The 72089-nt window shown below is 39.6% G+C and overlaps 2 protein-coding genes and 2 non-coding genes across 4 annotated transcripts; 1 reads left to right on the forward strand and 3 right to left on the reverse strand.

The window, feature by feature from the left end:
- Positions 1-3629: 3629 nt before the first annotated feature.
- Positions 3630-3737, reverse strand: LOC112724262 (small nucleolar RNA R71). The gene has a single exon (XR_003163434.1). It is a non-coding gene; the product is annotated as a small nucleolar RNA R71 (small nucleolar RNA).
- Positions 3738-10092: 6355 nt separating this feature from the next.
- Positions 10093-12590, reverse strand: LOC112723004 (probable UDP-glucosyl transferase 73B6). Its single transcript, XM_025774222.3, has one exon. The coding sequence runs from the start codon at positions 11903-11905 to the stop codon at positions 10442-10444; it is 1464 nt and encodes a 487-aa protein (XP_025630007.1). The 5' UTR covers positions 11906-12590; the 3' UTR covers positions 10093-10441.
- A 13752-nt stretch (positions 12591-26342) lies between these two features.
- On the forward strand, positions 26343-26450 carry LOC112724478 (small nucleolar RNA R71). The gene has a single exon (XR_003163639.1). It is a non-coding gene; the product is annotated as a small nucleolar RNA R71 (small nucleolar RNA).
- A 24173-nt stretch (positions 26451-50623) lies between these two features.
- On the reverse strand, positions 50624-53007 carry LOC112723005 (probable UDP-glucosyl transferase 73B6). The gene has a single exon (XM_025774223.3). It carries the CDS (start codon positions 52346-52348, stop codon positions 50909-50911), a length of 1440 nt encoding a protein of 479 aa, XP_025630008.1. The 5' UTR covers positions 52349-53007; the 3' UTR covers positions 50624-50908.
- Positions 53008-72089: the final 19082 nt, after the last annotated feature.

A 72089-nucleotide genomic window follows, 5' to 3' on the forward strand; every position in this document is an offset into this window, starting at 1 on the left:
TAGTTTATTATAAATAGGACCTCTTACTATTGTATTAGGCATCTTTGGTCTCAGTTTTAACCCATTGTTCATCTTAGGAGACTATTGATCACGTTTTAGGGGGCTGGCCATCTCGGCCATGCCTGGACCTTCACTTATGTATTTTCATACGGTAGAGTTTCTACACTCCATAGATTAAGGTGTGGAGCTCTGCTGTTCCTCAAAGATTAATGCAAAGTACTACTGTTTTCTATTCAATTCTTCTTATTTCGCTTCTAAGATATCCATTCGCACCCAAGAACGTGATGAAGGTGATGATTATGTGTGACGCTCATCATCCTTCTCCCTTATGAACGCGTGCCTGACAAACACTTCTGTTCTACATGAAATAAGCTAGAATGAATATCTCTTAGATCTCCTAACCAGAATCTTCGTGGCGTAAGCTAGAATGATGGCGGCATTCAAGAGAATCCGGAAAGTCTAAACCTTGTTTGTGGTATTCCGAGTAGGATTCAATGATTGAATGACTGTGACGAGCTCCGAACTCGCGATTGCAGGGCGTTAGTGACAGACGCAAAAGGATAGTAAATCCTATTCCGGCATGATCGAGAACCGACAGATGAATAGCCGTGCCGTGACAGGGTGCGTGAGCATATTATTCACTGAGAGGATAAGATGAAGCCATTGACAAGGGTGATGCCTCCAGACGATTAGCCGTGCCGTGACAGGGCATTGGATCATTTTTCCGAGAGATGACCGAAAGTAGCCATTGACAGTGGTGATGTATCACATAAAGCCAGCCATGGAAAGGAGTAAGACTGATTGGATGAAGATAGCAGGAAAGCAGAGGTTCAGAGGAACGAAAAGCATCTCCATTCGCTTATCTGAAATTCCTACCAATGATTTACATAAGTATCTCTATCCCTATTTTATTATATAATATTCGAAAACACCATTATCACTTTATATCTGCCTGACTGAGATTTACAAGGTGACCATAGCTTGCTTCATACCAACAATCTCCGTGGGATTCGACCCTTACTCACGTAAGGTATTACTTGGACGACCCAGTGCACTTGCTGGTTAGTTGTATCGAAGTTGTGACAAATTATGAATGTGTAATCACGATTACGCGTACCAAGTTGCTCACGTGCCAGGAATAGTTTGAGCCTGGACATCACAATTTCGCGCACCAAGTTTTTGGCGCCGTTGCCGGGGATTGTTTGAGTTTGGACAACTGACGGTTCATCTTGTTGCTCAGATTAGGTAATTTTCTTTTTATTTTGTTTTCAAAAATTTTTCAAAAATCTTTCAAAAATCTCTCATCTGTTTTCGAAAAAAATAAAAATGTTTTCAAAAATTTTATTCAAGATTTTTAAGAATGAATTCTAGTGTTTCAGGAAGCATGTGAAGCCTGGCTGGCTGTAAAGCCATGTCTAAATTCTTTTGGACTGAGGCTTCCAAACCATCAGAGGTAAGTTACATACTTGATAAATGATGAGCAACAATTTGTTATCAAGATCAATATACTCTGGTGTTAAATGCTAAAGCTTGGCTGGCCATTGGCCATGTCTAGTGTTTTGGACTGGAGCTTTCTTTGAAAGCTTGGCTGGCTAGTGAGCCATGTCTAATTCCTGGACTGAAGCTTTAGACTAAGAATGCAAGATTCCTGGAATTCATGTTAAAAATTTTGGAAATCCTTATTTTTTCTTTTTCATATAATTTTCGAAAAATACCAAAAAAAATTAGAAAATCATAAAAATCAAAAATATTTTTCTGTTTCTTGTTTGAGTCTTGAGTCATGTTATAAATTTGGTGTCGTGCATCTTGCATTTTTTTTCGAAAATTCATGCATTCATAGTGTTCTTCATGATCTTCAAGTTGTTCTTGGGTAAGTCTTCTTGTTTGATCTTGATGATTTTTTGTTTTGTGTCTTTTCATGTTTATCATATGCATTCTTGAATTCTTAGTGTCTAAGCATTAAAGAATTCTAAGTTTGGTGTCTTGCATGTTTTCTTAGCATTAAAAATTTTTCAAAAATATGTTCTTGATGTTCATCATGACATTCATAGTGTTCTTGGTGTTCATCTTGACATTCATAGCATTCTTGCATGCATTCATTGTTTGATCTAAAAATTTCATGCATTGCATCATTTTTCTTGTTTTTCCCTTGCATCATAAAAATTCAAAAATCAAAAAAAATATCTTTCCCTTTTTCTCTCATCAAATTCGAAAATTTGAGTTGACTTTTTCAAAAATTTTTAAAATCAAGTTGTTTCTTATGAGTCAAATCAAATTTTCAATTTGAACATCTTATCTTTTTCAAAATCTTTTTCAAAAATCAAATCTTTTTCAAATTTCTTAGTTATTTTCGAAAATTCTAAAAATATTTTTCAAAAATCTTTTTCTTATTTTTATATCAAATTTTCGAAAATAACATAATCAATTAATGTTTTGATTCAAAAATTTGAAGTTTGTTACTTGCTTGTTAAGAAAGATTCAAACTTTAAGTTCTAGAATCATATCTTGTGATTTCTTATGAATCAAGTCATTAATTGAGATTTTAAAAATCAAATCTTTTTCAAAATTAATTTCAATCATATCTTTTCAAAAATATCTTCTTATCTTATCTTTTTCAAAAATATCTTTTCAAAATATCTTTTCTAACTTCCTAACTTCTTATCTTTTCAAAATTTGTTTCAACTAACTAACTAACTTTTTGTTTGTTTCTTAACTTTTTCAAAACTACCTAACTAACCCTCTCTCTCTCTAATTTTCGAAAATATCTTCCCTCTTTTTCAAAATTTCTTTTTAATTAATTAATTATTTTTATTTTTTATTTCAAAAATTTTCGAAAATTACTAACATTTTTCAAAAACCATTTTCGAAAATCACTAACTCTTTTTCAAAACAATTTTCGAAAATTATCCCTCCCCCATCTTATTCTATTTAATTCATTCATATCCTAACATCTCTTCCTCATCACAACACCAAATTCGAACCCCCCTCCTCTATCTGTGTTCGAATTTCTTCTTCTTTTCTTCTACTAACAATAAGGAACCTCTTTACTGTGACATAGAGGATTCCTCTTCTTTTCTTTTTCTCTCCTCTTTCTTATGAGCAGGGACATAGAAAAAGGCATTCTTGTTGAAGCTGATCCAGAACCTGAAAGGACTCTGAAGAGAAAATTAAGAGAAGCTAAATTACAACAATCCAGAGACAACTTGATTGAAAATTTCGAACAAGTAAAGGAGATGGCAGCCGAACCCAACAACAATGCAAGGAGAATGCTTGGTGACTTTACTGCACCTAATTCCAATTTACATGGAAAAAGCATCTCCATTCCTGCCATTGGAGCAAACAACTTTGAGCTGAAACCTCAATTAGTTTCTCTGATGCAGCAGAACTGCAAGTTTCATGGACTTCCATCTGAAGATCCTTTTCAGTTCTTAACTGAATTCTTGCAGACATGTGATACTGTTAAGACTAATGGAGTAGATCCTGAAGTCTACAGGCTCATGCTTTTCCCTTTTGCTGTAAGAGACAGAGCTAGATTATGGTTGGATTCTCAACCCAAAGACAGCCTGAACTCTTGGGATAAGCTGGTCACGGCTTTCTTAGCCAAGTACTTTCCTCCTCAAAAGCTGAGCAAGCTTAGAGCTGAAGTTCAAACCTTCAGACAGAAAGAAGGTGAATCCCTCTATGAAGCTTGGGAAAGATACAAACAGTTGACCAAAAAGTGTCCTTCTGACATGCTTTCAGAATGGACCATCCTGGATATATTCTATGATGGTCTGTCTGAGTTATCTAAGATGTCATTGGATACTTCTGCAGGTGGATCCATTCACCTAAAGAAAACGCCTGCAGAAGCTCAAGAACTCATTGACATGGTTGCTAATAACCAGTTCATGTACACTTCTGAAAGGAATCCTGTGAATAATGGGACGCCTATGAAGAAGGGAGTTCTTGAAGTTGATACTCTGAATGCCATATTGGCTCAGAACAAAATATTGACTCAACAAGTCAATATGATTTCTCAGAGTCTGCATGGAATGCAAGCTGCATCCAACAGTACTCAAGAGGCATCTTCTGAAGAAGAAGCCTATGATCCTGAGAACCCTGCAATAGCAGAGGTAAATTATTTAGGTGAACCTTATGGAAACACCTATAACTCATCATGGGGAAATCATCCAAATTTCTCATGGAAGGATCAAAAGCCCCAACAAGGCTTTAATAATGGTGGAAGAAACAGGTTTAGCAATAGCAAAGCTTTTCCATCATCAACTCAGCAACAGACAGAGAACTCTGAACAAAATGCTTCTAATTTAGCAAATCTAGTCTCTGATCTATCTAAAGCCACTGTAAGTTTCATGAATGAAACAAGGTCTTCCATTAGAAATCTGGAAGCACAAGTGGGCCAGCTGAGTAAAAGGATCACTGAAATCCCTCCTAGTACTCTCCCAAGCAATACAGAAGAGAATCCAAAAGGAGAGTGCAAGGCCATTGACATAAGCGCCATGGCCGAACCTGTAAGGGAAGGAGAGGACGTGAATCCCAAGGAGGAAGACCTCCTGGGACGTCCAGTGGTCAATAAGGAGCTTCCCTCTGAGGAACCAAAGGACTCTGAGGCTCATCTAGAGACCATAGAGATTCCATTGAACCTCCTTATACCCTTCATGAGCTCTGATGAGTATTCCTCTTCTGAAGAGAATGAGGATGTTACTGAAGAGCAAACTGCCAAGTTTCTTGGTGCAATCATGAAGCTGAATGCCAAATTATTTGGCATTGATACTTGGGAAGTTAAACCTCCCTTGTTCATCAATGAACTAAGTGATCTAGATCAACTGACATTACCTCAGAAGAGACAGGATCCTGGAAAGTTCATAATACCCTGTACCATAGGCACCATGATCTTTAAGGCTCTGTGTGACCTTGGTTCAGGAATAAACCTCATGCCCCTCTCTGTAATAGAGAAACTGGGAATCTATGGGGTGCAAGCTGCTAAAATCTCACTAGAGATGGCAGACAGCCCAAGAAAACAGGCTTATGGACAAGTAGAAGATGTATTAGTAAAGGTTGAGGGCCTTTACATACCTGCTGATTTCATAGTCCTGGATACTGGAAAGGAAGAGGATGAATCCATCATCCTAGGAAGACCTTTCCTGGCCACAGCAAGAGCTGTGATTGATGTTGACAGAGGTGAAATAGTCCTTCAATGGAATGAGGACTCCCTTGTGTTTACAACTCAAGGATCTCCCTCTGCAACCATGGAGAGGAAGCAAAAAAAGCTTCTCTCCAAGCAGAGTCAACCAGAGCCCCCACAGTCAAACTCTAAGTTTGGTGTTGGGAGGCCACAACCAAACTCTAAGTTTGGTGTTGAACTCCCATATCCAAACTTTAAGTTTGGTGTTGGAGAGTTTCAACAAAGCTCTACACATCTGTGAGGCTCCATGAGAGCCCACTGTCAAGCTATTGACATTAAAGAAGCGCTTGTTGGGAGGCAACCCAATGTTTATTTATCTAACTCTATTTTTATTGTTTTTCATGTTTTCTTAGGTTCATGATCATGTGGAGTCACAAAATAAATATAAAAATTGAAAACGGAATCAAAAACAGCAGAAGAAAAATCACACCTTGGAGGAGCATCTGTCTGGCGTTCAGCGCCAGAACAGAGCATGGTTCTAGCGCTGAACGCCCAAAATGGGCAGCTTCTGGGCGCTGAACGCCAGAGCAGGCATGGTTCTGGCGTTCAACGCCAGAAATGGCACACAAATGGGCGTTGAACGCCCAAAATGGCCACCAACCTGGCGCTGAACGCCCAGAGTTGGGCACAAAGGCATTTTTACATGCCTAATGGGTGCAGGGATGTAAATGCCTTGACACCTCAGGATCTGTGGACCCCACAGGATCATCTTAGGATCTGTGGACCCCACAGGATCAACTCAGGATCTGTGGACCCCACAGGATCCCCACCTACCTCCACTCACTTCTTCTCATCACTCTCTTTCACACAACCCCATAAACACTCTTCCCCAAAAAAATCCTTCACCAATCACCTCAAACTCTCTTCCCCATCACCTCTTCACCACTCACATCCATCCACTCTTCCCCATAAACCTACCTCATAAACTCCACCTACCTTCAAAATTCAAAACCAATTTCCCACCCAAATCCACCCATATGGCCGAACCTTAACCCCCCCCCCTCCCTTCCCTATATAAAGACCTCCATTCTTCATCAAATTCACACAACACACCCCTCTACACTCCTCTTGGCCGGAACCACATCTCCCTCTCCCTCTCCTCCATTTCTTCTTCTTCTTCATCTATTCTTTTGTTTATTGCTCGAGGGCGAGCAATATTCTAAGTTTGGTGTGGTAAAAGCATAGCTTTTTTGTTTTTCCATTACCATTGATGGCACCCAAGACCGGAGAATCCTCTAGAAGAGGGAAAGGGAAGACAAAAGCTTCCACATCCGAGTCATGGGAGATGGAAAGATTCATCTCCAAAGCCCATCAAGACCACTTCTATGATGTTGTGGCCAAGAAGAAGGTGATCCCTGAGGTCCCTTTTAAACTCAAAAATGAGTATCCGGAGATCCGACATGAAATTCAAAGAAGAGGTTGGGAAGTTCTAACAAATCCCATCCAACAAGTCGGCATCCTAATGGTTCAAGAATTCTATGCTAATGCATGGATCACCAAGAACCAAGATCAAAGTAAGAACCCGGATCCAAAGAACTATGTTACAATGGTTCGGGGGAAATACCTAGATTTTAGTCCGGAAAATGTGAGGTTGGCGTTCAACTTGCCATACATGGAAGAGAACGCACGCCCCTACACAAGGAGAGTCAACTTTGATCAAAGGTTGGACCAAGTCCTTATGGACATATGTGTAGAAGGAGCTCAATGGAAGATTGACTCCAAAGGCAAGCCGGTTCAACTAAGAAGATTGGACCTCAAGCCTGTGGCTAGAGGATGGTTGGAGTTCATTCAATGCTCAATCATTCCCACTAGCAACCGGTCTGAAGTTACTATAGACCGGGCCATCATGATCCATAGCATCATGACTGGAGAAGAGGTGGAAGTTCATGAGATTATACCTCAAGAACTCTACAAGGTGGCTGACAAGTCCTCCACTATGGCAAGGTTAGCCTTCCCTCACCTCATTTGCCATCTATGTTACTCATCTGGAGCTTTCATAGAAGGAGACATTCCTATTAAGGAAGAGAAGCCCATCACTAAGAAAAAGATAGAGCAAGCAAGAGAGCCCATTCATGGAGCTCAAGAGGCGCAGGAAGCTCATCACCATGAGATCCCGGAGATGCCTCAAATGCACCTTCCTCCACAAAAATATTGGGAGAAAATCAACACCTCCCTAGAAGAATTGAGTTCCAATATGGGACATCTAAGGGTGGAACATCAAGAGCACTCCATCATGCTTCATGAAATAAGAGAAGATCAAAAAGCAATGAGGGAGGAGCAACAAAGACAAGGAAGAGACATAGAAGAGCTCAAGGACATCATTGGTTCCTCAAGAAGGAAACGCCACCATCACTAAGGTGGATTTATTCCTTGTTCTTATTTCTTCTGTTTTTCGTTTTCTATGTTATGTACTTATCTGTGTTTGTGTCTTCATTACATGATCATTAGTAGTTAGTAACTTTGTCTTAAAGTTATGAATGTCCTATGAATCCATCACCTCTCTTAAATGAAAAATGTTTTAATTCAAAAGAACAAGAAGTACATGAGTTTCGAATTTATCCTTGAACTTAGCTTAATTATATTGATGTGGTGACAATGCTTCTTGTTTTCTGAATGAATGCTTGAACAGTGCATATGTCTTTTGAAGTTGTTGTTTAAGAATGTTAAATATGTTGGCTCTTGAAAGAATGATGACTAGGAGACATGTTATTTGATAATCTGAAAAATCATAAAAATGATTCTTGAAGCAAGAAAAAGCAGCAAAGAACAAAGCTTGCAGAAAAAAAAAAAAGAAAAAGAAGAAAAAAATAGGCGAAAAAAAAATAGAAAGAAAAAGAAAAAGCAAGCAGAAAAAGCCAATAACCCTTAAAACCAAAAGGCAAGGGCAAATAAAAAGGATCCCAAGGCTTTGAGCATCAGTGGATAGGAGGGCCTAAAGGAATAAAATCCTGGTCTAAGCGGCTAAACCAAGCTGTCCCTAACCATGTGCTTGTGGCGTGTAGGTGTCAAGTGAAAACTTGAGACTGAGCGGTTAAAGTCAAGGTCCAAAGCAAAAAAAAAAAAGAGTGTGCTTAAGAACCCTGGACACCTCTAATTGGGGACTTTAGCAAAGCTGAGTCACAATCTGAAAAGGTTCACCCAATTATGTGTCTGTGGCATTTATGTATCCGGTGGTAATACTGGAAAACAAAGTGCTTAGGGCCACGGCCAAGACTCATAAAGAAGCTGTGTTCAAGAATCATCATACTGAACTAGGAGAGTCAATAACACTATTCGAAATCTGAAGTTCCTATAGATGCCAATCATTCTGAACCTCAATGGATAAAGTGAGATGCCAAAACTATTCAAGAGGCAAAAAGCTATAAGTCCCGCTCATATGATTGAAGCTCTGTTTCATTGATAGTTTGGAATTTGTAGTATATTCTCTTCTTTTTATCCTATTTGATTTTCAGTTGCTTGGGGACAAGCAACAATTTAAGTTTGGTGTTGTGATGAGCGGATAATTTATACGCTTTTTGAAATTGTTTTTAGTATGTTTTTAGTAGGATCTAGTTACTTTTAGGGATGTTTTCATTAGTTTTTATGTTAAATTCACATTTCTGGACTTTACTATGAGTTTGTGTGTTTTTCTGTGATTTCAGGTATTTTCTGGCTGAAATTGAGGGACTTGAGCAGAAATCAGATTCAGAGGTTGAAAAAGGACTGCTGATGCTGTTGGATTCTGACCTCCCTGCACTCAAAGTGGATTTTCTGGAGCTACAGAACTCGAAATGGCGCGCTTCCAATTGCGTTGGAAAGTAGACATCCAGGGCTTTCCAGCAATATATAATAGTCTATACTTTGGCCAAGAATAGACGACGTAAACTAGCGTTCAACGCCAGCCTTCTGCCCAAATCTGGCGTCCAGCGCCAGAAAAGGATCCAAAACCAGAGTTGAACGCCCAAACTGGCACAAAAACTGGCGTTCAACTCTACAAATAGCCTCTGCACGTGCAACACTTAAGCTCAGCCCAAACACACACCAAGTGGGCCCCGGAAGTGGATTTATACATCAAATACTTACTCATGTAAACCCTAGTGGCTAGTTTATTATAAATAGGACCTCTTACTATTGTATTAGGCATCTTTGGTCTCAGTTTTAACCCATTGTTCATCTTAGGAGACTATTGATCACGTTTTAGGGGGCTGGCCATCTCGGCCATGCCTGGACCTTCACTTATGTATTTTCATACGGTAGAGTTTCTACACTCCATAGATTAAGGTGTGGAGCTCTGCTGTTCCTCAAAGATTAATGCAAAGTACTACTGTTTTCTATTCAATTCTTCTTATTTCGCTTCTAAGATATCCATTCGCACCCAAGAACGTGATGAAGGTGATGATTATGTGTGACGCTCATCATCCTTCTCCCTTATGAACGCGTGCCTGACAAACACTTCTGTTCTACATGAAATAAGCTAGAATGAATATCTCTTAGATCTCCTAACCAGAATCTTCGTGGCGTAAGCTAGAATGATGGCGGCATTCAAGAGAATCCGGAAAGTCTAAACCTTGTTTGTGGTATTCCGAGTAGGATTCAATGATTGAATGACTGTGACGAGCTCCGAACTCGCGATTGCAGGGCGTTAGTGACAGACGCAAAAGGATAGTAAATCCTATTCCGGCATGATCGAGAACCGACAGATGAATAGCCGTGCCGTGACAGGGTGCGTGAGCATATTATTCACTGAGAGGATAAGATGAAGCCATTGACAAGGGTGATGCCTCCAGACGATTAGCCGTGCCGTGACAGGGCATTGGATCATTTTTCCGAGAGATGACCGAAAGTAGCCATTGACAGTGGTGATGTATCACATAAAGCCAGCCATGGAAAGGAGTAAGACTGATTGGATGAAGATAGCAGGAAAGCAGAGGTTCAGAGGAACGAAAAGCATCTCCATTCGCTTATCTGAAATTCCTACCAATGATTTACATAAGTATCTCTATCCCTATTTTATTATATAATATTCGAAAACACCATTATCACTTTATATCTGTCTGACTGAGATTTACAAGGTGACCATAGCTTGCTTCATACCAACAATCTCCGTGGAATTCGACCCTTACTCACGTAAGGTATTACTTGGACGACCCAGTGCACTTGCTGGTTAGTTGTATCGAAGTTGTGACAAATTATGAATGTGTAATCACGATTACGCGTACCAAGTTGCTCACGTGCCAGGAATAGTTTGAGCCTGGACATCACAATTTCGTGCACCAATGATCAATCCACATGCTTGCAATCTCTCAAACGTTGAAGCTCATCAATCAAGGCAGTGAAATTGTTAAGGGATGAGCCACCTTCTTGAACAGCAGCTCTAGCCTTCTTCCCAAGCTCTTGAGCGCGCAGTCTGATTTCTTGGGCTTCATTGCCACCATCCATCAACCTCCTTATAGCCACCTCTATGCAACCTCTTCCCACAACCTTCTCTCTTTGGCCATAGCCAGTTGACCTCCATTCATCTACACCAACCTCCACTCCAACCCCGCGCACCTCAGTTATCAGTTTTTCATTATAGAACTGTTCCGAGTGCATTGGCCACGTTATCATCGGAACCCCAGCACTGATGGCTTCCACAGTAGAGTTCCACCCGCAGTGAGACAAAAACCCACCCACGGCGGAGTGCCTCAATATTAAAACCTGTGGGGCCCACCCTCTTATGATAATTCCCCTCTTTGAATTCCTCTCCTCAAACCCCTTTGGCAGCCACTTTTCTTTCATTTCTTCCTCCTCCTCTTTCCCCTCCTTCTCCCGTACCACCCATATGAATTCACAACCCGATGCTTCCACCGCGCATGCTATCTCGTACAGCTGGCAATCCGGGAAGCAGCATAGACTCCCAAAGCATATGTAGACCACAGAGTTTGGATTCTTAGAGTCGAGCCAGCTCATGCACTTCTGAACGCTCAACACGCTCTTCTGTCCTCTCTCCGCTTTTTCTTCAGCGGTTCTGTGAAGAAGACACGCAGGGCCAAGATGCCAGACCTTATGCCCCGTTGTTCTCTCGTAGTACTGGACGTACTCTTCTCCGTCGAGCTCCACGAAATTGTTGAGGATGATGCCGTGGCTTCTGAGCTCTGCCTCAAACGTCGACTCTAGGACCTCCCTTAAAAGCGTTGGTGGGGTTGCTTTCAAGGTGACAGAGTGAGGGAAGTCATGGATGAGAAAGGGAGGCGAAGCATCGGGAGGGACCGGGTGTGCCCTGAAGGACTCGACGGCGCAGATGGCGAAGAGGGAGAAGCCATTGAAGACCAACCTTGGGACGCGGAGCTTGTTGGCCAAGTCTTCCACCCACGGGAACATGAAGTCAGCGACGATACAATCGGGTGGGTGGTGGCCCAGAAAGTGTTCAATGGGCTCACGGAGAGTGTCCATACCGTTGAACACCTTCATGAAGGTGTCGTCGTCGAAGGTGTCTGAGAGGTTCTCGATGCCGTCGGGGAGTCCTACTTCTTGGGAGGGGAAGGGGACAGTATGGAGAAGGAAGTTGGGGTGGTGGGGAGTGGAGGTGCGGATGACTTGGGCGTTGGAGGGGGTAGTGATGATGGTCACGCGGTGGCCACGTGCGGCGAAGACTCTTGCTATGTCGCTGAGAGGGAGCATGTGACCGGCTGCGAGGAATGGGATGAAGTAGATTCTTAGTGGCTGCTGCCTCTGTTCATCAAGATAAGGAGAATGACTTTCCATGGTGGACAGTTGAAGCCAGCAATACCCACCATGTAGAAAATGCAAATAAACCCCATTATATTGGATAAGGGAAAGTCTACGCTAGTACTTAGAAATGAGTGATTACTATTAGATGAAATTTTATATCATTAAATATAGGTGCACCTTAAATATATTATTGATGACTATAACTCACAAAATCTGTTGATTCCTAACACTTCTCATTAGATAAATTAAGAGTGATGATTACTGCCCGTATAGTTTAGCCCTTAATTGTATTCTTTTTAGAGATCGGATTTACTTTTATTTTGAATTCTGAAACCATAAATTAGTAATATTTAGTGAGATATTAGTTAGTTTGAAAATTGAATCTTAATTTTATTTGAAAATATTTTAATAATTTTTTTATTAAAAGATAGAGAAATTTAAACTCACACAATTTTTTATATAAGTAAGTATGAAAAAATTATGTCATTTAAATTATAATGTATTAACTTTTTAATTAAAAAACTTAATTTAATAACTTATATGCAATTATATAGATTTTTTTAAACAATAACTTTTTAGTTGTCACGAATTTTAAAATTTATGTTTTTCTAATAATTGTGGATGAAATTTCAAGTATTAAACTACAATTAACAAGGTAATAATTAAATAATTCCATAAATTCAAGTGGTGGAGGCATTATGACAGAAATCGACAAATAAATAATTATATTTTTAATATATTATTTTACGTAAGAGTTTTTTTTATATATATATAAATTTTATATAGGTATTTTTTTATTTTTTGTCTTATATTAATTTTTTTTGGAATTAATAAGAATTAAATTTTGAATTTTTAGATTATAAAAGTTCTTATACTATATTATAATATCATTTCTCCTACAAATTTAAGTTGATTAAAAAAAATACATTTGAAAGTTATTAATGGGCTAAAGAATGAGGTTTAAACCTATAACAGATTTTAACTTGGTTACAAAAATAGATTGAATTTTAGATGTTACAATCTCTGCTAAAATAATTATGTAGGAGATATTTTATTTTTGTCTTATAAAATCATAATAAAATTAAGACAGAACATAGAAGAAAAATTTGTCACTATAAGAAACACACTGAATACCGTCAGATTTAGCGGCAATTATTATCGTTGGATTTAGCAGCATTTTTTGTATTTTTTTTTTTAAATTATGCAATTTTATTACTGAAAATTGGTCCAATTTGGACTACAGGCAAGTAACATAAAAAGAGGATACGAAGTTCCATCTTTAATAAAATGATTTAACATAAAAAAATAGAAAGGTAAGATAATAACTCAGGGTTCTCTTCTTCTCTTTGGCACACTTCTCCTTGCCATTTCTACCATAGTTGTAGAAGGGGTGGTTCTACCTTCGAATACCCATCTGTTCCTTGCTAACCATATTTGTCATATGAGGTTTGCTGTTTCTGCTCTTTTAGTTACTGTCGGATTTTATGTTCCGATACTAAATCTGACAGTAATCATTGGCGCGAAATCTTATTTCATTAGTGCCAACTTTACCCGCAAATCTTCCATCGGTATATCGGTTTAGTGAAACGCTGTGTCTAGGCAATTTACTGTTGAAAATTTCTGCCAGTAAATCTGACGGTGAAATTGGGATAAACTTCAAACGTGGACCCTTTCCCCTCAATTCTACGAACTCACTATCTTTCTTCTCTCTTGCTCCTCTCGTCTTCTCTCTTCAGTCCTGAAGCTGTCAGCGTCGCCACCACCAGCTAGAGCCTCCGTTGTCGCCACTGAAGCTGTCGGTCACTGCTGAAGCCATTGGGAATATCACTGCTATTCGCGTTTGTGGACACTGCCGCTTCCTGTCACCACCACGCCTCCACCATCCTGTAACCACCATCAAAAATAATTTTGGCATAGTTTTTATATTTTTTTTAAGATGTTTTTGTGAGTTTAGAATTTTATTAAGTTCTTATGAAATTATTGATTAAATTAGTATAATGAAATTTGTAATTAGGATTTAGTATAGTTTTTTTTATTATTTTCAGATTTTTTTGTAAGCCTAGAATTTTGTTTGGTATTTTATCAAATTATTATTGATTAAATTAGTGTAATGAAGTTTGTGATTAAGATTTGGTTTAGTTTTATTATTTTTTTCAGATTTTTTGTGAGTTCAGTATTTTGTTAGGTATTTTATTATCAAATTATTGATTAAATTAGTGTAATGAAGTTTGCAATTAGGATCTCTTATGTTAATTTAATGTAAATATAAATTAAATTAAGTTAAGGTAGGTTAAGTAGGGTGAGATTAAGAGTGCTTGAGCTGTTGGAAGACTTTGGTTAGTTTGTTGAATTAGTTTCACCTTATGAATTTAATAAGTTTTCTTTTTTATTAGGACGGTACTATTTCTCTGAAATCAATTGGAGTTCGTTTCTTCCGTATTCTATGCATTCGTGTTTTACATAGGTTTTCTATCTCTAAATATAATCAATTGTTTAAGTTTTGTGCTAGACTTATTTTTTCTAAGATTGCATTTTAGGACGGAAGTGGGAGAAGGCCGCGTAAAGGCGCCTTCTCGAAACCCTTGTTTGTTAGAAAATTTTGGAATTATAAGGGGTTGTGCACTAAAATGGTTAAGATTTGATGTGCTATTGAATCGTATTTGTTCTAAGTTATGTCTGCATCTCTTTTCTCTGTGAAAACTGTTAAATTTATTTGGTGAATATTTCTGAATTAAGGAAAAGTTCAGCCGAAATTTCGTTTAAATTGTTTAAAACATGTTTGGTTTATGAGAAAATGATAATCAAATTTAGTTAGAGATTTTAATAAGGGGACACCCTGTTGAATTTTCTAAAAATTTTAATAAATTGTGTTGTTGGATGAATTTTAGGGTGTTTGTTGCAAGATGGTTCTAAGTCATCGTTTGTGGATGTATGATGGGGACAACAGTGGACCGAGGGGTTTAAAACCTGAATTATTTGAGGAGGTTAACGCGTTTGTTGCGTATGTCTTTAATATGAAACCGTTTAGGTCTCAAGAGGTATCTAGGTGTCCGTGCTATAAGTGTCGGCTGAGTAAGTAAAGAAGTTAGTTTTTAGATTAGGTCTAAATTCAGTGAAAATTGATTGTTATTTTGTTTTTGACTTTTTGTGTTTAAATTTTGAGTTTGTACTTAAATAAATTCATAAGCCTTTGCTTGATGACATTTGTAGTGTTTTAAATTTAGAAGACATCTTGAAATTTATATTAGACTAAAATTATATTTTAAGATATTTATTTATAAGTTATTTATTATTTTATTATAACAATTTTTTCAATTGAACCATGTTGAACCGATTAAACTAATAAATCAGTAAATTAGTAACTAGAACGGTTTAATAATCGGTCTGATTTTCAGAACCTTGAGTTTACCGAAATACTACTATTACGGATTCAATTTTCGAGTCTAACGACTCAAAACGCCGTGGAGCCCTTAGCTCTATAGCCGGCCCAAGGTCTAAAACCGGCCCAAAATCCAAAACCTCCTATCAACTCAGCACAGTACAATTTTAATAGATTTTTAAATTCTTAAGATTTTTCATATTCTAACTGTTCCGAGGGTTACCTGAAATTGTAGGTCGATCTCGGACGAGATCTTTTGTGCTGATCGGAGATGACGTGTCCAGCGTGTAGGTGGTGGCCGGAGCTGCCGCATCCGACTTGTAGGGCTGGCAACGCTGCTGATCCTTTGTCACCAGAGAGTGGTGGTACCTGCAAGGGACTCCGATGCTTAAGTTAGCATGGGTATTAAGCAGGTTTTTTGTAGAATCAGAGTATGAGCTATACCTGGGTGCTCCAGTGTATTTATAATGGTGAGAAGTGACCTTTTTTAGATAAGATAAGTTAGTTATCTTTATCTTATCTTTGAGCGAGGTCATCTTATCTTCAAGGGAACCGCCCTTATCTCTTATAAGCTTGGGCTGCCTTATGATTTGGGTCGCGTTCCTCTATTTGGGCCCTTTATTGGGCTTTCCTAGCAATTTGGCCGACCTCTTTGAGAAGAGGTCGGATGGTCTGACCTGAAGAGGTCGGTCGCTTTGTCGCTAAACATTCCGGATCGGACAGTTCGACCCAGGGTATGAACAGTGCCCCTGCTCGAGCTCGGTCTTTTTTTTAAGGTCGAGTCTTAGTTTTGGGACTTCGATCCTTCTCTAGTGAAGCCGAACTCGAGCATCTGTCGACTTCCTCTCTGTAGAATCTTTTTTGAATGCGGAACGTTTTCTTAAGCACGCGCTTTTGCATTAACGCTCTGGTCTTGGGAATGTGCGAGGGTTTAATACCCTCATTAATTGATTTTTAATGCCCCGTTTTCCTTGGCTCTTTTATTTTGAACTTTACACACAGAAAACGGTTTCTCTTCTCTATTTTACTTGTAACTTCCCCTTTTCTTTCTCACTTTCTGTTTTTGTATTTTCGCATTTCTTCCAGCGACGTTGCTTGGCGATTGTTGGTGCTCTCTTTTAAAGGCGATTCCGGATTCTATCTTCCATCTTCAACTTCTTTGAAGCTTTCTCCTCTTTCCAGGTTGGTTTTACTTTCTGCTTCTTTACTTCTTTCGTCGCTTTGCCTTCGGTTCTTTGGTAAAGCTTTGATTTTTTGTTTGAATGCATGCTGGAAAGTTTGAACCTTTTCACGTCGTTATGTCCGATTGTTGCTGTGATACGTGTTTCTGGCATTTCTCCTGATGATTGAGGTTTTTTAGGGCTTTGCATGTTTTGCTGCCTTTTGATTTTGTAGCTTTCCGGAATAATAACTTCATTTGATTCTTTTGAAAAAGGTTGCGTCTTTGATGTCCTCCTGTTTGGTATTTGTTGTTTACTTTTTTATTGAAAAAGGGCTTTTCTTTGCTGAGAGTTTTGTTGGAATGTTAGTCTCGTAGATTTTTTCTGAGTCCTTACTTTGTCACTGCCTCCAAAGGATGCCCCTGGACCTTGTCTTGGGGTTTTCCTTTTACTTGTTTGTATGCTTGAATCATGCTCTGCTTATGAGTTGATTTTGACTTTTGCCCGAGGTGTTTTTGGTTGGTAATCTATTTTCTTCTTTCTTGCTGTAGGACTAGTTGACCTCATGTCTTCTCGCAAAAATATTGTTGAGACATCTTCCCAAGTCCCTGAGGGCATGGCCGATTGGGTGGATTCTAAGGTTCTTCTGTGTGTTTCTTTGGTCGACTCCGAGTTTTGTCAGCAGCTTACGCAATTTCATAGGATTTGTAGTAATGGTAGTGATGAAAAGAATTATGAGCTTGTATCCCCTAACTCTGAAGAAAGGGTTTGTTTTTCTACCCGAGTTGTTGGAGAACGTCCCTTTTTCTATGCATACGACTTCTTTTTTAGTCAAATGAATATTACTCTTCCTTTTACCCCCTTAGAGACCAACCTATTGTGGTCTTGTAACGTAGCTCCATCTCAGCTTCACCCCAACTCCTGGGGTTTTATAAAAATCTTTCAATTGCTGTGTCACGAACTTGGTATCCTTGCTTCGCAATCCCTCTTCTTTTATCTCTTTGTTTTGACAAAGCCTGGGGTGGTTAAGAAGAAGGCCGCCTGGGTTTCTTTCCGAGCTACCCAGGGGAAGAAGGTTTTTTCCATGTTTGATGAATCTTTTTGTGACTTTAAGAATTACTTTTTCAGGGTCCGAGATGTTGAGCGAGCTCGGCCCTTTTTTTCTGGATGAAAATGACGAGCCTGTCTTTCCTTTAGAATGGCAAAAGAATGTAATGGTGTCTAAATATACGTGGGAGATGTTAGATGAGGCTGAGCAAGCATTTGTGACTGTGTTGGAAGAAAATTGGGGGCAGCCTCCCTATCTTGATACAAAGAAATTCCTAGGAAATCCCTCTCTTCTCCGAGCTGAGCTGGGTAGTGGTCGATTTCTCTTTTGTATTTTTGCTTTATTTTGTCGAGTTTATTTCTTTTCTCTTCTTTGATTCATAACTTGGTCTTTTGCTATAATGTTTATTTGCAGAGATGATTAAAAATAAAGAATCTATAAAGGCCTTTAAGAAGGCGAGGAAAGCTACTGCAGTTCAGAACATCTCGGCCAAGATGGCTGGGGAGGGGTCTTCTCAGGTTCAGTCTAAGCCACCTGTACCGAGCTCTTTTGGACTGAGGAGGATAATTCCTACTCCTTGGGTTCATTTGGTTGATCCTCCATAGGCTTCTGTCGTTACCTCTGGCGCTCCTCCACCGAAAAAGCAAAAAACCGCTGAACCCTTTAACCTTGATGCCCCTGATTTTGATGCTGTTGAGTTTGTGGACTAGCAAATTAGTCCTTATGGCACCATTCCTACTAACGATGTTTCTCTCCTTCTCCATTTGGACTTTATTACTCGAAGCAGCGTAAAAATGGCACATATGGGGGCGGCTTTATATCGGACTGCTCAAGATCTTCCCATTCATGCTACTAAGGCTTTTATGGAGGAGGCTAAGTTGGAGTTCGACCAAATGAAGGGTTTAAAGGAGGAACTTGAGGTGAGGGTGACTAAGTTGGAGAAAGAGTTGGAGGGTGAAAAGGCCAGTTCAATTGCCTTGGCGGCTTCTGCGAAGTTGGCTGAAGACACGGCGTTGAAGCACAAGGAAATTTATGTCACAACTTATAGGGAGATGATGCGTCTCAGGGATGATTTAGAGTCTGCCCGAGTTGATTACGCCGAGCTCCAGGGTCACCTTGTAGGTAGTGTAACTTCTGCTTATGAGAACCTGAAGGAGCAGGTCTGGGTTCTTGCACCTGAGCTCGACCTTACTCTCTTCAGCTTGGATAACGTCGTAAAGGACGGTAAGATTGTCCCTGATGATGATGATGTTGACCCTCCTTCAGTGCCTGCCTCTAAAGCTTCCGTTGTGCCTACTTCTTCAGCTCCTTCCTCTGAGGCTGGTCATCCCGAGTCAGAGCCTGATTGTCAAATCTTGAACCAGGATGATGGGACCGTGGATGCGGTGCCTCATCAGACTCGTCCTCCTTCCACCCGTGTTGATGCTGCCGAGAAGCCTTCGGATTCTCAATGATTTTTTCTAGATATTTGTGTGGATAGCCCGGCTTGTGGGCGTTTGAACTTTATGTTTTGTAAATGGTGGTTCTGACTTTTTGCTACTTCCTGAGTTGCTTGTTTAGCAACTTCATTTTGAAAAACAAATTAGTTTCCAAGCTCTTGGGGCTGATTTTGGTAGCCTCTTGAGTTTATTATAACTTATGTTTTTCGTAACATATCTGTCTGCATCTGTCTTGGTACCTTTTTAGGTTTTTTGGGAGTGTTGGAACTTTGTTGTCTGACCTCTTTGGATCCATCTTGTATGTTGGTTTCCTCACTTTGGCCTGAAGTTATTTCTAGTAATTCGTTTTGTTTGGACCTTGTTCAGGTCAAGGTTTTTGGGAGGCCGATTTCGTCATGTCGGGATCTTCTAAGTTATTTTAGTAATCCTCTTTCTTGGACCTTGTTCAGGTCTCTTTCAGGGATTACTTTTATAACTTTATGTTTTGGGCCGACTTCATCATGTCGGGCACTTCTAAGTTATTTTAGTAATCCTCTTTCTTGGACCTTGTTCAGGTCTCTTTCAGGGATTACTTTTATAACTTTATGTTTTGGGCTGACCTCATTATGTCGAGCCCTTCTAAGTTATTTTAGTAATCCTCTTTCTTGGACCTGGTTCAGGTCTCTTTCAGGGATTACTTTTAAAACTTTATGTTTTGGGCCGACCTCATTATGTCGGGCCCTTCTAAGTTATTTTAGTAATTGGTATGCGAAATTGTTACTCAGAGGTTGTAAAATTTGTTGTTCATTCTCTCCCTGGAAATGGCGCCAATAACTGGTGCACAATACCATGGTCCAAACATAACTTCACAACTTCGCACAACTAACCAGCAAGTGCACTGGGTCGTCCAAGTAATAAAACCTTACGTGAGTAAGGGTCGGTCCCACGGAGATTGTTGGTATGAAGCAAGCTATGGTCACCTTGTAAATCTCAGTCAGGCGGATATCAAATAGTTATGGAGTTTTCGAAAATAAATAACAAATAAATAGAAAATAAAAATAGAAATACTTATGTAAATCATTGGTGAGAATTTCAGATAAGCGTATAGAGATGCTTTCGTTCCTCTTATCTCTGCTTTCCTGCTGTCTTCATCCAATCAATCTTACTCCTTTCCATGGTAAACTTTATGTAAGGGCATCACCGTTGTCAATGGCTACATCCCATCCTCTTGTGAAAAAAGTCCAAATGCTCTGTCACAGCACGGCTAATCATCTAAGGTTCTCGATCATACTGGAATAGGATTCACCCTCCTTTTGCGTCTGTCACTACGCCCAGCACTCGCGAGTTTGAAGTCCGTCACAGTCATTCAATCCCTGAATCCTACTCAGAATACCACAAACAAGGTTTAGACTTTCTGGACTCTCATGAATGCCGCCATCAATCTAGCTTATACCACGAAGATTCTGATTAAGAGATCCAAGAGATATTCATTCAATCTAAGGTGGAACAGAAGTGGTTGTCAGGCACGCGTTCGTGGGGGAATGATGATGATTGTCACGTTCATCACATTCATGTTGGAGTACGAATGAGTATCTTAGAAGCGGAATAAGTTGAATTGAATAAAGAAACAGTAGTACTTTGCATTAATTCATGAGGAACAGCAGAGCTCCACACCTTAATCTATGGAGTGTAGAAACTCTACCGTTGAAAATACATAAGTGAAAGGTTCAGGCATGGCTGAATGGCCAGCCCCCAAACGTGATCAATATGATCCAAAGATGAACTAAAAAATCATAAGATGTCTAAAAGACTAGTAAAAAGTTCTATTTATACTAAACTAGCTACTAGGGTTTATAGAAGTAAGTAATTGATGCATAAATCCACTTCCGGGGCGCACCTGGTGTGTGCTTGGGCTGAGCTTGAAGTTTACACATACAGAGGCTTCTTCTGGAGTTGAACGCCAAGTTGTAACGTGTTTTTGGCGTTCAACTCTGGTTCGTGACGTGTTTCTGGCGTTTAACTCCAGACTGCAGCGTAGAACTGGCGTTCAACCCTTTTTTGCGTCGTCTAAACTCAGCCAAAGTATGGACTATTATATATTGCTGGAAATCCCTGGATGTCTACTTTCCAACGCAATTGGAAGCTCGCCATTTTGAGTTCTGTAGCTCCAGAAAATCCACTTTGAGTGCAGGGAGGTCAGAATCCAACAGCATCAGCAGTCCTTCTTCAACCTCTGAATCTGATTTTTGCTCAAGTCCCTCAATTTCAGCCAGAAAATACCTGAAATCACAGAAAAACACACAAACTCATAGTAAAGTCTAGAAATGTGAATTTAACATAAAAACTAATAAAAACATCCCTAAAAGTAACTAGATCCTACTAAAAACATACTAAAAACAATGCCAAAAAGCGTATAAATTATCCGCTCATCACAACACCAAACTTAAATTGTTGCTTGTCCCCAAGCAACTAAAAATCAAATAGGAAAAAAAGAAGAGAATATACTATAAATTCCAAACTATCAATGAAACATAGCTCCAATCAGATGAGCAGGACTTGTAGCTTTTTGCCTCTTGAATAGTTTTGGCATCTCACTTTATCCATTGAGGTTCATACTGATTGGCATCTATAGGAACTCAGAGTTTAGATAGTGTTATTGATTCTCCTAGTTCAGTATGTTGATTCTTGAACACAGCTACTTTATGAGTCTTGGTCGTGGCCCTAAGCACTTTGTTTTTCAGTATTACCACCGGATACATAAATGCCACAGACACATAATTGGGTGAACCTTTTCAGATTGTGACTCAGCTTTGCTAAAGTCCCCAATTAGAGGTGTCCAGGGTTCTTAAGCACACTCTTTTTTTGTTTTGGACCTTGACTTTAACCGCTCAGTCTCAAGTTTTCACTTGACACCTTCACGCCACAAGCACATGGTTAGGGACAGCTTGGTTTAACCGCTTAGGCCAGGATTTTATTCCTTTAGGCCCTCCTATCCACTGATGCTCAAAGCCTTGGGATCCTTTTTTATTTACCCTTGCCTTTTGGTTTTAAAGGTTATTGGCTTTTTGCTCTTGCCTTTTGGTTTTAAGAGCTTTTGGCTTTTTCTGCTTGCTTTTTCTCTTTCTTTCTAATTTTTTTTTTTGCCATTTTTTTCTTTCTATTTTTTTTTTTGCAAGCTTTTGTATTCACTGCTTTTTCTTGCTTCAAGAATCATTTTTATGATTTTTCAGATTATCAAATAACATGTCTCCTTGTCATCATTCTTTCAAGAGCCAACATATTTAACATTCATGAACAACAACTTCAAAAGACATATACACTGTTCAAGCATTCATTCAGAAAATAAAAAGTATTGTCACCACATCAATATAATTAAACTAAGTTCAAGGATAAATTCAAAACTCATGTACTTCTTGTTCTTTTGAATTAAAACATTTTTCATTTAAGAGAGGTGATGGATTCATAGGACATTCATAACTTTAAGACAAAGTTACTAAATACTAATGATCATGTAATAAGACACAAACATGGATAAGCACTTAATATAAAGAAAACGAAAAACAGAAAATTTAAGGACAAGGAATGAGTCCACCTTAGTGATGGTGGCGTTTCCTTCTTGAGGAACCAATGATGTCCTTGAGCTCTTCTATGTCTCTTCCTTGTCTTTGTTGCTCCTCCCTCATTGCTTTTTGATCTTCTCTAATTTCATGAAGGATGATGGAGTGCTCTTGATGTTCCACCCTTAATTGTCCCATGTTGGAACTTAATTCTCCTAGGGAGGTGTTGATTTGCTCCCAAAAATTCTGTGGAGGAAAGTGCATCGCTTGAGGTATCTCAGGGATTTCTTGATGATGAGCTTCCTCACGTGTTTCTTGAGCTCCATGAGTGGGCTCTCTTGTTTGCTCCATCCTTTTCTTAGTGATGGGCTTCTCTTCCTCAATGGGAATGTCTCCTTCTATGAAAGCTCCAGCTGAATAACATAGATGGCAAATAAGATGAGGGAAAGCTAGCCTTGCCAAGGGGGAGGGCTTTTCGGCTATTTTGTAGAGTTCAAGGGAGATGACTTCATGAACTTCTACTTCCTCACCAATCATGATGCTATGAATCATGATGGCCCGATTCACAGTAACTTCAGATCGGTTGCTAGTGGGGATGATGGAGCATTGGATGAACTCCAACCATCCTCTAGCCACAGGCTTGAGGTCCAGTCTTCTAAGTTGAACCGGTTTGCCTTTTGAGTCAATCTTCCATTGAGCTCCTTCCACACATATGTCCGTGAGGACTTGGTCCAACCTTTGATCAAAATTGACCCTTCTAGTGTAGGGGCGTGCATCTCCTTGCATCATAGGCAAGTCAAACGCCAACCTCACATTTTCCGGACTAAAATCTAAGTATTTTTCCCGAACCATGGTGAGATAATTCTTTGGGTTCGGGTTCTTACTTTGATCATGGTTCTTAGTGATCCATGCATTGACATAGAACTCTTGAACCCTTAGGATGCCGACTTGTTGGATGGGGTTTGTTAGAACTTCCCAACCTCTTCTTTGGATTTCATGTCGGATCTCCGAATACTCATTTCTCTTGAGCTTGAAAGGGACCTCGGGAATCACCTTCTTATTGGCCACAACATCATAGAAGTGGTCTTAATGAGCTTTGGAGATGAATCTTTCCATCTCCCATGACTCGGAGGTGGAAGCTTTTGTCATCCCTTTCCCTTTTCTAGAGGATTCTCCGGTCTTAGGTGCCATCAATGGTAATGGAAAAACAAAAAGCTTATGCTTTTACCACACCAAACTTAGAATATTGCTCGCCCTCGAGCAAGAAAAGAAAGAATAGATGAAGAAGAAGAAGAAAATATGGAGGAGAGGAGGGAGAGGTGTATTCGGCCAAGAAGGGGGAAAAGAGTGTTGTGTTGTGTGAAAATGAGGAAGAATGGAGGGCTTTATATAGGGAGGGGAGGGAGGGTTTAGTTTCGGCCATATAGGGTGGGTTTGGGTGGAAAATTGATTTTGAATTTTGAAGGTAGGTGGAGTTTATGAGGTAGGTTTATGGGGAAGAGTGGATGGATGTGAGTGGTGAAGTAGTGATAGGGAAGAGAGATTGAGGTGATTGGTGAAGAGTTTTGGGGAAGAGTATTTATTGGGAAGAGAGGATGAACATTGAGAAGATGGAAGAGAGTGAGTGGTGGTAGGTAGGGATCCTGTGGGGTCCACAGATGCTGAGTTGATCCTGTGGGTCCACAGATCCTGAGGTGTCAAGGATTTACATCCCTGCACCAATTAGGCATGTAAAATGTCTTTGCATGAAATTCTGGCGTTTAAACGCCGAATTGATGCTTGTTCTGGGCGTTCAGCGCCCAGATGCAGCATATTTCTGGCGTTGAACGCCAGCCAGATGCTTGTTTCTGGCGTTCAGCGCCAGCTCTTCCTCAGTGTGCATTTCTGGCGTCTGAACGCCAGGATGCTGCTTGTTTCTGGCGTTCAACGCCAGATCCATGCTCTGTTATGGCGTTGAACGCCAGCCAGATGCTCCTTACTGGCGTTTAAACGCCAGTAAGATCCTCCTCCAGGGTGTGATTTTTCTTCTGCTGTTTTTTATTCTGTTTTCAATTTTTATATTTATTTTGTGACTCCACATGATCATGAACCTAATAAAACATGAAATAACAATAAAAATAAATAGAAATTAGATAAATAAAAATTGGGTTGCCTCCCAACAAGCGCTTCTTTAATGTCAATAGCTTGACAGTGGGCTCTCATGGAGCCTCACAGATGTTCAGAGCATTATTGAGACTTCCCAACACCAAACTTAGAGTTTGGATATGGGAGTTCATCACCAAACTTAGAGTTTGGTTGTGGCCTCCCAACACCAAACTTAGAGTTTGGATATGGGACTGTGGGGGCTCTGGTTGACTCTGCAGTGGGAGAAGCTTACTGTGCCTCTTTTCCATGTTTATAGAAGGATAACCTTGAGTTGTAAACACAAGGGAGTCCTCATTCAATTGAAGGACTAGTTCACCTCTGTTAACATCAATCACAGCTCTTGCTGTGGCTAGGAAGGGTCTTCCAAGGATGATGGATTCATCCTCATCCTTCCCAGTATCTAGGATTATGAAATCAGCAGGGATGTAAAGGCCTTCAACCTTTACTAATATGTCCTCTACTTGTCCATAAGCATGTTTTCTGGAATTGTCTGCCATCTCTAATGAGATTTTAGCAGCTTGTACCTCAAAGATTCCCAGTTTCTCCATTACAAAGAGTGGCATGAGGTTTATTCCTGACCCAAGGTCACATAGAGCCTTTTCAAAGATCATGGTGCCTATGGTGCAAGGTATTAGGACATTTCCAGGATCCTGTTTCTTCTGAGGCAATCTTAGTTGATCCAATGCATTTAGTTCATTGGTGAACAAAGGAGGTTCATCTCCCCAAGTCTCATTACCAAATAAATTGGCATTCAGCTTCATGATTGCACCAAGGAACTTGGCAACTTGTTCTTCAGTGACATCCTCATTCTCTTCAGAAGAAGAATACTTATCAGAACTCATGAATGGCATAAGGAGGTTTAATGGAATCTCTATGGTCTCTAGATGAGTCTCAGATTCCTTTAGTTCCTCAGAGGGAAACTCCTTATTGATCACTGGACGTCCCAGGGGGTCTTCCTCCTTGGGATTCACGTCCTTCTCCTCTCTTGTTGGTTCGGCCATGATGGTCAATTCAATGGCCTTGCACTCTCCTTTTGGATTCTCTTCTGTATTGCTTGGGAGAGTACTAGGAGGGGTTTCAGTGATTCTTTTACTCAGCTGGCCCACTTGTGCTTCCAAATTTCTAATGGAGGACCTTGTTTCATTCATGAAACTCACAGTGGCCTTAGATAGATCAGAGACTAAGTTTGCTAAATTAGAGGTATTTTGTTCAGAGTTCTCTGTCTGTTGCTGAGTGGATGATGGAAAAGGCTTACTATTGCTAAACCTGCTTCTTCCACCATTATTAAAGCCTTGTTGAGGCTTTTGTTGATCCTTCCATGAGAAATTTGGGTGATTTCTCCATGAGGGGTTATAGGTGTTCCCATAAGGTTCACCCATATAATTTACCTCTGCTATTGCAGGGTTCTCAGGATCATAAGCTTCTTCTTCAGAAGATGCCTCTTGAGTACTATTGGATGCAGCTTGCATTCCATTCAGACTCTGAGAAATCATATTGACTTGTTGAGTCAATATTTTATTCTGAGCCAATATGGCATTCAGAGTATCAATTTCAAGAACTCCCTTCTTCTGAGGCGTCCCATTACTCACAGGATTCCTCTCAGAAGTGTACATAAACTGGTTATTAGCAACCATGTCAATGAGTTCTTGAGCTTCTGCAGACGTTTTCTTTAGGTGAATGGATCCACCTGCAGAAGTATCCAATGACATCTTAGCTAATTCAGACAGACCATCATAGAATATATCTAAGATAGTCCATTCTGAAAGCATGTCAGAAGGACACTTTTTGGTCAGTTGCTTGTATCTCTCCCAAGCTTCATAGAGGGATTCACCTTCTTTCTGTCTGAAGGTTTGAACATCCACTCTAAGCTTACTAAGCTTTTGAGGAGGAAAGAACTTGGCTAAGAAAGCCGTGACCAGCTTATCCCAAGAGTTCAGGCTATCTTTGGGTTGAGAGTCCAACCACACTCTAGCTCTGTCTCTTACAGCAAATGGGAAAAGCATGAGCCTGTAGACTTCAGGATCTACTCCATTAGTCTTAACAGTATCACAGATCTGCAAGAATTTAGTTAAGAACTGAAAAGGATCTTCAGATGGAAATCCATGAAACTTGTAGTTTTGTTGCATCAGAGAAACTAATTGAGGTTTCAGCTCAAAAGTGTTTGCTCCAATGGTGGCGATGGAGATGCTTCTTCCATGTAAATTGGAATTAGGTGCAGTAAAGTCACCAAGCATCCTCCTTGCATTATTATTATTTTCGGCTGCCATCTCCTCTTCCTGTTCGAAAATTTCTGTAAGGTTATCTCTGGATTGTTGTATTTTAGCTTCTCTTAGTTTCCTCTTCAAAGTCCTTTCAGGTTCAGGGTCTGCTTCAACAAGAATGTTCTTGTCCTTGCTCCTGCTCATATGAAAAAGAGGGAACAGAAAAATAATAATAATAGGGATCCTTTTTACCCAGGTATAGAGGTTCTCCTGTGTGAGTAGAAGAAGAAAAGAATGTAATGTAAAGAAGGGAAGAAGAGAAAATTCGAACACAGATGGAAGAGGGGGTTCGAATTTGGGTGAGATGAAGTGTTAGTAGATGAATAAATAAATAGAAGGAGATGAGAGAAAGAATTTCGAAAATTCATTTTTGAAAAAGTTAATGATTTTCAAAAATTAAGATAAAATTAAAATTAAAATTGAAACAATTAATTAATTAAAAAGAATTTTTGAAAAAGAGGGAGGTATTTTTGAAAATTAGATAGGGATAGTTAGTTAGGTAGTTTTGAAAGAGATAAGAAACAAACAAAAAGTTAATTAGTTAGTTGAAACAAATTTTGAAAATCAATTTTTAAAAGATAAGAAAATAAGAAGTTAGAAAAGATATTTGAAAAAGATAAAATAAAAAGATATTTTTGAAAAGATATGATTGAAATTAGTTTTGAAAAAGATTTTATTTTTAAAACCACAATTAATGACTTGATTCACAAGGAATCACAAGATATGATTCTAGAACTTAAAGTTTGAATCTTTCTTAACAAGTAACAAATTTGAAATTTTTGAATCAAAACATTAATTGATGATGATATTTTCGAAAATTATGAGATAAAATTAGGAAAAAGATTTTTGAAAAATATTTTTAAAATTTTCGAAAATAAATAAGAGAAATGAAAAAGATTTGATTTTTGAAAAAGATTTTGAAAAAGATAAGATTTTTAAATTGAAAATTTGATTTGACTCATAAGAAACAATTGAATTTTTAAAAATTTTTGAAAAAGTCAATCCAAATTTTCGAAATTTATGAGAGAAAAAAGGAAAGATATTTTTTTGATTTTTGAATTTTTAATGATGAAAGAGAAAAACATGAAAATGATGCAATGCATGAAAATTTTGGATCAAAACAATGAATGCATGCAAGAATGCTATGAATGTCAAGATGAACACCAAGAACACTTTGAAGATCATGATGAACATCAAGAACTTATTTTTGAAAATTTTATATGCAAAGAAAACATGCAAGACACCAAACTTAGAAATCTTTCATGTTCAGACACTATGAATGCAAAAATGCACATGAAAAACAAGAAAAGACACAAAACAAGAAAACATCAAGATCAAACAAGAAAAATTACCAAGAACAACTTGAAGATCATGAAGAATACTATGAATGCATGAATTTTTCGAAAATTTTATGCAAACTTTAAAACATGCAATTGACACCAAACTTAAAATTGACTCAAAACTCAAACAAGAAACATTAAATATTTTTTTGATTTTTATGATTTTCTAATTTTTTTGGTATTTTTCGAAAATTAATTTGAAAAGGAAAAATAAGGATTCCAAAATTTTTAATATGAATTCCAGGAATCTTGCATTCTTAGTCTAAAGTTTCAGTCCAGGAATTAGACATGGCTCACTAGCCAGCCAAGCTTTTAATGAAAACTCCGGTCCAAAACACTAGACATGGCCAATGGTCAGCCAAGCTTTAAGTGACAAATCAAGCATACAGCAGCTGATGGATTAGCAACAACTAGCTTGCTCTTGATAATGTTGGGTTGGAAGCCCCAGTCCAAAAGAATTTAGACATGGCTTTGCAGCCAGCCAGGCTTCACATGCTTTATGAAACTCTAGAATTCATTCTTAAAAATTCTGAAGAACATAAATTAAATTTTTTTTTTTTTTTTGAAAATAAAGGAGAAATTTTTGAAAGATTTTTGAAAACTTTTTGAAAAGAAAATTACCCAATCTGAGCAACACGATGAACCGTCAGTTGTCCAAACTCAAACAATCCCCGGCAACGGCGCCAAAAACTTGGTATGCGAAATTGTTACTCAGAGGTTATAAAATTTGTTGTTCGTTCTCTCCCTGGCAATGGCGCCAATAACTGGTGCACAATACCATGGTCCAAACATAACTTCACAACTTCGCACAACTAACCAGCAAGTGCACTGGGTCGTCCAAGTAATAAAACCTTACGTGAGTAAGGATCGATCCCACGGAGATTGTTGGTATGAAGCAAGTTATGGTCACCTTGTAAATCTCAGTCAGGCAGATATCAAATAGTTATGGAGTTTTTTAAAATAAATAATAAATAAATAGAAAATAAAGATAGAAATACTTATGTAAATCATTGGTGAGAATTTCAGATAAGCGTATAGAGATGCTTTCGTTCCTCTGATCTCTGCTTTCCTGCTGTCTTCATCCAATCAATCTTACTCCTTTCCATGGCAAACTTTATGTAAGGGCATCACCGTTGTCAATGGCTACATCCCATCCTCTTGTGAAAAAGGTCCAAGTGCTCTGTCACAGCACGGCTAATCATCTAAGGTTCTCGATCATACTGGAATAGGATTCACCCTCCTTTTGTGTTTGTCACTACGCCCAGCACTCACGAGTTTGAAGTTCGTCACAGTCATTCAATCCCTGAATCCTACTCGGAATACCACAGACAAGGTTTAGACTTTCCAGACTCTCATGAATGCCGCCATCAATCTAGCTTATACTACGAAGATTCTGATTAAGAGATCCAAGAGATATTCATTCAATCTAAGGAGGAACGGAAGTGGTTGTCAGGCACGCGTTCGTGGGAAAATGATGATGATTGTCACGTTCATCACATTCATGTTGGAGTACGAATGAGTATCTTAGAAGCGGAATAAGTTGAATTGAATAAAGAAACAGTAGTACTTTGCATTAATTCATGAGGAACAGCAGAGCTCCACACCTTAATCTATGGAGTGTAGAAACTCTACCGTTGAAAATACATAAGTGAAAGGTTCAGGCATGGCCAAATGGCCAGCCCCCAAACGTGATCAATATGATCCAAAGATGAACTAAAAAATCATAAGATATCTAAAAGACTAGTAAAAAGTTTTATTTATACTAAACTAGCTACTAGGGTTTACAGAAGTAAGTAATTGATGCATAAATCCACTTTCGGGGCCCACCTGGTGTGTGCTTGGGCTGAGCTTGAAGTTTACACGTGCATAGGCTTCTTCTGGAGTTGAACGCCAAGTTGTAACGTGTTTTTGGCGTTCAACTCTGGTTCGTGACGTGTTTCTGGCGTTTAACTCCAGACTGCAGCGTAGAACTGGTGTTCAATGCCCTTTTGCATCATCTAAACTCGGCCAAAGTATGGACTATTATATATTGCTGGAAAGCCCTGGATGTCTACTTTCCAACTCAATTGGAAGCGCGCCATTTTGAGTTCTGTAGCTCCAGAAAATTCGCTTTGAGTGCAGAGAGGTTAGAATCCAACAGCATCAGCAGTCCTTCTTCAACCTCTGAATCTGATTTTTGCTCAAGCCCCTCAATTTCAGCCAGAAAATACTTGAAATCATAGAAAAACACACAAACTCATAGTAAAGTCCAGAAATGTGAATTTAACATAAAAACTAATAAAAACATCCCTAAAAGTAACTAGATCCTACTAAAAACATACTAAAAATAATGCCAAAAAGCGTATAAATTATCCGCTCATCAGTAATCCTCTTTCTTGGACCTTGTTCAGGTCTCTTTCAGGGATTACTTTTATAACTTTATGTTTTGGGCCGACCTCATTATGTCGGGCACTTCTAAGGTATTTTAGTAATCCTCTTTCTTGGATCTTGTTCAAGTCTCTTTCAGGGATTACTTTTATAACTTTATGTCTTGGGCCGACCTCATTATGTCGGGCCCTTCTAAGTTATTTTAGTAATCCTCTTTTATAGGGCTGGCCAGACCTCTTTCCTGGGATTTACTTTTTATAACTTTGGTTTTGTGACTGATTTGACTTTTTTACGTCGGCCAGTCTTTAAGTTATTTTTTAGCAATCAATTTTATTAAGACCTCGTCAGGTCCTTTCTATGGATCACTTTCGATAACTTCTTGCATTATTCTATTTTCATCTTTGCCAATTTTGTAGAAATTGGGTTTAATCCTCGTTTGATCGACCTTTTGATGAATTTTGGTTTTCATCTTTGTTGATCTTTGTCATGATCGTGCCGTGAATTTGGTTTTTCACTTTCTACCGATTTGTGGCTTTATAATCGGACGATGAATGTTTCAGATTAATGCGTCTTGAGAAGTTGTAGAAGATCTAAACAAATTTTATTCAAAAGAAAATGCAGATATATACATGTGTGAGTTTTATCCCTCTAAGTCGGGCAATTTGTAGGTCTTTGGCTTGGCACCTCATTAAAAAACCTTTTTAGGAAAAAAAGTGTGCCTTGTCCTAAGATCCTTTATCACCCCTAACTATAGTACCTTCTTAGGTTGTAGGCGTGCCATGACCTAGGGAGCTCTCGCCCTTCGAGTTCGGACAGTCTGTAGTAGCACTTTCTAAGTACTTCTATGACTCGGTAGGGTCCTTTCCAGTTTGCTGCCAGCTTTCCTTCTCCAGGTTGAGTTATTCCGATATCATTTCGGATTAGGATGAGGTCGTTCTCGGCAAAACTTCGCAGCACTACCTTTTGATTGTATCTCGAAGCCATTCGACGTTTTAATGCCTCTTCCCTGATCCGAGCTCTTTCTTAGATTTCTGGAAGTAGGTCGAGTTCTTCCCTTTGAAGTTGGGAGTTGGCTTCTTCATTATAGTGGATTACTCTAGGCGACCCTTCTTCAATCTCCATTGGGATCATTGCCTCCATTCCATACGCTAATCGGAAGGGTGATTTCTTTGTGGTGGAATGTGGCGTTGTTCGATATGCCCATAGGACTTGTGGGAGCTCTTCAGCCCAGGCTCCCTTTGCATCCTGTAATCTCCATTTTAGCCCAGCCAATATGACTTTGTTGGCAGCTTCGGCTTGTCCATTGGCCTGGGGATGTTCTATGGAAGTGAATTGGTGTTTTATGTTCAAGTCGGCCACTAACTTTCTGAAGCCTGCATCTGTGAATTGGGTGCCATTGTCTGTGGTGATGGAATATGGAACCACGAACCTTGTGACAATGTTTCTATATAGGAATTTGCGACTTTTTTTAGCAGTGGCGTTAGCTAGGGGTTCTGCCTCGATCCACTTTGTGAAATAGTCTACCCCTACTATGAGGAATTTGACTTGTCCCGATCCTTGAGGGAAAGGTCCGAGAAGGTCGAGTCCCCATTTTGCGAATGGCCAAGGTGAGGTTATGCTGATGAGTTCCTCTGGAAGGGCGATGTGAAAGTTGGCATGCTTCTGATATGGTGGACATGTCTTTACGAACTCTGTAGCTTCCTTTTGTAGATTTGGCCAATAAAATCCTGCCCGGAGTACTTTTTTGGTAAGTGCCTGCGCTCCGAGATGATTGCCACAAATACCACTGTGTACTTCTTCTAAGACTTCCTTTGTATTGGAAGTCGGTACACATTTTAACAATGGTATTGAAATCCCTCTTTTGTATAGAGTATTGTTTATGATAGTGTAGTATTGTGCCGCCCCTTTTAGCCTATTTGCCTCCTTCTCATCTGTGGGGAGTGTTTCTGTTTTGAGGTAGTTAATTATGGGAGTCATCCATCCTTGATCCGGACTCGTTATGGCTAGGACTTTTTCTACTTTCGAGATTGATGGGTTCTGCAGCGTTTCTTGGATGAGGCTTCTATTGTTGCCCCCTGGTTTGGTACTGGCTAGTTTTGAGAGTGCGTCAGCTCGGACATTCTGTTCTCGGGGTATGTGGCAGACCTCATATTCCCCGGATTGTCCGAGCTGTTCCCTGGTTTTGTCCGGGTACTTTTTCATGGTGAGATCTTTAGCTTGGTAGCTCCCTGCTATTTGTGAAGTGACTACTTGTGAGTCGCTGAAGATGATAAGCTTTTGAGCTCCAACTTCCCTAGCCAGTTTCAAACCAGCCAGCAGCGCCTCATATTCAGATTGATTGTTTGAGGCAGGGAACCCGAATTTGAGGGAAAGTTCGATTTGGGTTCCCTGGTCGCTTTCTATTATCACACCCGTGCCGCTTCCAGTTTTGTTTGAGGAACCATCTACATAGAGATTCCATTCTGTAGGAATTTCTGGGGTGTCTGTAAATTCTGCAATAAAGTCGGCCAGATATTGCGATTTGATGGCTGTCCGAGCTTCATATTGAAGGTCGAATTCAGACAACTCGACTGCCCATTGCAAGATTCTGCCTGCTAAGTCTGTTTTTTGCAAAATTCCTTTTATGGATTGGTTGGTTCAAACCCTAATGGTGTGGGCTTAGAAGTACGGACGCAGTCGTCGAGATGTTAGTATGAGAGCGTAGGCGGATTTTTCTATTTTTTGGTAGTTCAGCTCGGATCCTTGTAATGCTTTGCTGATGAAATATACAGGTTGTTGCCCACTGTCGTCTTCTCGGACTAATGCTGAGGCTACTGCCCGACTTCCTAGTGCGAGGTATAATATAAGAGGTTCTCCTTCCCGTGGCCGAGATAGGATAGGTGGCTGTCCCAGGAATCTTTTGAAATCTTGGAATGCCTGCTCGCACTCTGTTGTCCATTCAAACCTCTTTTTCTTCCTTAGAGTAGCAGAGAAGGGGAGAGATCTTATTGCTGATCCTGCTAGAAATCTGGACAAGGCTGCCAATCTTCCATTGAGATGTTGTACCTCTTTGACGCAAGTCGGGCTCTTCATATCGAGTATGGCCTGGCATTTATCCGGATTTGCCTCGATTCCTCTTTGTGTGAGAATAAAACCCAAGAATTTGCCAGCTTCTACTGCGAAGGTGCATTTTACAGGATTAAGTTGCATGCCATGCCTTCTTATAGTGTCGAATACTTGGGTGAGGTCGGACAGTAACGTCTCTTCACTTTGTGTCTTTATTAACATGTCGTCTACATAGACTTCCATGATTTTTCCGATGTGATCCGTAAAGACCTTATTCATCAATCTCTGGTAAGTGGCTCCTGCGTTTTTAAGTCCAAAAGGCATGACGATGTAGCAGTAGTTTGCTTTTGGGGTTAAGAATGAAGTTTTTTCTTGGTCGTGTGGGTACATTGGGATTTGATTGTATCCCAAATATGCGTCCATAAACGAGAAGTATTTGTATCCGGAGGAGGCATCCACCAGAGCATCGATACTTGGGAGTGGATAAGGATCTTTTGGGCAGGCTTTGTTGAGATCAGTGTAGTCGGTGCACATCCGCCACTTCCCATTTGATTTTTTCACCAAGACGACGTTAGCTAGCCATAGTGGGTACTTGACTTCTCTTATGAATCCTGCCTCCAGTAGAGCTTGTACCTGCTCTTCCACAGCTTGGGATCATTCTGGTCCGAGCTTTCTACGTCTCTGTTGTACTGGCCGAGATCCGGGGTAGACTGCTAGCTTGTGGCACATTAACTCGGGGTCTATGCCTGGCATGTCTGCAGCCTTCCATGCAAAGAGGTCGACGTTATCTCGTAAGAACTGTACGAGTGATTCTTTTGTGTCTCCTTTTAGGATTGTACCGATATTGGTTGTTTTGTCCGGGATATCTCCGATCTGGACTTTTTCTACTTCGCCTTCGGGTTGTGGGAGGAGTTCTTCCCACCTCTGAACTCCACCGAGTTCGATGGTGTGGAATTCTTCTCCTCTGCCTCTGAGGTTTAGACTTTCGTTGTAATAGCGGCGCGCTATCTTCTTGTCTACTTTTATTGTAGCTATTCTTTCTGTAGTTGGGAACTTCATGCATAGATGTGGAGTCGAGACTACTGCGCCGAGTTGATTTAAGGTTGTTCGACCTATTAAGGCATTGTAGGCTGAACTCACGTCGACCACGATATAGTCTATCTTGAGTGTTCTTGTCTGGTTTCCTTTTCCGAAGGTCGTGTGTAATGGGATGTATCCAAGTGGCTGAACTGGAGTGTCTCCCAGTCCGAACAGGCTGTTCGGATATGCTTTGAGTTCTTTTTCTTCCAGGCCGAGTTTGTTGAAGGCAGTTTTGAACAAGATGTCGGCGGAGCTTCCTTGGTCTACCAGTGTGCGGTGGAGATTTGCGTTTGCCAGTATAATAGTGATGACCATAGGATCGTCGTGTCCTGAGATGATGCCAGATGCGTCCTCTTTGGTAAAAGTAATTGTGGGGATGTCGGGTGCTTCCTTCTTTCCCTCGACATGATATACTTCTTTAAGATATCTTTTGCGAGATGATTTGGAGATTCCTTCTCCCGCAAATCCTCCGTGTATCATGTGGACGTGTCTCTCTGGTGTACGAGGTGATCGCTCAGTTCGTCTGACATCTTCGTCCCTTCTCCTTTTTCTTTGCTCGTCGTCTCGGGTGGCTATGTATCGACCTAATTTCCCTTCTCTTACTAGTTTTTCTATGACGTTCTTTAAATCAAAGCATTCGTTGGTGGAATGCCCACGGATTCGATGATATTCACAATATTCAGTCCGATTTCCTCCTCATTTTCTGCCTTTGAGTGGTCGAGCTGGGGGTATTTTTTCAGTATGGCACACTTCTTTGTAGACATCCACAAGGGACACCCGAAGAGGGGGTGTAATTGTGATATTTTTTTATTTTTTCCCCATGTTGATCTTTTTTCTTTTTGAATTCTTTATCCTTATCTCGGGAGGAGTAGTTGAATCCAGATTTTGAGGTCTCTCCTAGTCGAGAGGTTTTCTCCATGTTGATGTACTTCTCTACTCGTTCTTGCACTTCGTTCAGAGATGTGGGGTATTTTTCGATATAGATTGGCTAAAAGGTCCTTCTCATAAGCCATTGATGAGACCCATAATGGCGGCCTCTGTTGGTAGACTTTGTATGTCCAAACATGCTTTGTTGAATCTTTCCATGTAGCTGCGTAGACTTTCCCGATCTCCTTGTTTGATTCCTAGTAGACTTGGGGTGTGCTTAGCCTTATCTTTTTGGATGGAGAATCTGGCTAGGAACTTCTTGGCTAAGTCGTCGAAGCTTGAGATGGACCTAGGAGGTAGATTGTCAAACCATCTAATTGCTGTTTTTGTTAAAGTAGTCGGGAAGGCTTTGTAGCGAACTGCATCTGAGGCATTGGTGAGGTACATTCTACTTCTGAAGTTACTGAGATGATGGTCGGGATCTGCTGTGCCATCGTATAAAGTCATGTCGGGAAGTTTGAAGTCTTTTGGGATTTTGGTCCTCATGATCTCTTTGGTGAATGGGACTTGGTCCTTACGGGAGTCATCTTCGTGACCGAATCGAGTAGTCTTGGTCTTGAGATCTGTTTCGAGTTTTAGGAGCTTGTCCTCTAACTCACGGCGTCGCCTAACTTCCCTTCGTAGATCTCTCTCAGCTTCTCGTTGGTGCTCCACCTCTTTTTTGAGTTGTTTTAAACGATCTTAAAGTGCCTCCACGGCTCCCACATTTGGTGAATTGTTATTTTTGTTAGGTTGAGGAGTATCTTTTGGTGTAGTGTCCACGTTCTTGTGCGGCGTTCTATCTTCTAGATCCAAATCGTGGTTGTTGTCATGGTCGTCCGCCATGGTGGTAGGATGACTTCCAGATTCCCCGGCAACGGCGCCAATGTTCCAAGGGTTACCTGAAACTGTAGGTCGATCTCGGACGAGATCTTCTGTGCTGGTCGGAGATGACGTGTCCGGCGTATAGGTGGTGGCCAGAGCTGCCGCGTCCGACTTGTAGCGCTGGCAACGCTGCTGATCCTTTGTCACCGGAGGGTGGTGGTACCTGCAAAGGACTCCGATGCTTAAGTAGGCAAGGGTATTAAGCAGATTTTTTGTAGAATCAGAGTATGAGTTACACCTGGGTGCTCCAGTGTATTTATAATGGTGAGAAGTGACCTTTTTTAGATAAGATAAGTTAGTTATTGTTCTGAGGGTTACCTGAAACTGGAGGTCGATCTCGGATGAGATTTCCTGTACTGGTCAGAGATAGCGTGTCCGGCTGGCTGGTGGCGGCCGGAGCTGTTGTGTTCGACTTGTTGGACTTGCTGCACTGCTGATCCTTGGCCACCGGAGGGTGGGGGGTACCTGCAAGAGACTCCAATGCTTAAGTTAGCATGGGTATTAGACAGGTTTTTTAGTAGAATCAGAGTATGAGTTATACCTGGGTGCTCCAGTGTATTTATAATGGTGTTGAGTGACCTTTTTAGATAAGATAAGTTAGTTATCCTATCTTATCTTTATCTTTGAGTTGAGGTCAGCTTATCTTCAAGGGAACCACCCTTATCTCTATAGGCTTGGACTGCCTTTGGATTTGGGTCGTGTTCCTCTATTTGGCCCCTTTATTGGGCTTTCCTGTCGATTTGGCCGAGCTCTTTTAGAAGAGGTCGGGTAGTCTGACCTGAAGAGGTCGGTCGCTTTATCGCCAATCATCCCGGGTCGGTAGCTCGACCCAGGGTATGAACAGTGCCCCTGCTTGAGTTCGGTCTTCTTTTTTGAGGTCGAGTCCTTTTGACTTCGATCTTTAGTGAAACCGAGTTCAAGCATTTTGTCGATTTCTTCCTTTTGTAGACTCTTTTTGAATGTAGAACGTTTTCCTCTAAAGGCGCACGCTTTTATGTCAGTGCTTTTTTGGGAACGCAAGCGGTTTTAATATCCGCATTTAATTGGCATTTAATTGCCCCATTCTCCCTTGGCTTTTATTTTGAATTTCTCGATCAAAAGACGGTTTCTCTTCTTCGCTTCTTCTTCGTAACTTCTTTCTCACTTTCAACTTTTTCCTTTGATTTTTCTGAAGCCTCCGCCTGTAGCTTTTCGCGTTTCAGCCCAGTGACGTTTGCTTTGTGACTTTGCTTTTTCGTGGGGGAAGGGGTGATTCTGGATTTTGCCTTCTGCTTTTCTGCCTTTCTTTGTAGCTTTCTCATTTTCAGGTTTGGTTCTTCTTTCTTTTCTCCCTCTACGCCATTTTGTGTCTGTTTTGAGAAAGTTTTTATCTTAGTTGGGAAAAGTTTGGATCTTTCTACTTTTCGCTGTGCCTGATCACTGTGTGTTTCGTAATTTCTTCGTCTTTTGCATGGTCTTTTAAGCTTTTCCTGTTGTTTGATGCCTTTAGGATTTTTGCATGTTGTGAAATGCTTTTGATTTTGAAGCTTTGGAATGATAGTTTTGTTTGATTCTGAAAAAAGGTCACATTTTTGACGATTTTTGCCTGGTATGTTTGCTGTTGTTTCTTGCTGATAGACTGTGGGAAGATGATTTTCTGTTTTGTTTGTGTTTTGTCTTTCTCCTGTGAAAAATGCTTGCTGTTTGAGGTCTTCTATTCTTGTTTGTCCTATAATGTTGCCCCTTCTCAACTTCACCCCAATTCCTGGGGTTTCATAAAAATTTTCCAATTGTTGTGCAATGATTTTGGTATTCCTGCTTCCTAATCTCTCTTTTTCTATCTGTTTGTCTTGACTAAGCCCGGTGTGGTAAGAAAAGAAGTCGGCTTGGGTCTCCTTCCATTTCACCCAGGGAAAGAAGGTCTTTTCCATGTTTGACGAGTCGTTCCATGATTTTAAAAACTACTTTTTCAAAGTCCGAGCTGTTGAAGGAGCTCGGCCCTTTTTTCTGGATGAAAATGACGAACCTGCTTTTCCCTTGGAATGGCAAAAAGATGTGAGGGTCTCCAGATATGCGTGAGAAATGTTGGATGAGGTTGAACGAGCCTTTGTGACTGTCTTGAAAGAACGCTGGGGTCATCCTCCCCATCTCGACACAAAGAAATTTCTAACCAATCCTTCTCTTCATCAAACTGAACTGGGTATCTTGTGTTTATCTGTTTATGTTGCTTGTAGCTGTCTTTCCGACTTATCCGACTTGTAGCTTAATTTCTGTTTTATTTGCAGAGGCAATGAAGAATAATGAAGCTATGAAAGCTTTTAAGAGGGCGCAAAGGGCGACTTCTGCCAGGAATATTGCGGCCAAGGCGGCTGGGGAGGGGTCCTCCCAAATACGCGAGAAGCCATCAGTGCCGAGTTCTCCTGGGGTGAAGAAGGTGGTCCCTACACCCCGAGTCCGTTTGGTGGATCCTCACCCCACTTCTGCCGCTCCATCTGTTGCTCCTCCCAATAAAAAACAAAAAACAGCCGAGCCCTTTGACCTCGATGCTCCTGATTTTAATGCCATTGAGTTTGTGGATCAGCAAATCGGTCCCTATGGCTCCCTCTCGACGGATGATGTGTCCATCCTCCATCACTTGGAATTTATGGCCCGAAATCACGTAAAGATGGCATATATGATGGCTGCCATATATCGGACTGCTCAGAATCTCCCTCTCCAAGCCACTAAAGCGTTTATGGAGGAGGCAAAACAAGAGTTTGATCGGGTGAGGGAGTTGAAGGAGGAACTTGAGATAAAGGTAGCCAAGCTGGAGAAGGACTTAGAGAACGAGAAGGTGAGTTCTCAATCACTGGCAGCTTCTTTGAGGTTGGCTGAGGACACAGCCATGATGCACAAGGATCGTCACGTTACATCCTATCGGGGGATGTTGCGTCTGAGGGGGGAGCTCGACAATGTTCGGGAAGATTATTCTGAGCTCCAAAGTCATCTCGTTGGCAGCGTGACTGCTGCTTACGAGAACTTGAAGGAGCAAGTTCGGGTTATTGCTCCCGAGGCCGATCTCACTCCCTTTAGCCTGGACAACATTGTCAGGGATGGCAAGATTGTCCCTAATGATGGGGATGATGATGATGAGGTCGATCCCCTCCCTGTGTCTTCTGCCAAGGTGTCAGCGCCTACTGTTCCTCCTGCCAAGGTCGACCCTCCCGCTTCTGATCCTGACTGTCAGATTTTAAACTGGGACGATGGTACTGTGGATGCTGTTCCTCTCCAGGCTCGCCCTCCTTCTCCTCAGACTGATGCTGCTAAGAAGCCTTCTAACCTTTAGCTGGTTCATTTTGGATTTTTTTGTAGTTGGCCCGGCTTGTGGGCTTTAAAACTCTTTGGTTTATTTTGTTGACACTCTTTCTGGTTGCTTGTTTAGCAACATTATTTAAAAACACAATGAATAGCTTCTGAGCTTTTGGGTCTGACCCTGAGGCTTTTATGTCACACTTGCTTGCGCCTGTCTTAGCTTCTTTGAGGGCTTGTTTGCTTAGCTTCTTTGAACTGGTTTGTTGTCGATGCGTGGATCCGATTTAGCAATCCATGCCCACTTCTTTGTCCTTTTCCAAGTAGTCGACCGATGTCAATCTTTTTCAATTATTTAAAGTAATCTTCTTTTTTGGACCTTGGTCAGGTCTCTTTTAGAGATTACTTTTATAACCGGTTTGTGGGAGACCAACTTCTTTATGTCGATTTCTTCTAAGTTACTTCGTAATCCTCTTTCTTGGACCTCTGTCAGGTCTCTTTCAGGGATTACTTTTATAACTTTCCGTTGTAGGAGACCGACTTCTTTATATCGATCTCTTCTAAGTTATTTCGTAATCCTCTTTCTTGGACCTTTGTCAGGTCTCTTTCAGGGATTACTTTTATAACTTTCCGTTGTAGGAGACCGACTTCTTTATGTCGATTTCTTCTAAGTTATTTCGTAATCCTCTTTCTTGGACCTTGGTCAGGTCTTTTTCAGGGATTAATTTTATAACTTTCCGTTGTAGGAGACCGACTTCTTTATGTCGATCTCTTCTAAGTTATTTTGTAATCCTCTTTCTTGGACCTTGGTCAGGTCTCTTTCAGGGATTACTTTTATAACTTTCCGTATTTAGGAGACCGACTTCGTTAGGTCGATCTCTCTTTCTAGGTTATTTTTGTAATCCTCTTTCTTGGACCTTTGTCAGGTCTCTTTCAGGGATTACTTTTATAACCTTTTTATTTTGGGCTGACTTTGTTAGGTCGAGCCCTTCTAAGTTAAAGTAATCCTCTTTAATAGGGTTGGCCAAACCTCTTTCCAGGGTTTACTTATAACTTGGGTTGACTTGGTCCGACTTCTGGACGTCGGCCAGTCTTTAAGTTATTATTTTAGCTATCTGTAAGACCTCGTCAGGTTCTTTTTTGGATTGCTTTCGATAACTTCTTACATTATTCTGTGTTCATCTTTGCCGATTTGTAGAAAGTGGTTGGCATCTTTGGATCGTCCTTTGGGTGAATCGCGCTTTCACCTTTATCGGACGGTTTATTTTTATCGTGGTCGTGTAGTGAAATTTTTTTTCACTTTCTGCCGACCTGTCGCTTTATAATCGGACGATAAATTCTTCAGATTAATGCGTCTTGAATTCTTTGTAGAATATCTAAATAAACTTTATTCACAGTAAAAGTGCAAATATATACATGTGGGAATTTTTTTTTATCCCTTTAAGTCGGATAGTGTCTGGGTCTCAACTTGGTGCCTCATTAAAAAACCTTTTCAGGAAAAAGAGTGCATCCAATAATGAGATCTGTTACCTTCCTAACTGTAGTACCTTCTTAGGTTGCAAGCGTGCCATGATCTAGGAAGCTCTCGTCCATCGAGTTCGGACAGTCCGTAGTAGCCCTTCCCAAGTACTTCTACGACTTGGTAGGGTCATTTCCAGTTTGCTGCTAGCTTTCCTTCTCCTGGTCGAGTTGTTCTGATATCATTTCGGATTAGGATGAGATCATTTTCTGCAAAACTTCTTGGCACTACCCTTTGATTATATCTGGAAGCCATTCGGCGCTTTAGAGCTTCTTCCCTGATCCGAGCTCTTTCTTGGATTTCAGGTAGTAAGTCGAGCTCTTCCCTCTGAAGTTGGGAGTTTGCTCCCTCATTGTAATGAACTACTCTAGGCGATCCTTCCTCAATTTCTACTGGAATCATTTCCTCTATTCCGTATGCTAACCGGAAGGGGGATTCCTTCGTGGTGGAGTGTGGCGTCGTTCGATATGCCCATAGGACCTATGGAAGCTCTTCTGCCCAAGCTTCTTTTGCATCTTGTAATCTCCGTTTTAATCTGGCCAATATGACTTTGTTGGCAGCTTCGGCCTGTCCATTGGCTTGTGGATGTTCCACGGAGGTGTACTGATGCTTTATATTTAAGTCGGCTACTAGTTTTTTGAAGCCTGCATCTGTGAATTGAGTGCCATTGTCTGTGGTTATTGAATATGGAAACCCGAACCTTGTGACAATGTTTCTATATAGGAATTTCCGGCTTCTTTGAGCGGTGGCGTTGGCTAGGGGCTCTGCCTCGATCCACTTTGTAAAATAGTCTACCCCTACTTTGAGAAATTTAACTTGTCCTGACCCCTGGGGGAAGGGGCCAAGAAGGTCGAGCCCCCACCTTGCAAACGGCCAAGGCGAAGTTATGCTGATGAGCTCTTCTGGCGGGGCGATGTGAAAGTTGGCATGTTTCTGACATGGTAGGCAGATCTTTACAATTTCTGTAGCTTCTTTCTGTAGAGTTGGCCAATAAAACCCCGCCCGGAGTACTTTTTTGGCGAGAGCTCGTGCTCCGAGATGATTGCCACAAATGCCGCCGTGGTACTTCTTCTAACACTTTCTTTGTGTGGGAGGTCAGTACGCATTTCAGTAATGGTACTGAGATCCCTCTTTTGTACAGGATGTTGTTTATAATGGTGTAGTACTGTGCCTCCCTTTTTAGCCTTTTTGCCTCTTTTTCTTCTGTGGGAAGTGTTCCTGCTCTGAGGTAGTTAATTATGGGAGTCATCCATCCTTGGTCCTGGCTTGTTATGGCTAGGACTTTTTCCTCTTCCGAGATTGACGGGTTCTGTAACATTTCCTGGATGAGGCTTCTATTGTTGCCCCCTGGTTTGGTGCTGGCTAGTTTCGAGAGTGCGTCAGCTCGGGCATTTTGTTCTCGGGGTATGTGGTATATCTTATATTCCCCGATTTGTCCGAGCTGTTGCTTGGTTTTATCCAAATACCTTTTCATGATGGGATCTTTGGCTTGGTAGCTCCCTGTTATTTGTGATGTGACAACTTGCGAATCGCTGTAGATGTTGAGTTTCCGAGCTCCAACCTCTTCAGCCAGCTTCAAACCAGCTAGCAGTGCTTCGTATTCTGCCTGGTTATTTGAAGCCGGGAACCCGAACTTGAGGGAGAGCTCAACTTGGGTTCCCTGGTTGCTTTCTATTATCACTCCTGCGCCGCTTCCAGTTTTATTTGAAGAACTGTCCCCATAGAGATTCCACTCTGTGAGGGTTTCCAGGGCATCTGTGAATTCTGCGATAAAGTCGGCCAGATATTGTGACTTAATGGCCGTTCGAGCTTCATATTGGAGGTCGAACTCTGACAGCTCGACTGCCCATTGTAGAATTCTACCTACTAAATCTATTTTCTGCAACATTCCTTTCAAGGGCTGGTTAGTGCGAACTTTGATGGTGTAGGCCTGGAAGTAAGGGCGGAGTCGTCTAGATGTTAGAATGAGAGTATATGCAAATTTTTCTATTTTCTGATAGTTCAGCTCGGATCCCTGTAGTGCTTTACTAATGAAGTAGACGGGTTGTTGTCCGTTTTCGTCTTCCCTGACTAGTGCTGACGCTACTGCCCGGCTTCCTACTGTGAGATATAATATGAGTGGTTTTCCTTTTCGTGGTCGGAAGAGGATAGGTGGCCGTCCTAAGAACTTTTTAAAGTCTTGGAAGGCTTGCTCACATTCTATCGTCCACTCGAACTGCCTTCCCTTTCTTAAAGTAGCATAGAAGGGGAGAGATCTTATCGCAGCTCCTGCTAAGAATCGGGATAGGGCTGCCAATCTCCCGTTGAGTTGCTGTACTTCTTTGACACAGGTTGGGCTCTTCATGTTGAGTATGGCGCTACATTTGTCTGGATTTGCTTCAATTCCTCTTTGTGTGAGCATGAAACCTAAGAATTTTCCTGCTTCTACCGCAAAGGTGCATTTTGCTGGATTGAGTCGCATGTCATGCTTCTTTATGGTGTCGAATACTTGGGCCAGGTCGGACAATAATGTCTCTTCAGTTTGTGTTTTTATTAGCATGTCGTCCACGTAGACTTCCATGATCTTTCCGATGTCATCCAAGAAGACTTTATTCATTAGCCTTTGATAAGTAGCTCCTGCGTTCTTGAGACCGAAAGGCATCACAATGTAGCAGTAGTTTGCTTTTGGTGTTAGGAACGAGGTCTTTTCTTGATCTGGTGGGTACATGGGGATCTGGTTGTATCCCGAGTATGCGTCCATAAACGAGAGATATTTATATCCAGAGGAAGCGTCTACCAGAGCGTCGATATTTGGGAGTGGGTAAGGGTCTTTTGGACAAGCCTTGTTGAGATCGGTGTAATCGGTGCACATTCGCCACTTTCCATTTGATTTTTTCACCAAGACAACGTTGGCTAGCCATAGTGGATATTTGACTTCTCTTATGAATCCTGCTTCCAGTAGTGCCTGTACTTGTTCTTCCATAGCCTGGGATCGCTCTGGCCCAAGTTTTCTTCGTCTCTGCTGTACCGGCCGAGATCCTGGATAGACCGCCAACTTATGACACATCAACTTAGGGTCTATGCCTGGCATATCTGCGGCTTTCCATGCGAAGAGATCGACGTTATCTCGAAATAATTGTATTAGTAATTCCTTTGAGTCTCCTTTTAGGATTGTGCCGATATTAGTTATTTTTTCCGAGGTGTCCCCGATCTGAATCTTTTCTATCTCGCCCTCTGGCTGGGGACGAAGTTCTTCTCGTCATTGAACTCCGCCCAGCTCGATTGTGTGGAACTCTTCTCCTTTGCCTCTGAGGTTTAGGCTTTCGTTGTAACAGCGACGTGCCATTTTTTGAGATGCTTTTATCGTGGCTATCCCCTTTGGTGTTGGGAATTTCATACATAGGTGTGGGGTCGAGACTATCACGCCGAGTTGGTTGAGTGTTGTCCGACCTATGAGAGCATTGTAAGCTGAACTTACGTCGAGCACGATGTAATCTATTTTGAGGGTCCTGGATTGGTTCCCTTTTTCGAAGGTTGTATGTAGTGGTATGTATCCTAGTGGTCGAACCGGGGTGTCTCCTAGTCCAAACAGACTGTTTGGATATGCTTGAAGTTCTTTTTCTTCTAAGCCAAGTTTATCAAAGGCTGTTTTGAATAAGATGTCGGCAGAACTCCCTTGATCTATTAAGGTGCGGTGTAGGTTGGCGTTTGCTAATATGATGGTGATGACCATGGGATCGTCGTGTCCTGCGATGACGCCGGATGCGTCCTCTTTAGTGAATGTTATTGCCGGGATGTTGAGTGCTTCCTCCTTTCCTTCGACATGATATACTTCTTTGAGATATCTTTTGCGAGAGGATTTGGAGATCCCACCTGCTGTGAATCCGCCATGTATCATGTGGACATGTCTTTCTGGTGTCCGAGGTGATCGTTCTGTTCGTTCGGTGTCTTCATCCCTTCGTCTCTTTCTTTGATCATCATCTCGGGTGGCCAAGAATCGATCTAACTTTCCTTTTCTCACCAATTTTTCTATGATATTTTTTAAGTCGAAACATTCGTTTGTGGAGTGTCCTCGGACTCGATGGTATTCGCAATATTCGATCTTCTTTCCTCTTGGATTCCTTGTCTCTATCTCGGTAAGAGGCCCCCGATTTGGAGGTCTCTCCTAACCGAGCGTTTTCTTCCATGTTGATGTATTTTTCTGCTCATTCATGCACTTCATCCAAGGAGGTCGGGTACTTTTTTGATATAGATTGGCTGAAGGGCCCTTCTCGTAGGCCGTTGATGAGTCCCATGATGGCAGCCTCTGTGGGTAAACTTTGTATGTCCATGCATGTTTTGTTGAATCTCTCCATATAGTTACGAAGGCTCTCCCGATCTCCTTGTTTGATCCCTAGTAAACTGGGGGCGTGCTTGGCTTTATCTTTCTAAATGGAGAATCTGGCTAGGAATTTTTTAGCTAGGTCATCAAAGCTTGAGATGGACTTTGGGGGTAGGTTGTCGAACCATCGAATGGCTGTCTTTGTGAGAGTTGTTGGGAAGGCTTTGCAGCGAACAGCATCTGGGGCGTCAGTGAGGTACATTCTGCTTCTGAAGTTACTGAGGTGGTGGTTGGGATCCGTGGTGCCATCATACAGGGTCATATCCGGGAGTTTGAAGTCTTTTGGAATTTTGGTTTTCATGATTTTCCTGGTGAACGGGTCTTGCTCTTTGCGTGAATTTTCTTCGAGATTGGCCCGGGGGCTTTTAATTTGAGATCGGCTTCTAATTGCTGTAGTTTTTCTTCCAACTCCCGATGTCGCCGCATCTCTCTTTGTAGATTCCTTCCGATTTCCCGTTGTTGTTGAGTTTCTTTTTCCAGTTGTTTTAGGCGATCTAGGAGCGCTTCTATTGCCCCTGAATTTGGCGAGTCTTTGTCTTTGTTGATTTCCGGAGTGTCTTGTAGCGTGACATCCGCGTTCTTGTGCGGTGTTCTCTCTTCCAGACCTGAATCGTGGTCGTTGTTATGGTTGTCCGCCATGGTGATGGGATGACTTCCAGGTCCCCGGCAACGGCGCCAATGTTCCGAAGGTTACCTGAAACTGGAGGTCGATCTCGGATGAGATTTCCTGTACTGGTCGGAGATAGCGTGACCGGTCGGCTGGTGGCGGCCGGAGCTGTTGTGTCCGACTTGTTGGACTTGCTGCACTGCTGATCCTTGGCCACCGGAGGGTGGGAGGTACCTGTAAGAGACTCCGATGCTTAAGTTAGCATGGGTATTAGACAGGTTTTTTAGTAGAATCAGAGTATGAGTTATACCTGGGTGCTCCAGTGTATTTATAATGGTGTTGAGTGACCTTTTTAGATAAGATAAGTTAGTTATCCTATCTTATCTTTATCTTTGAGTTGAGGTCAGCTTATCTTCAAGGGAACCGCCCTTATCTCTATAGGCTTGGACTGCCTTTGAATTTGGGTCGTGTTCCTCTATTTGGCCCCTTTATTGGGCTTTCTTGTCGATTTGGCCGAGCTCTTTTAGAAGAGGTCGGATAGTCTGACCTGAAGAGGTCGGTCGCTTTATCGCCAATCATCCCGGGTCGGGTAGCTCGACCCAGGGTATGAATAGTTATCTTTATCTTATCTTTGAGCGAGGTCATCTTATCTTCAAGGGAACCACCTTTATCTCTTATAGGCTTGGGCTGCCTTATGATTTGGGCCGCGTTCCTCTATTTAGGCCCTTTATTGGGCTTTCCTGGCAATTTGGCCGACCTCTTTGAGAAGAGGTCGGACGGTTTGACCTGAAAAGGTCGGTCGCTTTGTCGCTAAACATCCCAGATCGGACAGTTCGACCCAGGGTATGAAGACTAACCAACTAGAAAATAAGATAGAGGACCAAATCTATATAAAAGGTAGTTAAAAATGTTTTTGGCACTCACTTATTTTTATTACTTTTATTTTTTTATATTTATTCTGATTTAAATGTTAGAATATTTTTGTAGGTCATCCCAAATCAAAAATTATAAAATTTATCAACTCGGAGAATATCAAATTTTAAAATTTCAGATAAATAACAAATAATTATTAAATATGATTTTTTTTTTTTTTTTTGATCTTTTTGTATGATGTGATCTGGTGTATTAAACGTATTTAATTTAGTTATATAAATTTCATAAATAATTGTTACAAATTTATCTATTAAAAGAGAGACAAGGGAACATAAAAAATGTTTTAATCGAGAAATAATACACTTACATAATAATATCACTATATTACTCCAAACCTTTTGATCCAAATAGACCAAGGAAGACTTGTTTTGATTTTAGTTGGTCAAAATCCTTGCTTCGACTCTACTAACGTTACAAGCAGGAAAAGGAAAGGTCTGCATGGAATCCACTTGCTTCTTGACTATCCATACAAGATACAACAATCCAACGTGACAGAGCACATATTGGATTTTGCTTCTTAATGTGTGGTCCTGTTAAGGGGCGTTTGAAAAATTTTAAAAATAATTTTATTTTTAATTTTTAATTTATAAAAAATAATAGTATTAATATTTAGTATAATTTTTAAAATTAAATTATAATTTTTTAAGAAGTTATACGAATTTATAGAGAAATTAAAAAAAAATAATTTTTTTATAATAATTTTTTTTATTATATTTCTTTTAAAATAAATACTTTTAGAACTAAAAATCTGAATACAAACTAACTTTTTTATAAGCTATTTTTTATATAGTCGTTTATTATTTATTCAAAGATAGTAATAATATACACTGATTACTTCGGTATTATAGGACGATTAATTGATTATTGGATGTTTTATGATTTTATTGAATAATTAGTTGATTATTTGATTATTGATTAGTTCTGACTGTTCTGTTCTGATGTGTTGTTGTTGTGCTGATGTTTTGTGTTTTGTGATTTTTGTGCTGATGTTTTGTGTTTTGTGATTTTTTTGCATAGTGGTGTACTGCTGAAAATTGAATTGTGACCATTTTGTGTGTGTTTGTGTTTATGTTTTGCTGTTTTGTGACTTAATTATGCTTAGATGGTGACTGTCTTCATGATTTATTGATTTCAGTTTGTAGGATTTTGTGATTTCTTTGCCATTTGCATAGTGATGTGCTACTGGATACTGAATTGCTGCTATTTTATGTTTGTGTTTTACTGTTTTGTGACTTAATTATACTTAGATGGTGACCATCTTCATGATTTATTGATTTCAGTTATGTAGGATTTTGTAATTTTTTTGCTTAGTGATGTGCAGTTGGAAACTGAACTACTGCTGTTTTGTGTTTGTATTTCTGTTTTACTATTTTGTGACTTAATTATGCTTAGACGGTGGCTGTCTTCATGATTTATTGATTTTAGTTATATAGCATTTTGTAATTTCTTTGCGTAGTGATGTGCTGTTGGAGAGTTAAATTGTTTTGTTTTTTATTTTTTGTGTTTAAATTTTGAGTTTATACTTAAATAAGTTCATAAGCCTTTAGTTGATGATATTTTATGTAGTGTTTTAAATTTAGAAGACATTTTAAGATTTATATTAGACTAAATTATATTTTAAGATATTTATTTATTATTTTATTATAATTTTTTTTTCAGTTGAACCATGTTGAACCGGTTAGACCAATAAATCAATAAATCAGTAACTAAAACAGTTCGATGATCGGTCTGATTTTTAATACCTTGGGTTTACCAAAATACCATTATTACAAATCCAATTTCCAAGTCTGACAGCCCAAAATGCTGTGGAGCCCTTAGCTTCAGAGCAGGCTCAAGGTCCAAAACCTCGTGTCAACTCAGCACAATTTTAACAGATTTTTAAAGGAAAAACTACCAAAAGTACCCATTAAGTTTATGAATACTGACAAAAGTACTCATAAAGTAAGGAAATTGACGATGTACCCATGAAAGATGGGTTTCGTATAACAAAAGTATCCAAACCCTAATTTTTTGTTATTTTTTATTAAAATTCCTAAACTACCCCCACCTTCAACCTCAACTCCATCGCCACAAATCTCTCATTAATTTTCTACTCAACTCCATTGGCCTTTTCCTAGCCTTTCCCATCACACTCAAATCCGTCCTTCCCCATCCCACCCAAATCCTTCCTTCTCATGGCCTTTTTCATCGTACTCACAGCCTTCATTTTCTACTCTTGCTCCATCGTCTCCATGGTCTTCCTCGGTCACTTCGGAGACCTCTAACTCGCCGCAAAGCATCACCCACTTTCTCACGCAAGCCACCCTCGCTGGCACCCTCCTCCGTCTCGGCGTTGCCGGTGTCACCGCTACCTCCACCGCCTCCAACCTTTTCATCTTCCTCTTTGGTCTCGGTAACAAAGCAAAAGCAATCAGAGGTCTCTTTGATGGCAACATCAGCATTGGACTGAACAAGAGCTCCAGAACGCGGCTAAAGACGTGCGGTAGGCAACGGAGCTTCTTTCTGACGGTGGCTACGGTGCTGACACCAAATTGAATAATGATGTTATGTTTTTGGGGACAGATAAAATAAACTTTTATGGTGGGAGTTCTGGATAGTAGCGCAACAGAGGATTGCAATGCCAAGATTAACAATAGAATCAACTAATACCAATAAAGAATCAGAGAAAAAATCATATAGAAACAATTTTTAATTTGGAGAATTTTTTTGTGTGGAAAAATGTGGTGAAAAAATGAAAAAGAGCCCACCATACTGTATTTCTCTGCCAGAATCAAAGTCCTTTACCACCACCACCACCATTAATTTTGGCCTGATCTATTATAGAAGTAGTTTTAGACTCGATGACAAAGATTTTAAACATGTAAATTGGGTTATAGAAGATTAGAAAAGTGAGTTGAAGATGAGGGTGAGAATAATTTAAAAATTTTATTAAAAAATAACAAAAAATTAGAGTTAAATACTTTTGTCATATGAAACCATCTTGTGAGAATAATTTAAAAATTTTATTAAAAAATAACAAAAAATTAGAGTTAAATACTTTTGTCATATGAAACCATCTTTTATAGCTACGAAACATTAACATTATGTACACTTTTGGTAGTTTTTTTATTTTTAAATTCTTAAGATTTTTCGTATTCTAACCAACAAGAAGATAAGATAGAGAATCAAGTCTATATAAAGCAGAACCAAATATAACACTTATTTCTATCATTCCTATTTCTCCTATTCATTCTATTCGTTCTGACTTGAATATATTAGAATATTTTTGCAGGTCATTCCGAATCGAAAATCATAAAACTTATCAACTCGGAGAACATTGAATCTTAACATTCCAAAAATTCACAAACAACTACTAAATACGATAAATTTTTTGTCTTTTTGTACTATGTGATCTGGTGTATTAAACGCACTTAATTTAGTTATATAAATTTCATAAATAATGGTTACAAATTTATCAATTAAAAGAGAGACAAGGGAACATAAAAATTGTTTTAATCAAGAAATAATACACTTACATAACAATATCGCTATATTACTCCAAACCTTTTGATCCAAATAGACCAAGGAAGACTTGTTTTGATTTTAGTTGGTCAATATCCTTGCTTCGACTCTACTAACATTACAAGCAGGAAAAGGAAAGATCTGCATGGAATCCACTTGCTTCTTGACTATCCATACAATCCAACGTGACAGAGCACATATTGGATTTTGCTTCTTAATGTGTGGTCCTATTAATAATGAAAATTTGGCACACAATAATTATGGTGTTGTCTTACAGCATCTCAACCGTTTAAGTTCATCAATCAGAGCCGTCAAATTATTGTAAGACGATCCACCTTCTTGAACGGCAACTCGAGCCTTCTTCCCAAACTCCTTTGTGCGCCCTCTGATTTCTTGAGCTTCATCGCCACCGTCCATCAACCTCCTGAGGGCCCTCTCAATGTCTTCTCTTCCAACCAACTTCTCTCTCTCCCCAAACCCAATAGTCCCCCACTCATCCGCCCCAACCTCCACTCCGATTCCACGCACATCACTTACCAGCTTCTCATTATAGAATTGTTCACCATGCACCGGCCACGTTATCATTGGCACCCCAGCACTAACGGCTTCCACGGTGGAATTCCACCCACAGTGGGTAACAAACGCTCCTACAGCAGGGTGTTCCAATATCAGAACCTGCGGGGCCCACCCTCTTATAATCATTCCCTTCTTTGAATTCCTTTCCTCAAACCCCTTTGGCAGCCACTTCTGTTTCTCTTCCTCTTCCTCATTCTCCTTTCCCTTCTTCTCCGGCACCACCCACACGAACTCGCAACCCGATGCTTCCACCGCGCATGCTATCTCATAAAGCTGGTTATCCGGGAAGCAGCAGAGACTCCCAAAGCATATGTAAACCACCGAATTTTGTTTCTTGGAATCGAGCCAGCTCATACACTTGTGAGCGCTCAACACGCTCTTCTGTCCTCTCTGCGCTTTTTCTTCAACGGTTCTGTGAAGAAGACACGCAGGTCCAAGATGCCATGCCTTGTGTCCCGTTGTTCTCTCGTAGTACTGGATGTACTCTTCTCCGTCGAGCTCTGCGAAGTTGTTGACTATTAGTCCATTGCTTCTGAGCTCTATCTCTATCATCGCATCCAACACCTCTTTTATGTTCGTTGGCGGGGCTGTTTTTAGAGTGACAGGGTGAGGAAGACCGTGGAGGAGAAACGGTGGAGAAGCATCGAGAGGAATAGGATGAGCTTTCAGTGATTCAATGGCGCAGAGGGAAAAGAGGCAGAAGCCATTGAAGGCAAACCTTGGGATGCGAAGCTTGTTAGCCAAGTCGTCCACCCACGGGAACATGAAGTCGCCGACGATGCAATCCGGTGGGTGGTTCCCCACGAAGTCCTCAATAGGGTCGCGGAGCATGGTGGTGGCTTGGTAGACCTTGTAGAGGTTGACCATGTCGGTTACGGTGGAGAGGCTCTCAAGGCCGTCGGGAAGGCCTACCTCTTGGGAAGGGAAGTGGACGGTGTGGACGGCGAAGTTGGGGTGGTGAGGAATGGAATTGCGGATGATTTGGGAGTTGGCAGGGGTGGTGATGATGGTCACGTGATGACCACGTGAGGCAAAGAGTCTTGCTATGTCGCAGTGAGGGATCATGTGACCGGCGGCAAGGAAGGGGATGAAGTAGATTTTGAGTGGCTGCTCTTCTTCCATTATTTTCGCTACCGGAAACTTCTTCCAAGCTTTCTTAGTTTCTCGTTCTTTTTTCAATTTCGCTTTCCCTTCAACTTCAAGTCGAAGCAACCTTGATGCTTAACAATTAACATATATACCATATGGATTATGGAGGATGACGTTTTTATCGAGATTGGAAAATTTTATATTCTCAATTATTTCCTATGATTATATAAGGTTTCATATATCTAGATATTTTTGTTCAACAACATATAGGGTACAGCATTTCGGTGTTCATTATTATTGTTGAATAATTTTATAACAAAGTAATATGTAATAAAGTGGAAGCCTATGGATAGCAAATTTTATAATTTGTAGTTATTAATTAGTTATTATTAGTGATTTTAATAATGTGAAATTATATTTTATAGTATAAAATTATTTATATTTTTTTATCATTAAATACTGATCAAATTTTAATAAAATTATTAATCTCATAGACTTTCTCATGTAATAAATTTGGCCTTCCATTTTTTAAATCTACATCTCAAATTTGTTGGAAGTTAACAGAAAGACAAAATGCATCATTATTCATAGCCTCTAATAAGCAACATAATAGTGTTAATTATTTTACTAATTACTATTATTTTCTACAGACAGCAGAATCTGAAAAAAACAAAAGCAACAGCATAAGTTTGAAAAATGTGTTGTGTTCAACGCCCGTCACAAAGCATGACAATTTTGAATATGAAAAGACAGCAAATTAAAAGTATCAATTTTAAAGTTGGTAGTGTCGGGGATTACAAGAATGATTATTCTAATTGGTATCGAAGAATTTTCGGAAGTAAGTCCCATTAGGAAGACAATAAAGTACGTATATATTATATAATGGCTACAATAGACTATTTATTTTGGCCCAATTTAAATTAAAAGAATAAATTAATTTTAATTTATTTTAATTTCTAATGGGCTGTTCAGTTTTAATTTATTCTACCATCAATTTATTCCAATTTCAATTTTTTTCCCATTAACCCAAATCCTTTTGGCTCTCACGGTTAGCCTCTCCCCCCAAAACCCTTCCATTTGTTTCACAGATCCCGGACGCCGTCCAGCCGTGTGCGCCGAAACCTGCAATCCCGGACAGTGACACTTCTTCGTGAGCATCCTTCCTTGCTAGCCTCAGGTCCTTCGTCCTGTTGCCATTACACATCTCATCGTCACTGCAGCCCAGCCTCCGCGTGCAACGCCTTCGACCCGAACTGTAGCCGTCCCCGCGAACCGAGCAGCAGCGCCCATTCTCCTCGCTCGAACGTCGTGGTCTCCAGCATCCCCGTCACACTGGTCGCAGCGGAGGATCCGAGCCTAGAAATTTCGCCTTCTGATCGTTGGCCATTCCCTGGGACCACCACGAACATCATAACCAGAACTATGCTAATCATCCACGGTGAGTGGGTTGAGTTGTTCATTCACGATTCGTCATCGTTGTTGCATGTTGTACTATAGACAGATTTTGCTACTGATATGATTGATTCTAATAGGTAAGAAAGCATTAGGTGCAATTTTAGTATCCTGGAGCATGTGAAATATGATGTTGGTTGAGATTGTTGTAATTGATTTAACTTTAGCGCAGGAATGGTCGAAAAAGTTTGGTAATCTTGTTGATATAGCAGAAAAATTTTAAATTTTTTCCCTCTCCGTGCGGACCTTTTCATGCAATGTGACGTAAACTAGCTGATCATTGTTGATGTTTGGTTGATACTTATTGGATGGTTACTTTAGTAATGTGTTGGATGGTTGTTATTTATCAATGTTTTGAGCTTATTTACTTGGATGGTTACTTCAGTATGTAACCGGATGGTTGATTTTGATAGATGATGTTTATACAGGAAAATTGGGGGAATTGATTTCAATGATCATGAATGCTAGGTTCATGATATTATGTTGAAGGCTTCCTTGAATATATTTGATGTGTTTTATTTTTCTTTCAGCTTTTATTTGGTTTGTGTTTGTTAAGTAAACAAATTCATTCAAGATGCTCAAATCGGATTATGATCTGAAGTGGATAGCTAATTTATGATTTATTTATTCGCATGGCTTTTTCTGGATGAAAAAATTGCTTTTTGGGGCTATCAAGTTGATGCATTGTGTGAAAATAGTTTACATTGATGATTGGTGTGGTTGTAATTGACGGCTGTGCTGCTCCACTTAGTACATTGATAATTTTCGTAAGCCATTTAGATGGTCGTTTTAGTAGAGTATTGGATGGTTAGTTTTGCAAGTTTTTCTTATTTTCAATTTTGCTGTACAACATTTTTCAATTCCTTCTATATTGCTTTTGTTTATTTACCCAAAGCATTACCTGAAAGCTTTTATTATTGTTGTGTAATTAAAATTAAATAATTTTCTTCCCAGGCTTGGACCACCAGATTTTCACCCTCGGACGCCAAATTGCCCTGAGGAGACTCTAACAAGGAAATATCTACTATCTGGATATAAAGAAACGGTTGAGGGGCTTGAGGTACATAATTATATTCTGCTGTTTTGTTCATACCAAATTTGATTATGTTTTTATTTATTATTTTTCACTCATGGTCCCGGCTATAGGATTAGGATAAGTATACAATGTTCACTATTTTTTTTGTGTGCTTCAAGAAGCTAGAGAAATCTCACTATCCTAGGTTCAAACTTTTAACAAGATAGTTGTCCTTAATTGCAAGGAGGTGAATCCCTTTCCTCTAGTGTTCATTAGATATTCATTTTCACTCTGTTTATTTTGGTTTCTCTAAATTTACAGCACAATATCCACTTTCTATTTTTTGTATTCATTCTTTCATTTGAAGCCTTTTTAGTTTCAGATTAACTCTTGTATCTTTCATCTTTTCTCCAGGCTATTAGAAAATATCTTTGGGCCATCAATGAATCTCATGCTCAAAAGAGAAACGTAACTTTAACTGTGTCTTTTTTGTATTTTATCCTTTCTAAACATTCTGTTTTATTATGTGTTTTGATGGCTGGTCTTTATCATAAATCTTGGGCTTATTTAATTGGATGGTTACTTCAGTATGCAATCGGATGGTTGGTTTTGATAGATAATGTTAATACAGAAAAATTGGGAGAATTAATTTCAACGACCGTAAATGTTATTTTCATGTTATTATGTTGAAGGCTTCTTTGAATACATTTGATGTGTTTTATTTTTCTTTCGGTTTTTATTTAGTTTGTGTTTGTTAAGTAAACATTTTCATTCAAGATGCTCAAATTGGATTATATCTAAACTAGATAGCTAATTTATGATTTATTTATTCGCATGGCTTTTTCCGGATGAAAAAATTGCTTTCTGGGGCTGTCAAATTGATGCATTGTGTGAAAATAGTTTACATTGATTATTGGTGTGGTTGTAATTGATGGCTGTGCTGCTCCTCTTGGTTTATTAATAATTTTCGTAAGCCATTTGGATGGTCGCTTTAGTAGGGTATTGAATGGTTGGTCTTTCTGATAGATATTGCGCTTATTTATTTGGATCGTTACTTCAGTAAGTGGTTGGATAGTTGGTCTTCATAGTTGATACTATGTTTGCATGAATAAGTTTTTTATCTTGAGTAAAGATGGTTACTATAGGGACATTTGGAGGATTGATCTTGATAAATCTTCTAAAGCATATCAGAGATTAGAAATAAGCTAGAATCTTCAATGCCAATAATTTCTTTTTGGCTTCGATACATTAGTATTATCTTCTGAGGCAATCTAGCTCCAATAAATAAAGTTACATCGATTGAAAAGTAAGATTATGCTATTAATGATACCAGTGTAAAGCCCGCGCGTTGCGTGAATCCGTGTACATAATCATTTTATTATATTTATATAGTTTATTTATAAAAAGATTAATATATATTTATAAGAAGAGTTAATTTACTTACATTGTTGTATAATCTAATTAAAAAAATTAATATATAAAATTCGCAGAACCCGCCGTGGCCCGCGAAGGAAGGGCTACGATGTTGTTATACGGTGGACGCGTTCCTGCGGAACCAGTAGCGATGATGGCCTCCATGACCATCGTCGCCTGATTCCTCTTCCTTTCTCTCTCGATCCAGCATCCTTGTCTCTCTGTCACTCTCGTCACCAGCCACTTTTCCTTCCGTCGTGCTTCTTTTTGTCACCTCTGTGTTTTCTTCTTCTCTACTTCGTTCAGTCTTTCTCTCCCTTAACCCTCTCTGGTTTTGTGACATCGCCGGAGGAAGTCTTCTCTCTACCTGCGCCACCTTCTCCTTCCTACCAAGAGTTTTAGCTCTGTCTCATCTTGTCTTCTCTTTTTTTTATATATATATATATATTTTTGTCTTCTGAATTTTTAATTTTAAAGTTATGAATGACAAATAGGAACAAATATATATGAGGATAAGAAAGAACGAATGATTTTGAATTTGAAATTCAAATTCCCATTCTGGCTTAATATCCAATATGTACATGGAAGCCAATAACAGTCTATCGTGTATTATTTTTGTTGAATTTTGAATAAACATGACACTTGTCAATCACTGAAATAAAACACTTGTTGACTATATAGGTTGGACACTTGTCAAATAACCAACCATTTACTGATCTCCTTTTATATATAAAGGAGATTATTTGGTTGTAGGTTGCCTGCTTCTTTTGTTAGAGTTAGAAACTTAGAATTCAGGGAGACTACTGCGTGAGTAAAATTTCACGGTGCTCCAACAACCCATTTTCACACCAGCCGAACACAAAATCAGATGAGTAAAAAGGTATCCCATTGTTTACATGATTAAAAAGAACATGTTTGGTTATATTTTATGATGTCATTCTGATCCTAATTTTTGGTCAATAGAAATTAGTCGAGACGCGATGCTCACCTTGCTACATTAACAACTTGTTTACCCACTTGGAACTACATAATGAGCACGCTAAATTGGCTGAGATTGAGGCCATTGGATTTGATTTCCTGCAGCAGGTACTGCTATGGCATGTGAAGCAGAGCATGCTCCAACTAGCTAGGGCCTATGACGTGGACTCAAACACTCTCAGGGTCGACGCATGGGACATTCACGTTACCGCCGAACTGATCGGCAGTGTATTCAGCATACCTTCTCGAGGTTAGTCGAAGTTATGTAAAATGTAATAATTCATGTGCGTGGTTTTTGTTTTTTCTTTGTTGACACTGACTGATTATTGTACAATGTTTCGTTAACGTAGGGGACCCAATCCCAGAACTGCAGAAAAAATGCATCACATTTGGCAATTAAGAGAGAGTTCCAGAAGAAAACTACAACACAACTGCGGGACTTTATCTTTGCCTGTCCAATGGAGACCGAGCAACAGAGGATGACTTTTAGACGATACTTTATCCTGATGGTTTTAAAGATGTTTCTTAGCCCACAAGCCAGCAGACTATTTTTCCGTGGCACCTCTCTCTGATTTTGGATGTCTCGAACCCAAGAAGATTCCACTGGCCGTATCAAATATTAAAGTGGTTGCGAGATGCAATAAGGAAATTCCAAGACGAGAACCGGAAAACATGCGGCGGGTGCATATTCGTGTTGCTGGTATCGCAAATAAATTTCCTAATTTTCAAAACATGTACGTCTTAAGGAGTAAATCCTAATATTTAAAATACTTGTGTATAGGTTCTGTACTTTCAGCGCTTAAAGCATGGTCCGTTACATGTATGTCAAGCACCCGAGCCTTGGATTGATGAATGGACCGCTAGTCACTACAAGAAAAAAGGCCTATGGCCACGCTTTTTTTTTTTTGCCACGCTTTAAAAGCGTGGCCAAAAGTGGTCAATGGCCACGCTTTTACGAGGGTGGCGATTGATTAGAGATTTGGCCATGTTTTTTCTTGCTACGCTTAAAAAGCGTGGCTAAAAGGGTCTCTCGCCACGTTTTTATGAGGGTGACAATTGATTAGAGATTTGGCCACGCTTTTTTTTGCCATGCTTCAAAAGCGTGGCCATAGAGAGAAACAGGGACACTTTTAAAACGTGGCGAAAAGTTTTTGATCTTTTCACCCCTAAAAAAGCGTGGCGAAAAGTTTTTTTATCTTGGCACCCCTAAAAAAACGTGGCGAAAAGGTTCCATTAAAAAAAAAAGCTCCCTAAATTAAAGTCCAACACGCTACAATACTCATCAGACTCTTCTACTCTTCTCCCTTGACACTTACACTAACGCTTTGAAACCCTAACACTCAGGCTCTGTTGCTCATCCCCAACTCAGATAGAGCTCATCGTCGGTGCTTGCACTCTCTCCTCTGTCGGCGCTCCCTCTGTCGTCTCCCCTAACCCATCTCTGCTGACGCTCGCATTCCCTGTCGCTCACTCTCTCCTCTGCTCGCATTCTCTGCCCTCCTCCCTCGTCATCTTGCTCAATCTTCCACCACCTTCGAAGTCCTCACTGCATGCATATGGCGTTCTCATACAGACCTCCTCCCAGCTCCAAACCCCAACCGCTACAGTTTCAACAGTAGAACACACCGAACTTTAAGCTCAGTTCCACCACAACTAATTACCCCACTCTCCCTCTCTCTCCTCCTTCTCTCTCTCTCTCCACACGCGTTTCGGTTCCGAACAGAGCCTTGAAAGGTTTTCAACCTTCAACTTCAACGGGATCCGGGACGTATCTGCTTGCTTTTCTCGCTTGCTCCATTATTGTTTTCATGCTTCGCGTCCGAATTGGCTAGTATTCGTAACCGAAGAAAGATTTTTCACTTGAATTCATTTTGTGAAGTTAGGGTTCATTTTTATTTGTGTAAAATGAACTGATTTGAGTACTTTGTGCTACTTTTCTTTTAGCTGAACTTTCCTTATATTTTCATTTCCCCCCTATTTTTTCTTTGAATTGGCTCCTTTCTACTTACTCAATTGAACGATGCTTCTAATTTTGATTTGATTTTATCGAAAGTGACACACCTTCTATGATATTATCGATGATTTTTTATTTTAAAATTCTGTGTTTATGATTGTTAGAGGAGAAAATGTTCATGTTCTCACTCTTATTTTTCACATTTTATTTTATGTTCGGCATAACTTCATTTATACTAATGAGCCTATCTATTTTGCATTTGAATTTAGGTTGTGAAGAGGGTTGTATCAGCAACAGATGCTTTTTTCTTAGGTTCATATGCCTCTGCTGGGACGAAGAGATCTGCAAGAGACAGGCTCGGAAATAATGCTGACAGTTCCTCGTGGTATGGGAATGAACTCAGCAGCAATAGTTGTGGGAATGAACTCGTGGTATGTTTGCTTTTCTCCTGGTATTAGTAGCGCTAGTATGATATCGGATGTGGGAACTCCGCATAGTGAGGAGAATAAAGAATGTATTACTTCACTACTGTATTCTTTGATTGTTCTGTAAATTAACCACGAATAATATATGCATAGGCAGTTTAAATCAGGAAAAAAAAGTAATAGGTTTTTGTTTCGAGACTCTAATGATTGGTGTTAGACTCAGACTAGCCTACCTACTTCTCCAAGTTGTTCTGTATAAGTTCAATTTTAAATAGCAATTGCTTCTGTTGATGATTCTATTCTTATTTTGAGTTGTGTCTTGAACGTTTTGAATCTTGACACCAAAGTTTGAAACACTACTCCCATAGATTTACCTTTTCCTTTCACACCCAAAATAATATCAAATATAATGCACAGAGATATTAAGGTGATTTTTCTTGTAGTATCATTGATTAGCATGTCAGATCTCCTTTTTTTGAGTTACTAATGTTCAATTGTAATCAATTTCAGGGTGCCAATATTCTTGTAGATAATAAAGGTTGCATTAAACTTGCAGATTTTGAGGCCTCCAAACAAGTTGTTGAGCTGGTAATCTAAGTCTTCTCTATTTCTCTACTATAGTACTATTAGATATACTATTTTGACTTTGTGAGGATCTTGTATCTGCGTATTTGTTGAAGAAGCGTCTTTGTTTGATTTAGGTTCAACAAAGATACTGAGACCTGGAAGAAACTTGCAAAAGAAACTGTGCATTCAACAGGATTGAGTTGCTGCATCATGCTCTAGATGTAGAGAATTGTGGTGTTCTTCTCTTCAATGAATCTGAGATACTGGGTTGTGGTGATTGTGGTGCTGCTGCATTTGTCTAATTTGAGGTATTGAAAAAGAAGGACAAGTTCTATGAGCATGTATGCTAATAACACTATTGCCTTAGTGTACAGCTGATACAACACTTCTGATATTCCTGTCATGCTTCTGCTTTCTTTGTTTGTTTATATTTCTGTTAATGCTTTCTCTTTTTTTCTCTGAAATTGCAATCAATGGAGTCAGGTTCAGTATAATAGTACTTAGCAATAACTTCTTATACTGCTCTCTGCACCTTCTAAATTCTAATTCTATGGACCTTTTATGATCCTTGGTATTAATAAATCATTTTATGGTTTCAAGGAACCTAAATACATCCTCGAATTGGTTGTACCTTGCGAACTTTGCATCTTTCAAACCTACTTACATTCCATATGATGACCCATCGGATTTTTCTTTTTCTTTGACACTGGTGGAAGAAGACTCTGTTATCTGGCACCCAAGGTTGGCCTCCCTTTGATATCTATTTAATTTATTTTTATTATCTATCTTACTACATTTTGTTGGCTCAACCATGATATTTAATGCTAATCTTGTGTTAAATGCTTGGTTCTTGTATGTTCTTTTGAAATTATTCCATATGATAGTGCTGTGTTTTGTGTTTTTCCTTTTTGTAACTGATCTGAATTTCATTATACACGGGCAAGTGGTCTTATAAGATAACTTAATATTAGAGGCTTAATTAATAAGAGAATTTGGCAAATGTTAAATGGCTTTGAAACAATTTATGACCCTTATATTCTAATGGAGAAGTTAAATTTTTATTTGAGGATTTTGAACAAAATAATATTGATATTTAGGTAAGCTCACTATTTTATTAATTTCAGTAGTCCTACTTACAACATGAAGTTGCTACAAGGTTATAGGATTAGTTCTTTTATGAAAAATTTTCTAGTTCTTAGTCCTGGTGCGTTGGGTTATTTTTTGCTATAAAATATGTAATGATTCCTATTTATTGATTGATTTATTATGTTTGCAAACTGATTTGAGGTCCCAGAGCCATGCTGTCCTTGCTTTCCACGAAGCTGCTGAAGCCTACATGGTTGGTTTGTTTGAGGACACCAACTTGTGTGCCATCCATGCCAAGAGGTCACTACAATGCCCAAAGACATTTAGCTTGCTCGCCGCATCCGTGGTGAACGTGCTTAGGCTGATTGATTTCATGCTCCTTGATCATTTCGGAATACACCTTGTGTTACTAGTTTAGTATTGTTCAAGTTTCCTATGCCATTGTATAGTTCTTGACAACCTTTTAGGTTTCAATTGATGTCTCTAGAATGATTATTTTGGTTATGGTACAGTAGATCATAGAAAGATACTACTAATGGAATGATTTGATTACTGGTGTAAGACAGTTTATTTTAGATTTAGCTCTTAATAATTAATATCAACTTTGATACAATTCTGAATGTGTTGGGTATTTGATATGTGAACTTCAATAGAATTTCTTTTTCAACATGACAGCAATGATAGTGAGCTTTGTGATTTAATGGCAGTATCTCTTGTTATTGCCACGCTTTAAAAGCGTGGCCGTATCTCTTTCTATTGCCACGTTTCTAAAGCATGGCCGTATCTTCATCTATTGCCACGCTTTAAAAGCGTGACCATATCTCCTACCTGTGGCCATGCTTTAAAAGCGTGGCCATATCTCCTACCTGCGGCCACGCTTTCAAATGTGGCAATCTATAAAAAGCGTGGCAAAAAAAAAAGCGTGGCGATAGGTTTGAAAAAGCGTAACGACAGAGCAACCGCCACCCTTTAAGAGGTCACCCTTTTAAAAGCGTGGCAGTAGTTCAAAAAGCGTGGCGAAAAGCTATCGCCACGCTTTTTATAGCTTTTCGCCACGCTTTAAAAGCGTGGCAATAGAGCTGTTTTCTTGTAGTGAGTGAACTTGATAAGAAGGCCGACCATGTTATCTCACAAGTCCAATCTCTAATAATTTCATTTTTAAAAACAATCCTACAAGCATGAAATGATTAATTAATTCATGCAAATTCTCCATACATATAATCATACCGTTCAATATAAAACAATCACAAATTTAGTTGAATCACAACTCATCGATCACATTTGGATACTGCATTAATCATAAAAATAAACACTCCATTTACATTGCGATTTAAAATCTAAATTATTTGAAAAATAACCATCCATTATCAATGTTTTTTTTATCATAAGTTGATCACCTTGTTCGACTTCTTACCGTTGACAACAACATCGCCGGATACATTTTCATGTTGATTTGATAAATTCTCTGCAACGGCAGATGGAACACAACCAAGCGGTTCAACTATATCGCACTCGATTAAGGAACTTCGGCTCGGTGGTGTGCATGAAGGAGGACGCACACTTGAAACACAATCGTCCTGCGACGTCGACATCGGGAAGAAAGCACACCGGCTGCGCACTGTCCTTGCTGGAGGTCCGGGTTGCTGCGTCGGCGCAAATATCCTGCAAACAAACGGAACGCAGTGCTGCTTGATGGACTGTGCAGACGAGAGGGCAGTGGGAACAGACGCAGACAGCAATCGGTGATCGTGGCGGGGCTGAAGCGGCGAGATTCACGGAGAAATCGAGAGCATGGAGGTATTGTCGTCTTGAGAGAGGAAGGTCGTTGTTTTGATTCTATAACTGACGGTAATCCTAATTTGTTTTAAATTTTAAATTAAAAAAAATCAAAATTAATTAATTATCCATAATTTAATTTTAATTTCAATTAAACCCTATTGTATACATTGTATACTAAAGGTGTTGACTGTTCATACTTTTCCTTTATTTAAATTAAAGTGTAGCATGCAGCTGTAAATGCGAAAAAGGTTATATTAACAACAATATTAGTGTTGAGGTCGGCTAATTCAGCTAAAGTAAGACTTGATTTTTTTTGGTGACTAAATAGAAAAGAAAGAAAAAAAAAAGACAAAACCAAATTAATTGGCTAGGGTCATATCTAAATCTATTAGATGTTGAAGCTCACTCCATGGTTGGCTCCAATTCGAGTGAATGTCCGCGACAGAAGCAGCTGCTTTAGCCATACAATCTGCAACACTATTTGCAGTCCTCTGAATTAAAAGAATAGAGACTCTCCAATTCCAATTCATAACCTCCTGTATATGCTTTGCCAAATCCCATTCCGGAATATCCTTACCAAGCATTCTTTGGTTTACCAAGAAAAGAGCTTCTAAACAGTCTGTTTCACAAATAACCTCACGAAATCCACTCTCCCAAGCAAGAAGTAAGCCTCTCCAAATTGCATACAATTCAGCAAAAAGAACACTGCACACTTCGACTTTTCCAGTGCAACCTTTCAACCAACATCCATCAGGATTGCGAATGATACAACCAAAACCAGCATAGCCAGAAGGAGCAAACCAACTAGCATCACAATTCAATTTAACAAAATAAACTGGAGGTGGAACCCAATGCAAACAAAGTGAAGGAGGAGACAAAGATTGATGCATAGCAAAAATAGTGTGAAACTCCCTAACTGAACTACGAATCAAACTCACCACTTTACTAGCACTCCATGAATCATCTATATTAAATAAGTCATGATTCCTGCTTCTCCAAATCCACCAGATGGTCGAAAAGAAAAGAAAAATATTTTCACTCCTTGCACCTCTGTAGAGCCGATCATGTAAATTCGAGTTATCTGAATACAGGCCTAAAAGGTTCCAGACCTCCTTGGCACTAGGGCACTCCCGAAGACAATGAAGAATTGATTCAGAACCATTCTGATATTGATGACAGGTGCTAGATAAAGCTAAACCACGACCCAAACGAAACTCTGCCGTAGGAATAGCATTATGAAGACTGAGCCAAATCAAGAACTTGTACTTCTCAGGAATATACAGTCGCCATACCCACAACCAATTATCATGCTCATTCCAGTCAAACTTTCTTTTGGCTAGCCAACTATACCCACTCCTAGCTGAGTAAAGTCTAGAAGATGCCATACCCCACGACCAACCCGAACTCTCTCCAGCATTCAAATCCGGATTATAAGCATTCAAACGCTGTTTGACATCTTCTGGAATGATAGAGAAAATATCATGGAGATTCCATTGACCATCTTTCCAAACGTCTCTAATAGTTAAATCAGAGTCAGATATATGTACAAAAGGGACATCTTGAGCAATTGAACCCTCAATACTCCAATTGTCAAACCAAAAAGATTGATCAAGTGATCCAACGCACCAAGAGAAGGCATCCTTAAGAGCACCAAAAGCCTTTGAGATACTCTTCCAAACATGAGAAGCATTGCAAGGGACAGGGCCATCTAAAACTCCCTCATTCCTCAGATACTTCGCCCTCAATAGAGCAACCCAAGGCTTGTCCTGACAATGAAAAAGTTGCCACACCAATTTACCAAGTAAAGATATATTAACACACGCAGGATCTCTAACACCAAGGCTACCAAATTTTTTTGGAGTGATCACGGTCCTCCAATTAACAAGAGAAAGACCTTTACCATCAACTTGATCCTTCCAAAGGAACTGTCTCATCATAGAAGATAATTTATCGCAAACCCAATTTGGAAAAAAAGATACCTGCATATGATAGACAGGAATGGATGCTGCAACAGAATTGATCAGGCAAAGTCTCCCTGCTTTATTTAGAAGCCTTCCTTTCCAATTAGCTAATCTTCCCCTCACCTTTTCAATCACCGAATGAAAAGAAGCCCTACTGGTACGAGAATGATTAAGGTTAACTCCAAGATATCTTCCTAAGTCCAAAGCAAAACGTATTGAAGAAACACTAGTAAAAATATCTCTTCTACGAGCAGTCACATTTTTAGAACAAAAAGCTTTAGACTTTTCAAAATTCACTTTCATGCCAGATGCCTTGCAAAAAATGTTAAGAGAATGCATGATCATTTGGACCTGACTCTTTGTAGCCTGACAGAAGAGTAAGAGATCATCTGCAAACATCAAATGAGAAAATTTTGGGCCACCCCTAGTGACAGAAACTGGTTTCCACACACCCTCGACCACCTTATGAGATATATAGCAAGCAAGTCTTTCCATATAAAGCACAAATAAGTAAGGAGACATTGGATCGCCCTGTCTAAGCCCCCTTCTAGGAACAAAACTATCCAATCTATTCCCATTCCACATAATAGAAAGAGATGATGCACGGACACAAGTCATAATTAAATTAACAGTGATGATAGAAAAACCAAAAACAATGAGAGTACTCTCCAAAAACCTCCAATCCACCCTATCATAAGCTTTTTCAAGATCAATTTTAAAAACAAGAGTACCTTTCTTGGATTTTAAAAGTAAGACTTGATTAAGTCTTGCGAAATTTAATACAATCAGTTATTCAGTTTTTTTGTCGATAGTTTAAAAAAAACATGAATGGCTACTATGCATAGATTATTAGATTAACTTTCGATTCTCATCTTTTGCATGAGCGTATACGTTTGACATCCAATTGGCGGCCAAGAGTTGAAGCACGCTTTAATTTGAAGCATATGTCTCCCTCGGCGGCACTTAAAGTAATTATTTGTTTAATTATACGAAGGAAACAATATTTTACCCCATGAAACAGAGACACTTCGCTAAGTTATCGTGTCCGCATGTTAGACATATTTCAGACACAATACTCATCGATACTAGTCAGATACGCATATTTGTTGTGCTCAACCGTGTTTTAATAAAAGGTAAAAAAAATTTTCTCCAAACACGCTTGAACACACCTAAATATCATCACGTGTCAGCATATCTAGTCTTATTTTTAACATATATGTTTGAAATAAATTTAGATATAGTATATATTATTATTTATTAAAACAAAAATATTTTAAATACTTAATATAATTAAAATAAGAGATTAAAAATAATTAAAAAATTAATTTATATTTAATATCAAGAAGATATCAAAATATCATTATAATTTATCTAAAAAATACTTTATATTTTATATATATGCGTATCCCGTATTTTATAAAATTTTAAAATTCGCATGTCGACATATCCCATGTCATGTCGTGTCCCAGTACCCATGCATCATAAATTTTACCATCCATGAATAATACAAATCGTTAACAAAAAGTAAAGCTAGCGCGGTTCCAGTGAATTAAAATATTATAAGAAAAATTTTAAGTGTATCGGTAACACTGGTATTCTAGTTGTTTTAACCGTTGATTTCAATTAATATATATTATATATATTTTTTATAATTCAAATCAACGGTTAAAATAACCGAAACACTAGTGTTTCCGATACACTTAAAACTCTTCCAACATTATAATCAAGTTACAAACATGCTTATGTATTCACTTAGCTTGAATAAGAGCGAGAAAAACAAGTCATAAAATCAAAATTAAATTACAAGAGGCTGCTACATTAATGTTTGACAGATTTTTAGCAAACTTCAATGGTTTGATATTTAATGGTTTGAGAGCGAAATTTATTCCTATTATGAATACTAGTTTTCAAAAGTATATCAGAAGTTTTTTCAATTGAACAAAATAATAAAAAATATCTCAAAAGAAATCAAAATAAAATTGAAAATAGAATGAACTGAAATTGAAAAGAATAATATGAATTTAAATAAATTAAAGCAGTAAATTACCTTCGACAAAATTGAAAGACTTTAAAATAAAAAACAAAATACTGAATCTTAAAAATAAAAACAGAAAGATTAAACTTGCCAGAAAGATAAATTTGCAAGAAAAATAAAGATTACAAAAAATTTTAAATAAAAAGTAAAGATAATGGAAAAAACTTTATAAAAAAAGTTCTAAACAGACTCATAAATTTGCTGAAAATATAAATATGTGAGAGTATTTTTTGATAAGAGATTTTAATCCATATTTCTTTTATCCTTAGCAGTTTTCAACCAATCAAATTTAAATATAACTTCTACAGCGTGTGAATAAGCGTTCCTATTTTTTACACATTATGTGTAGCTGTCATTAATTGGCTTTACTTATCAATTTCTTCCTTCCTTTCATTACTTTATTTTTTTCAATAAATCTTCATCAATCAAAGTTTACCTTTTTGTCGATACGCGATCTTCAATAAACCCTATGGAACAAATTCCTACTTCGAAGCTTAAAACTTATTTATTTTCCACTAACAATTACAAATTTCAATTTTGCAAACAAGTGACTGAACGAGTATATTGATATAAATGTTTTGTTTAATTTCCTCGAAGTTAAAAAAGATGCTTGCTTTCTTTTGTGTTCCTGATGTTAACATGATGATGTATAAGACTAGTAAAATTGTAAATATATAATCTTATTACTTGCTATATGTCAATGTCATGCCTATGCTAATCCATTCAATTTGGTGTTTAGTATTTGTCATCTCTTCCAGTATCATATCATTCCATTATTTCATATCAGGAAAAAAACACTGTGCACTACTGCAAGTTGGCCCATTATTAAAATTTCGGATTGAAATACTGTATATTATATATCTTTTGAAATTATATTCCATGTGTTACTAACCCGGTCGGGTCATATCGCTCATCATATATTTTTCCCATTTTTAAATTTGGATCATGCATGCTCCGCGATCGTATTTCCTTTTTTGGTCGTACAAACATACTCACTTACACATTAAGGTTGGAAGCAATTAGAGCTCAATTCATTAATAACTTAATAAGTTAAAAAAAAAATCCTCCAAAATGTTAAAATGACATCCTCTTCTCCTCTATTTTGTAAATGTATATTCTCTTTAATTCTAACTTTTAAAAAATTTTCTTTTTAAGCCATTTTAAACTTTTTGTATTAACTAATATTAACTTTATCCATTTTAAAAAAAAATTAAATTATTTTTTGAAAAAATATCCATTAACAAAAATTTTATTTTTTATCATTAAATTTTGCTTACCAAAATATCTTTTAATAAATTATTATTTTATTAATTAAATTGTATTTTTATCAAAATATTTTCAAAAAAATTAATAATTAAATTATTTTTTCTAACATATCTATCCTTCAATAATTTTTTAATTATTAAATTGTGATTTTATTAAAATTTTTGTTAACAATTATTTTTATAGTTACTATTACCTTTTTTTTATATCAATATTGTTCATACCCTGACTCAATAATAAAGGCCCAGAACCAAGCGAAAGGCCTAATCCAAAGGGTTGGGCCTCACCCAGTACCAATCTTCGTCTTAGGAAGTCGGTACTCGTCACGACTTGCTCTAAAGAGGTCGGGAACGAGGGTTAGCTGGCAGATAAGCATTCATTTGAATGAATAACTGCCCCTAGAATCTCTCTAACCACTTCCCCCAAGCCATATCTTAACTTCCCTAAGATAAAGGGGCGGTTAACACCTTAAAAAAGTGACACTACTCCAACGGTGATTATTGGTTCACCACTATAAATACACTGACACTTCTCAGGTATCTCCAAGTTCCAATACATTCTAAACATGCTTAACCCCTTGCTGACTTAGGCATCGGAGTGTCTTTGCAGGTACCACCCCCCATTCGTTCATGCTCACAAGTCGGACGGAGGCCCCCAAGGTGCAGACCATCTCAAAGGCTTCCTTCCTCAGACAATTGGGCTAACCTAGCAAGTCCAACCCACCATCTCCGGTTACCCATCGTAACATTGGCGCCGTTGCCAGGGACCCGAGAGATCAACCAGTGATGGCGGACAGATCCCTTGAGGAGGGTCATGTAGAAACAGATTCCGAACAAGAGAATCTGGATACCGGAAATAACGACGCGGACTTAACCCTCCGCCAGGAAACCAACGATCAACACAGAGAGGGTACCTCCGGAGTCAAAATCCCGAAGGTGAATTCCTCTTAAGGCCGTGAATCGAAGAAGGACGGACCCTCCCATGCAACTGAGCTCATGGGATTAGTCCAAGTCGCCTCGAACAGTTAGAGCAGGAACGGGAGCGACAAAAGGAAACTGAAAAGAACCTAAAAGAGGAGATGGAGCGACGAAAAGAGTTAGAAAGAAAACTCTTAAAGTTAGAATCCTCCCTCAAAGGTCGGAACTCCCGAGACGAACGAGAAGAACCACCACTAGGAGGGGAGGATCCTTTCAGCGAGGAGATAATGAGGGCAAAAGTTCCAAGGAACTTCAAAAGCCCCGATATGGACCTCTATGACGGAACCACGGATCCGAAGCATCACTTAAGCAATTTCAAAAGTCGGATGTACCTAGCTGATGCTTCCGACGCTACGCGATGCAAAGCTTTCCCGACCACCCTATCGAAAGCAGCGATGAAGTGGTTCGACAGCCTCCCTCCAAGGTCGGTCACCAGTTTCGAAGACCTCTCAAGGAAGTTCTTGATGAGATTCTCCATCCAGAAAGATAAAGTGAAACATGTACCAAGCCTCCTGGGAATAAAACAGGAGGTCGGAGAATCCTTACGAGCCTATATGAAAAGGTTCAATAAAGCATGTTTAGAGATTCAAGACCTGCCCACCGAGGCAGTCATAATGGGATTAGTAAATGGACTCAGGGAAGGTCCCTTCTCACAGTCCATATCAAAAAGACACCCCCATCTCCTTAAGTGATGTACAAGAAAGAGCTGAAAAGTACATCAACATGGAGAAAAATGTCAAGTTGAGAGACCTGAGTTGGCGACCTGGGCACCTTCCCTCAGCAAAAGAAAGGGAGAGGGAAACCAAGAAAATATCACTCTTATACTCCTCTGAAAGTTTCTATAGTGGATGTATACAGAGAGATTTGTAACACTGAAAGGTTACCACCCCCCAGACCCATTAAAAATAAAAAGGGGGGGAGCCGCAGCGACTACTGTGAGTACCATAAAATATATGGCCACTCCACAAACGACTGCTACGACCTTAAAAATGTGATAGAAAAGCTGGCTAGAGAAGGTCAGCTTGACAAATATCTCATAGAAAGGTCGGACAGTCACGGCAAGAGAAAGCGAGACGATATGGATAGAAGAGACCCACCACCGCAGACTCCGGAAAGACATGTCCATATGATCTCAGGGGGATTCGCGGGAGGGGGACTCACCAAATCTTCTCGCAAAAGGCATCTTAAGAGAGTCTACCAGGTCGGAGGAGAGTCATCCGACCTCCCTACCATTTCATTCACGAAAGAAGATGGGCAAGGAATAATCCCTGGACATGATGATCCAGTGGTAATAACTATGATCCTGGCAAATGCCCATCTTCATAGAACCCTAGTGGACCAAGGAAGCTCAACAGACATTATTTTTAAGCCCGCTTTCGACAAACTAGGGTTGGATGAAAAAGAGTTAAGAGCCTACCCCGACACCTTGTACGGATTAGGTGACACGCCAATAAAGCCACTGGGATTTTTGCCCCTCCACACCACTTTTGGAAAAGGGGAAAAATCAAAAACTCTGAGTATAAACTTCATAGTCATCGATGTAGGGTCAGCATATAATGCTTTAATCGGCAGAACTACCCTTAATCGACTCGGAGCGGTGGTGTCCACTCCCCACCTTTGTATGAAATTTCCGACCTCAGCGGGAATAGCAACGGTAAGGGGAGACCAGAAATTGGCAAGGAAATGTTATAATAAAAGCCTAAACCTGAGAGGAAAAGGCAGGAAAGTTCATACAATAGAGCTCGAAGGAGCGAGGGCCAGAGAGGAGCTGCGTCCACAGCCGGGAGGAAAAACCAAGGAAATACAGGTCGGCGAAGAGAAAGGAAAAAATACTCACATAGGAGCTAACCTAGGGAAAACCCTAAAACAAAGGTTGACCAAGCTCCTAAGAGATAACTCCGATCTCTTCGCCTAGAAGGCCTCCGACATGCCCGAGATAGACCCCGAGCTCATGTCCCATAAGCTCTCAGTCTACCCGGGATCCCGACCTATACAACAGAGAAGACGCAAGCTCGGCCCCGAACGAGCCCTAGTAGTAGAAGAGCAAGTACAGGCGCTCCTAGAAGCTGGCTTCATCAGAGAAGTCAAGTACCCAACATGGCTAGCCAATGTAGTGCTAGTCAAAAAACAAAATGGCAAATGGAGAATGTGTGTCGACTATACCGACCTAAATAAGGCATGTCCCAATGATCCCTATCCGTTGCCAAGCATTGATACCCTAGTAGACTCCAGCTCGGGGTATCAATACTTATCATTCATGGACGCCTACTCGGGGTATAACCAAATCCCGATGTATGAGCCAGACCAGGAGAAGACATCATTCATCACACCCAGAGCTAATTTCTGCTACGTGGTCATGCCATTTGGACTGAAAAATGCAGGGGCCACATATCAGAGGTTGATGAATAAGGTGTTTGCCTTTCACCTAGGGAGCCTAATGGAAGTATACGTCGACGACATGCTGGTAAAGACCAAGAAAGAAGTCGACCTCTTAACTGACCTCTCACAAGTCTTCGACACCATAAGGTTGCACGGGATGAGACTAAATTCCTCAAAGTGCGCCTTCGCGGTAGAGGCAGGAAAATTTCTAGGGTTTATGCTGACAAAAAGAGGGATCGAAGCAAATCCCGATAAGTATAGAGCTTTCCTGGAGATGAAAAGCCCGACTTGTTTAAGAGAGGTCCAACAACTGAATGGCCGACTTGCAGCCCTCTCCAGATTTTTGGCAGGATCAGCACTAAAATCCCTTCCGCTGTTCTCCTTATTGAGAAAGGGATGTCAGTTCGAATGGACTCCTGAATGCGAAGAAGCGTTCCAGGAGTTCAAAAGATTCTTGAGCCAACCTCCCATTCTGACCCGACCTATAGCT

This window comes from Arachis hypogaea, chromosome 11 (assembly GCF_003086295.3).
Source record: "Arachis hypogaea cultivar Tifrunner chromosome 11, arahy.Tifrunner.gnm2.J5K5, whole genome shotgun sequence".
NCBI classification, from domain to species: Eukaryota; Viridiplantae; Streptophyta; class Magnoliopsida; order Fabales; family Fabaceae; genus Arachis; species Arachis hypogaea.

Bases quoted from the DNA above. Each gene is read 5' to 3' on its own strand.
- LOC112723004 (XM_025774222.3), bottom strand. From the start codon at position 11,905: ATGGAAAGTCATTCTCCTTATCTTGATGAACAGAGGCAGCAGCCACTA.
- LOC112723005 (XM_025774223.3), bottom strand. From the start codon at position 52,348: ATGGAAGAAGAGCAGCCACTCAAAATCTACTTCATCCCCTTCCTTGCC.